Source organism: Echinococcus granulosus (assembly GCF_000524195.1).
Source record: "Echinococcus granulosus chromosome Unknown EG_S00003, whole genome shotgun sequence".
NCBI classification, from domain to species: Eukaryota; Metazoa; Platyhelminthes; class Cestoda; order Cyclophyllidea; family Taeniidae; genus Echinococcus; species Echinococcus granulosus.
Window position 1 is genome coordinate 1709166 of NW_020170383.1, and position 71598 is coordinate 1780763.

General features: G+C 41.3%; 11 protein-coding genes across 11 annotated transcripts in view; 5 read left to right on the forward strand and 6 right to left on the reverse strand. All coding sequences in view use genetic code 11, as the record gives it.

Annotated features, from left to right (window-relative positions):
- Positions 1-3076: 3076 nt before the first annotated feature.
- Positions 3077-3646, forward strand: EGR_00867 (Calponin OV9M; the record flags this gene model as incomplete). The annotated part of the gene is made up of 1 exon (XM_024490116.1): positions 3077-3646. The coding sequence occupies one exon, from the start codon at positions 3077-3079 to the stop codon at positions 3644-3646; it is 570 nt and encodes a 189-aa protein (XP_024355519.1).
- A 1246-nt stretch (positions 3647-4892) lies between these two features.
- EGR_00868 (Adenylate cyclase type) lies at positions 4893-8663 on the forward strand (the record flags this gene model as incomplete). The annotated part of the gene is made up of 2 exons (XM_024490117.1): positions 4893-8262; positions 8611-8663. The coding sequence occupies 2 exons, from the start codon at positions 4893-4895 to the stop codon at positions 8661-8663; spliced, it is 3423 nt and encodes a 1140-aa protein (XP_024355520.1).
- Positions 8664-8789: 126 nt separating this feature from the next.
- On the forward strand, positions 8790-11322 carry EGR_00869 (Voltage-dependent anion-selective channel; the record flags this gene model as incomplete). The annotated part of the gene is made up of 4 exons (XM_024490118.1): positions 8790-9097; positions 9132-9242; positions 9280-9602; positions 11276-11322. The coding sequence occupies 4 exons, from the start codon at positions 8790-8792 to the stop codon at positions 11320-11322; spliced, it is 789 nt and encodes a 262-aa protein (XP_024355521.1).
- Positions 11323-13585: 2263 nt separating this feature from the next.
- Positions 13586-15362, reverse strand: EGR_00870 (hypothetical protein; the record flags this gene model as incomplete). Its single annotated transcript, XM_024490119.1, has 4 exons — positions 13586-13674; positions 13754-13965; positions 14132-14483; positions 15251-15362. The coding sequence occupies 4 exons, from the start codon at positions 15360-15362 to the stop codon at positions 13586-13588; spliced, it is 765 nt and encodes a 254-aa protein (XP_024355522.1).
- An 808-nt stretch (positions 15363-16170) lies between these two features.
- EGR_00871 (40S ribosomal protein S25) lies at positions 16171-17182 on the forward strand (the record flags this gene model as incomplete). Its single annotated transcript, XM_024490120.1, has 3 exons — positions 16171-16308; positions 16811-17081; positions 17118-17182. The coding sequence occupies 3 exons, from the start codon at positions 16171-16173 to the stop codon at positions 17180-17182; spliced, it is 474 nt and encodes a 157-aa protein (XP_024355523.1).
- A 172-nt stretch (positions 17183-17354) lies between these two features.
- EGR_00872 (N-acetyltransferase 9-like protein) lies at positions 17355-18892 on the forward strand (the record flags this gene model as incomplete). The annotated part of the gene is made up of 6 exons (XM_024490121.1): positions 17355-17606; positions 17648-17683; positions 17751-18006; positions 18308-18522; positions 18558-18688; positions 18787-18892. 6 exons carry the CDS (start codon positions 17355-17357, stop codon positions 18890-18892), a joined length of 996 nt encoding a protein of 331 aa, XP_024355524.1.
- Positions 18893-19550: 658 nt separating this feature from the next.
- EGR_00873 (putative G-protein coupled receptor) lies at positions 19551-31216 on the reverse strand (the record flags this gene model as incomplete). Its single annotated transcript, XM_024490122.1, has 12 exons — positions 19551-19908; positions 20537-20643; positions 20827-21036; positions 21619-21724; positions 21803-21941; positions 22235-22788; positions 23142-23251; positions 24659-24727; positions 26345-26605; positions 27601-27693; positions 27800-27884; positions 30495-31216. 12 exons carry the CDS (start codon positions 31214-31216, stop codon positions 19551-19553), a joined length of 2814 nt encoding a protein of 937 aa, XP_024355525.1.
- Positions 31217-34911: 3695 nt separating this feature from the next.
- On the reverse strand, positions 34912-38715 carry EGR_00874 (Ras-related protein RabJ; the record flags this gene model as incomplete). Its single annotated transcript, XM_024490123.1, has 4 exons — positions 34912-34953; positions 36212-36467; positions 37583-37665; positions 38656-38715. The coding sequence occupies 4 exons, from the start codon at positions 38713-38715 to the stop codon at positions 34912-34914; spliced, it is 441 nt and encodes a 146-aa protein (XP_024355526.1).
- A 6997-nt stretch (positions 38716-45712) lies between these two features.
- EGR_00875 (BAG family molecular chaperone regulator) lies at positions 45713-47038 on the reverse strand (the record flags this gene model as incomplete). Its single annotated transcript, XM_024490124.1, has 3 exons — positions 45713-45969; positions 46562-46670; positions 46706-47038. 3 exons carry the CDS (start codon positions 47036-47038, stop codon positions 45713-45715), a joined length of 699 nt encoding a protein of 232 aa, XP_024355527.1.
- A 1789-nt stretch (positions 47039-48827) lies between these two features.
- Positions 48828-52938, reverse strand: EGR_00876 (Baculoviral IAP repeat-containing protein; the record flags this gene model as incomplete). The annotated part of the gene is made up of 4 exons (XM_024490125.1): positions 48828-48935; positions 49606-49833; positions 50844-51047; positions 52915-52938. 4 exons carry the CDS (start codon positions 52936-52938, stop codon positions 48828-48830), a joined length of 564 nt encoding a protein of 187 aa, XP_024355528.1.
- A 12915-nt stretch (positions 52939-65853) lies between these two features.
- Positions 65854-71598, reverse strand: part of EGR_00877 (5-hydroxytryptamine receptor) — a gene marked incomplete at both ends in the record, with an annotated part of 9481 nt that continues 3736 nt past the window's right edge. Inside the window, 2 exons of the mRNA XM_024490126.1 lie at positions 65854-66529; positions 66561-67095. Coding sequence (XP_024355529.1) covers positions 65854-66529; positions 66561-67095 — 1211 coding nt within the window. The remainder of the gene's footprint in view (positions 66530-66560; positions 67096-71598) is intronic.

The following is a 71598-nucleotide window of genomic DNA, read 5'->3' on the forward strand; positions in this document are numbered from 1 at the left end:
TTTTTGGGTCGAAATATTTTGAGACCATAAAATATGCTAGATCAAACTTAAACTACAACGAAAGATATAAATAAAGTAAATTTTTATAATGAAGGGACAAAACGGTACAAAAAACTGGAATCAAGTGTGATTAACTTGACTTGTAAAACCATAATGCTAAGCCCCACGCTGCTGCCCTCGCCGACTCTAATCCTGTTATATACACATCCATTCATCCGTACAACCATCTATCTGATATCCATCCTTGGCTATACGTATACATTCCAATACTTTTACCCAATTCTACAAATCATTTTTGGTGTATTTTATATAAAAGTGAGCAATTTTTGTTAAAATTAACCTGTATTGCGTCGATAACGTCTACCAGCTTACAAAAATTCAAAATTATTCACAGAAGTAAGTATCTGAAGGTCGACGCATGTCTTGGTATATGAAGTGAAGTTACCTTGCGAAATTAGCAATCCCACTATGAAAAATGGGTTTGAAATGGGCAGTCTCGTAATAGTTCCCATTTAAGATGTGAGAACTAATGCGACCTATCTTTTAAGTAAATTTATATGTCACTTCCAAGATCCGATATTGAAGTATCCCATATAGATTCAGGAAGATATTTAAAGATAAAATAGTGGCACTGATTTAAGCTGGGTCAATGCACAAAATTTCTACGTCTTGCGTTTGGATTCCAGCTTTTATGGACTACTCCGTAAGTTGACTTAGCAGCTCAAAGTGTATGTATCTTATCTAGATGAATATCAAGTACGACAGTGAGGTGGAAAAGGAGGTTCTTGATTGGATTGGACAGCTTACGGGTGCCAACATTGAAAGTGGCAGGGAAAAGGTGGCTGCGGCTCTGAGAGATGGTAAAATCCTCATCAAGTTAGTACTTTCCATTTTCCTTACTCACAGTGCAAGTTTCTACAAAAAAATAATAATTTACTCGTGTTTTGCGCAGGCTTGACCAATTATCTATGAAAATTATCAAAGTGGCTCTGAGAGAGTCGCCATATTTCTACAGCATTTAATTATGTACTGACAACCATCGAATAATAGCAGCGCGGCGACTTCCCTCCTTCTAATTTTTTACCTCATGTCCGATCAAATACTATGTTACAGTATTCAGCAAATCCATTGACGCTGGAATATTATTTAGCCATCTTCCTGGTATTATCCCGCATAGTAGAACAGCCTTTCTGCAATTGACAAAATAATGAGTTTGAGAGGTGGGTTTACAAGATACCTACCAATTTATGTATCAGAACATATTCATTTCAAACGAATGTATTATTACCAATTAAGATAATTTGATCGCTATTGAGCACTTTTAGGATCTCAAGACTGAAAATGGCGACAGCTTAAAAATGAAAGCTATTAGCTCTACGGCTCTTATTCACCGAAATGAATGCGAACGTTCTTTTGTGCAACTAGTAGAGCGACCGTGTCCATGACTGTGATGCCTAAGGGAGGAAATAAATATTTTTACTTGCGGCGGATAGAGGACATATTTTTCGTACCTACGGTGTACTTTGGATGCACACTATCCCAATAACTTGATGTAACTTCCAGATGGTGCATAAGTCAAATGGAAGCGAATTGAACAGCGATGTCACCTTAGCTACCTAGAACAAAACATACTTCTAATCTAATCACTGCCACATCAGACTTACAAAAAGTCGTGATATAAATCGGATTGTAGGGGAATTCGCTTTATAAACTACTTCACACGTTTTACCTGTTTGGATGTTGGATTTTGGTCAAGATCGACAATTGAATGCAGAAAAATTGTGCCTTGGGAAACCTAGGTGATTGGATAAATGCATAACTCCCTTTCCTACTTAAAGGCTTCCTGTTCTTTAGATTAGTGAATGCAATTTATGAAGAAACGCCTGAATTACCAAGCAGTGCTGCTAACCTTCGTCGACCCTTCAAAGCTAATACTTCGAAGATCTCCTTCAAGATGGTGATTTCCCACAAAAAATATTTATTAGTATATTAATGGTCGACTTTTATCAAGCTTCCTTGATCCTTCAATTATAGTAACCTTAAACGTCTAATATTAAAGCCTTAGTAAAATATTGGCTTAAGAAATCTGTGAGAGCCTATTCTGAATGCATGGACTTCCCGAATAAATCTACCACTTGATAGGAGAACACTGCATCTTGAGTTAGTTATAACAGATAGGGTTGGTTCAAATAAGGCAGCAGTTAAAGCACCTTAAGTTTAGGATGCTGCAAAACTCACGTTTTGGCAAGTTTTAATGATTTCTCGCGTAAGTCATGCTGCAGTTAATGGAATGGCTTCCTTAACCACGTCTCATAAAATCCCAGCACGCATATTATAGGCCAAGTTAGTAAAGTGAAAGGTAATTGAATATCTCCCTTAAAGATGGAGAACATAGAAACATTCATCAACGCATGCGCTGCCTATGGAGTACCGAAAACGGGGCTGTTTCAAACCGTCGACCTGTTTGAAATGCGCAACATGGGCCAAGTCATAAATTGCATCTACCAACTTGGAACTGAGGCAAGTTCTTAATGTTATCACTTGATATCTGCATGTCATTTGGGTTTAGCCATGGACGTGAATAGATTTTTCAAGCGCGCATAAAATGCAATGTAGCTTCCTTTAGTTGAAACACATTCCAGTTACTTTGTTACGCTTAAACTTTTACTATAAAGCCAATCAACTGTTTGACTTCAGTCGAATCAAAGTGCTAGGTCTACCAAGTCTCAGCTACTATGTAAACATTCCTATATCTTCCCACTAAAGCACTTAGAATTAACTTGTGATCTTTTGGCTTTTCCTGTATTTGAAAGAACTGGTGGTATTTTAAGTGCTTGCATCGTGTAAAACAAACCTACTTGCAAAGTGATGAAAACCTTATTCGAAATAGACTGTACCAAAATTATCACAACCCACGGGGAAATCTTACATAGCCATTCAATAATTTCTCAAAGTCTTCAAGTCCTAACCTCTCAAATCGCGATTTCAGTGTCAGCGTCATAAATTTAACGGACCAAAGTGTGGACCGAGGCCTACCAATGAGAATAAGAGGATATTTTCGCCTGAACAACTGGCTATGTCAAACACGGTAATTGGTCTCCAGGCCGGTTCTAACAAGGGCGCCAGCCAGAAGGGTATGAGTATAGGCGCTGTCCGCCATATTGCCGATATAAAGGCGGGCGATATGACGAGAGAGGCCCAGGGTATCATTGGCCTACAGGCAGGATCAAACAAGGGTGCCAGCCAATCCGGGATGAGCATCGGTGCTATGCGTCATATTGCCGACCTGAAAATTGATCAGATGTCAGCAGACGGTAAAACGGTTATTGGTCTTCAAGCGGGCTCTAACAAGGGTGCTAGCCAATCAGGTATGAACATGGGAGGTATTCGCCATGTCGCTGATATCAAGGCTGATAGCATCTCAGAAAGCGGGAAGAAAGTAATTGGTCTGCAGGCTGGCACAAACAAGGTGTCCAATCAGTCGGGAATGAGCATGGGTAAGATCCGCCACATCGCTGATCTCAAAGTCGGAGCCATGTCAGACGAGGGGAAAAGCGTGATTGGTCTGCAGGCTGGCTCCAACGAAGGTGCAACCCAGGCCGGGATAGCATTCGGCGGTCGGCGGGATATCACGAAACCTATATAAAGCGTCTCAATTTTTGAACTACATACAAGCACAAAAGTCAAACTTCTAACTTTATTTTGCCACTGCTGACAACCGACTATGCTTTGATAGATTTGGATTTAAGGAGAATTTGTTCTTGTATTCGAATTTGACTGGATCTTTAGGTTATGCAAATCATATGACTACTAATTTGACTAAACTTCAATTTATTCCTCAGTTATTGCAATGTGTCCTGGGAGTAGAAGACTTATTTCTAAGACGCCATACAATCTGTCCTTACAAGATTACGTTTGCCTAGCTCGAGATCCATCAAGTTACAAACGACATTTATGGCTGTTACGCAAAATTAGCTATCATTTGGAGGAAGATTAAACAAACCAAGCATTTGGAATATTTTATTTTAATAAGGCCGCCTAAAATAATGCCTTAATATTTCATAATGGAAATTTGGGCATCATAATGAAAATCTGCATAGCTGGTGATGTATGTCAAAAGATTTTTGAGAAGTAGCATAGGAAAAGAGATTAAAAGTCAACATTAGAGCCGCTAACTGCAAAGGATGTGGAAAAAGGGAATAATTTTAGTAGTGGATAAATAACGGAGGATGCGGCAGCATGCCATTACACCCTGTGCAATGAACACAACCAAGGGCAAACTTGCGCACAACCTGAAGAAGCTGAGGGAACCACCTTCAAGACCAAAACTAGTTCCCTCTTCAAGTCTCACTTCCTCGTATTATCATGCACTTTTTACCTCGACAGCACAACTCTGCACATCCTCATACTTTGAGTCTGCATAGTTCAGGACACTGGATTTGAGGTTTTTTGTGTTTCAGTGCTATGTTAATATGGGAGATAGGTCATTTTGTAAAATCTGGCTTTTATAACCGGCTGTGATAAGAACGTTAATCTCTCTCCGGATCAGTCATTTATTCAGGTACTTTAATGCATCCGTTAGAATTTTATCTAACGATGTTATTGTAATTACACTACTTAGGCAGATTTGAGTGTGCAATTTAACAGGATTTTATGAGATTACTTAATAAACTAAGATCCATTAGTCAAATTGCGAAATCAGCATACCCACACCCAAGCACACACGGTCGCGTTTAACACAAGTATAAATTAGGAAGAACCGCCGACGTTACAGCCATTATTTCACGAGCTCCATTGGTAGGTTACCCACGAGGCCGAACAATTGAAAGTGCCATTATTGATTTGCTTACATTGACAACAGTTAGCCAAGTGATGTTCAAATTTCAAAAGAAATGCCTCTCTCTGGCACAGGAGGCGAATCGCCACATAGAGTTAACATTGACGAAGAAGCTGATTATGACTTTGAAGACATTTTTGAAAAAGCTGGCCAGGACATTCGACAGGACCATCAAATGACCAACATATTCGACCGATCGGACACAAAAACAACTTTTTTTGAGAGACTCATGGGTGCGCTAGAGGATATTCATTATCTGATGTCCTTCTCTTCCCCGATTATTTCCCATTATTTCCAAAACGTCACAGAATGCATGATTAAAAGAAAAGTGCGTCAATTCATGAAACTACTCGTTGCCTATTGGTGTGTCATGCTCATCAAATCACTTCGACAACCAGATGCCTCAGTGACCAATCTCAAATTCGCCGCCCTCATGATGGGATCCTTTATATTCCTCTACATATACACGTTTCGACGGTTAAGTCGCAGTGAGTATAAGTTCATTTCCTTACTCCTAACGATTGGCAGTCTAAACTACACACTCTATGAGTCCTGCAGGCAGGAAGCCGCAATGGATGGCTCATACGCCTATCCCTTTTCTCTCATTGTTACGATAATCGTCTTCCTTCCTCTGGACATGAATATAATTGTACCTGTCCTGTTGGTATTTTGCGTCATCTTCTGCATCATATCCTCGCGCCAGGTCACCTATTCCCACATAAAACGAGATCTCTACAAGAACAGCATCCACCCACTCTACTCGCAAGTACACGCCTACAAGTTTTACATACTCGAAGGTGGTACGGAGGCCTGGTCTATCTTTGCAGAGGACTACTGCATGGTTCAGGCTACCAGTTGGCTCACCGTTATTTTCATTGGCTGTTACTTGAGATTTTGGAACGATTTGCGTCGGCGATCCGCATTCTCCATCATCGGCAAGTCAGTGCGAGCCCGCAATCAAATCGAGACATCTCTGACTGATCAAAGAGATTGGATCACGGCCATCATGCCCGTGCAGGTACGAGATCATTATATAGCGATGCTGAGGGACAAAAGCCAGGGGGATGATATTTGGGTTTTCTCGAAATCCTTCAACGAAGTCAGTATCCTCTTTGCTGACATTGTTGGCTTCACGAAAATGAGTTCATCGAAAACGGCCACCAAAATCGTCATGCTGCTGAACGATCTGTACAATCGATTTGATGATTTGTCCACTCAATTAAATTGTGAAAAGATTGGCACACTCGGTGACTGCTACTACGCTGTCGCTGGGTGCCCAGTGGAACGCGAAGACCACGCTATGTGCTGTGTCGAGTTCGGCCTCGGCATGTGCCGCATCATCAAGGTATTCAATAGGGACAATAACGAGGAGGTCAACATGCGTGTTGGGGTGCATACGGGCCGCGTAAATGCAGCCATAATTGGTTGTAGCCGCTTCCGATACGACGTCTACTCGACAGATGTAATCGTAGCCAACGAAATGGAGACCTACGGCCTGCCTGGTCGCGTACACATCTCGCATACAACATTCAAACTGGTGAAAGGTCTCTACCGCTTCGCCAAAGGCCCACCTCTGCCCATGCTCAAGGAACAACAGGTCGGCATGGGCGGCCTGGATCAAGTGGAAGTCGAACTTAAGACCTACTTTGTTGATCCACTCTCGTCCCTCATGAGAAAGCAGAGTGAAAATTATGGGCAGACAGGAATGCCAAGCCGTATTCTGACACTTCAGAGTGAAACAAAAAATGGAAAAATGAGCGACTCCGAGGACGAGTCTACAGGGAGTGAAGATGCCAGTGGAACCAGTGACAAGTCAGCCCAAAATTCCCAAGGTAAGGGCACAATTTTTTCCTCGGACGACCAAAATTCGACATTAAGTGAGGCAGAAAACGTTCGACGACGTAACTTACGCGATATTCGGCTTGTTCAGACACTTCAGGATGATCCCAAACACCAGGTGAAGCTGTTTCGATTTGTGCCTCTGACACCAATTTTTCATCGCTTTCAAGATACAACCATCGAAACCGCCTTCAAAAACTATATGCAGGGATACCTACCAGTTGTCACCATTGAATCACCACGCTTAGCACCTGTTCTCGATGTCCTAATGATATCTCTCACTACCATGGCTATCCTGGTTCCGTACATAATTCATTTAAATGTGGACTCTAATGGATACCTTGCTCGTGAGACCCCGGTTCCTATGGCTGTGCTGGCTTCGTCATTCATCTTGGCCTCCATTTTTGCATACGGATCAACAAAACACGCTTCCACCGTTGTTGTGGAGCGTAACACTGGATTCAGAATCTTTGCAAGTTACACCTTTCGAGAAATCGTCCTTGCGATTTTGACCCTACTGCCCTCTGTCGTGTTTTTTGTCCAACTCTTCTCCGCAGACATCGAAAATGACGCCAATACTCAGGATCGTGTGATATACCTGGAATTCGGGATGCTGACCATTTTAGTGCACTGCATGGCCACATCCAGTTTTTCATGGGTCCGCGGATTCTGCATCCTCATAAGTGCTATTGGTTTTTGTTTCGCGCTTGGGAAGGTTAGAAAAGATTTTGATTACGCCTATTGCGAGCCCACACTCTGGTACATGCACATGGATAAACCTGTAGAGGGCATCAACGAACGCATAGCCTCCATTTTTACATTGGCAGCAGTGGTTTACTTCATTACCACAGAGAACGAAAGGAGCATTCGGTTGTGGTACTATGTACTTCGTGAGGCCGAATTTGCTTGCCGGACAGCAGTGAAGGAGAGCGAATCGGCTCAACAATTATTGGACAATGTTATTCCGCCGTACATCTTCACCCAGCTGGCGATGCTAGGTCATCGACGTCTGAAGGCAGGAACATTCTGCTTTGCAAATGCGATCTCTGACGTCGCGGTTTCTTTCGCCACCCTGACCAACTTCTTCAAGAGCTACTACCGGGAGGACTATCGCGGTGGTGAAGGTGCACTCAAACTCCTAAATACTATCATCTGTGCCTTCGACAACCTGATGAAACAGCCGCAGTATGCGAGTGTCGAGAAGATCAAGACAGTCAATGACTGCTACATGATTGCAGCAGGGTTGAATCAGCTGCAGCGTGAGTCACAAGTGCCGAAGGACAGGCATATCTACGAGTTGATGGAATTTGACTTCGCTCTGTATGACACTCTGAATGAAATCAACGACAAATACATTATAGGCACGGACAAGTTTCAGATGAAAATAGGTTATTACATTGGTGATGTTACTGCTGGAATTATAGGCTCTCGCAAGCCCATCTACGACATATGGGGGAACACTGTTAATGTGGCTAGTCGAATGTACTCCACAGGATCTGCGGGTCAGATACAAACGCCGAAAGAAGTCACTGAACGACTGGGTGACCGATACAACTATGAGTACAGAGGACGAGTGTTTGTGAAAGGTAAAGGGGACATGCTTACCTATTTTGTCCATAAAAAGGGATTTGACTCGACTGAATACAGCAGCAGTGACTACATGTAGGCTCAAAACAATGTCAACGTAAAACAAAAGTGCTTTCTCTTGTTTGGACGAAAACAACTTAACAAGTCAATATGGCATAGAAACCATCTTTTCTTGTCTACATACATTGAAGACGATTTTCCTACGAAATGAACCTAGTCTAGAATTAACATGATCAACTTTATCACAGATTTCCTACAAGCGGGAAATGAATGTAATTTGTCGAATGCATTTAGCATTAAGTCACACATTTTCCTATTTCGTCTAAATCAATTTAATTGGCTTTCAGGCGGAAACACCTGTACTGCACTAGTTGTTGGCCAAATAAAAGTTGCAAGTTAGATGGCAGCATGTTAGCTTAAAAACTATCTCAGAAAATAAAAATATTGTACACACATTTCTGCGTTTTCATTAATTAGGTGCAGCGGCCGTTTCATTTGTCAAGGTTGGGGTGGCCTGCTCGCCGCAATGGTTTTGACGTCGTTTAGTGATATTGGGAAGGCTGCCAAAGACATTTTTACAAAATATTTCAAATTCAACCTTATAAACTTTGACTTTAAATCAGGTACTGAAGAAAATGTTGATCTGCATATCCAATGCACTGAAAATGACAACCAAATAGTTGCGGCTTCTGACGTCACGTTTAAGCCTGTCGATGGGGTGTCCGTGAAGACGAAGGTAGACTCAAAGAACCAAATAACAAATGATATTGAAATCAAAAATCAGTCATGGTCAACACGACACAATATCATTACTACCGTTGATCATAACCTTGGGTAGTCTTTTTCGCATTACTGATACGTAACATAGCACGAAGCAACTGAAGTTGAAGAACAGTGTGCAAAAGGACAAGGTTAATGCTGAAATAGAAATGGACTTCGCCTCCAAATATCCTCGAGCAACTGCCTCACTTGTTGTTGGGTGAGCACATTGTTTTTGCTCTCTAACTGTACCTTAGTGATAAGGGTTATGTTGCTGGTGCACAAGTTGTAGTTGACACAAGCGATTTCAAACTGAAAAATCACACTTACTCCGTCGGATACAGTGGAAAGGGTATTGAGGTCTACGGGTCACTCAGTGATCACAAAGACATTGAATGGAGAGTCCTCCAGACCTATCAACGCATAAGCGTTGGGTGTATGTTTGGGTGGGCTGGGAACTTTTCAAATACCAAATTTGGCGTTGCTTCTTTGTACAAAGTGAATGAGGATACCTTTATCAAGGGTCGAATCGATGAAAATTCACACCTTGCACTTGCCTATGGATTCAAACCTACACCTGGTAAGCTTTTATTTTAAATAATTTTCCTAACATCGTGAATAATTCGCCGATCGGATTGTTTAGCCTACTTTTAGCTTTTCTGGCTGCTTTTGAATAATTGGTAAATTTAAGTGGTTTACTTTGTATCTACAATAGTCTGAATGTTTCTCTTTTGCTTTAGAAACCCAGGTGATTGTCGCGCTGGAAACTTCTCTTAATGGGAACAACGTGGCATCGGGTAGTGGACTTACATTTGAAATTTCGAATTAGCAATTCCGGCTCCTCTCGGTCATTTTAGTTTACCGACCAAATAGCCTACACATTAAAAAAACTAGTCGTTTGATGAATTTTGGATTGCTTTTGTCATGGGGGGAGCGGGTTGAACAGTGGACTTCTAAATCTCGAATTCCTTCCGGTGGGATGCGGTGCCGTCTCTCGTTAAGCCCTTTTTAGTTCAGGGACTAAGAACCAGCTTAGGTGTTTGTTACGTCATTTTTAGCTAACATTGCTTACGAAGGCATGAGGAAAAGCCGAGCTCGGAAGGGGTGGCTGGAAATTCCATGAGATGGTGGGGACCGTTAATGTTCGCACAGTATCCTCGCCGTTGAAATACGCTTTGTCTTGGGATGCAGTCTAGGATTTTCCAGCGACTGAGCTTTAACGTCGTCGGCGGCCATAATCGCCTACGGGGGATGAACGAATGCCACATGGTGGACTGAGGTCGCAGCGGGACTTCCCAATCATGTATTGCTTCCACATTCTTTTCTGTTCTGTCTGCATACAAGCTGGAGGTAATCGATTCCTAAAGCGCTGTTTAAGGTTTGACTGTTCTCTACACTGAGACCATGTTACAAAATTGCACTTTTTCTTAAGGAGGTCTGTCTAGATGCAAATCTCTGTGTAATTTAAGTAATAAGTTGTGAGGTATGCCTATTATCGCCTCTCTTTCTGCTCTGTTGATGGTTTATTCGAAATCCTACATATTTCTCAGTTCTACAAAGCACGGTAGACACCCGATTTATGAATTCTGCCGACTGTTCCATAATTTTAGGGAGATGTTTTTGCTGTTATTACGAATTTGTCGCACTCTGCTAATGGCATTGCTGTCGACCAAGTGAGTCGGCATAGATTCAGCCCATCATAACAGATCCCGTTCCCCAAGTGCCTGCTAACACGCCAAGTTATAGCCGACTCTTCTCTGAAGGCCTTCTCAAAGCAGGTGCAATATGCCTAAGAATTAAACTGTATCGGCCAAACCTCGCAACTGCAGCTGATGTGGTGCGGTCCGTGCCGGCTTCCCATTTCATGCCTTTAATTTGAGAATGCTAGACAGTGCTATTTTTAAGAGGCAGGTTAACCGTGCTTAACCGGGGAAGTAATTGTGGTTAGATGTGTGAAGGTCAGCATAAATGTTCGAATAAGTTGCGGAGAGTGGTGCTGGTTGGCTAAACTGATCACTCGAAAGACCAGTCGAACAAACTTCTTGTTTAGTGTTATTCCAAACTGGGATTAGCTAAGATGGCTTGTTCATTATTTGGGAAAGGGCAGACAATGGTCACTTACTTCTCAGGTAGCGGGGTAAGGTATGTGAATAGGCAATAACACGATGTCTGCTGGATGAAGAACTTGAAGTGTAGGTGTACAGTTCCCCTGTTTGGAATGCTACATTTACACTTCACATTTGCCCTATATAGATAATGCTGCCAATGTGGAGAATCTGAAAAGTAGAAGTCTTTTTTGACAAGCTTTTTATTGTCTTTCCAAAACCATGCACAAAAGAACCCATTTTCTCGTACCTGAGATTTGCTGCGAGAACCAGCTTCTTCTAAAAATGATGGTACGCCAAAAAAATAAGACCCGGAGCTCTAAGGTGAGTCCATTTTCATCTAGAACATAACACTGAATTACTTCTGCCTTCATCCATGCTTATGCACTCGCCATCACATCTGAGACGCTTTCATTGCCACAGATTTGGAATTAGTGCAGCCTGCTACCTCGTTTATGCACTGGACGGTAGGCGTGAAACTAATCTCACTGTTTTTTAGCATGACTGATTAGCAGCAACTACATATTGCCTGAAATATTCCGAAAACACGAGAGCAATCAGGACAGTTCGAGTTGGGTTCAACAACAAATTGCTGCAAGTTGGCTGAAAGATGTCACTTACTTCGTGCACAAGTATTTGCACTACAAGGTGTTGGACTCACTTCACAAGAGGAGACGGTTATTTGTTAAGCAAGGAAAGTACCGCCGTACACAAGTAATGTCGCTTTTTGTCGTTCACACTGGCATGGCGCTGTGACACCATCTTGCGTACTTGATGGCACGTCACATTGCGTAAGGATTCATTTACACCTTATTCATTGCGTTCCACTTATCGCAGTACCTCATGATATGAAAGTGGTGTAATTTTAGATGATAAACAACACCTGCTTTGGCTAAGTATTAAAACATTCAGAAATGCTCAGATAGTGATGGTGTCATAAAAGGGAACAGTGCCTATTTCCCATATTTGAGAAGCAGTGAATTGGTGTATGTCTGGCCATGTTTTACTAGGCTGGTTCCTTGGTCTCTGCGGTTTGCACTTTTATCTTGATGCCTTAGCACCTGTTTAAGTTAATAATATGTCTTCCATGTTGGTGCAGCCAACTGCGACTTTAGAGGGACCTGGAGCGCTGGAGAGCGATTGCAAGCGGAATTGTTACGAATTCTTTTTAACGCAACGCAGATCAAGTAATAGTTAAAGTATTGGTCGCTTTCTGTGAGTGTGCTCTAATGATGTCCAACATTTTCGCACCGAACTATTTGTCTTATTGCAAATCCCTAATCACACTGCAAATCTGGTAAGGGGTACCTCAGCCTTCTATGGACCGGGAAATCGACGGATCATTAAGTATGGTTGTGAAAACGAGGTGGACACCACTGCTGAACCAAGAAAAGCCACTTTCTTAAGAAATTACCTCATGCATGAGGTTATAACACCTTCGTGGCCAATTTTAGACATAAAATTAGGCTATTTTAAATAATATAGCATTTTAACACCTTTTCTAGGGCGCTCATCTGCAGTGGTTCCTGATGGAGCATTCTAGGCTGAAGCAACACTACTTGTTTTACCGAATTCGCAGAGGCGTCCTCGTAACGGAAGGATTTGGTTTTACCAAGTTTATCTAATCTGTGGCTCACTTGCTATGGACGGAAGTTTCTTTAGCAGCAAAATAAGAAAGGGTTGACACGAGGTACGTTTTGAACCTTTAAGTTCGACGAATGAAGATGAAACACTTTTCTGCCTTAAAAGTCTCTTCAGGTCTCTGCCTTCCTTAAGGCATAGACTACTAGATGAGTCGCCACAATGGCTATTTTCCATAGAATGTCCGAGATATTGCGTGAGTTCCATAACATTCCTTGCTGAAAGAATAGCAATCACATCTGCTTAATATTTGACCTAGAAATACGTTGAACCTGAGGCCAATGCCAAGTCAATTGTAGTTACATGCAATCGCGCACAAAGTTTACCAGTTACCAGCTATTGCAAAGCCAATCACGGAAAAATACAGGGAGGGTGAAGTCAGTTGGGAAATTGGTACTTTATTGAAAAAGTGCTCAATATGAAGCTTACAGATTTAAAAGCAGCCGCCCTTGTACCACGCCCCAGCCGCTGATCAGTCTGAGTAAAAATTGCAAATTCTAATAAGCCATGGTACCCAAACACTCACAACTCCATACTGTCGAAACAGAACACCCAGTTGGTAACCATCCACCATCCTATACAAGTTACTGCGGCGACGCGTTATCGTAACAACAAATCGGAGAACTCCTGGCAATTCACTAACATGACTTTGCTGCAAATGCAGGCAGCATATTGTACTTGTTTTAAGGTAGCAGAGACTAAAGAAACCCACGAATAACTCTAGGAGATAACAGCTTCAAAGCATTAAAAAACTATTTATTTAAGTCACAGCCGGAACCAATGGGTAGTGAATAACAGAGAAGAGTACATAGCACGATCAAGCGGCAATACTGACCGAGGCGTTGAACTTCGTACAAGCTGCATCCGGTCCGAGGTTGGAGGAGAAACCGACCGTCGTTACAACTCCTGAAAAGGAAAAAAGGATGACGGAACCACGGGACTTGATATGACTCATGGGGACGAGAAGCCATAATTTCCAACCAACCGTTGGTGAGAGTAAATCCATAATTCCAGGCGAAGAACCCATCCCGTGTGAGACAAAATTTGATGAAAGACCAAGAATTCGGTTTGTAGCACACGGCGACCGTTAACTGCTGCTTTTGTTGAGATGCTCTATCGGAGAATGAAATGAGCCCCACATCGAATCGCGGGTGTCTTCGAAGAACCCCATAGGAAAAACGTTGTAACGATTGGAATCTCTTCAGTGAAAAGAAACCGAACGCCTCTATATTTCTTGAAGTATATCCAAGCTTCAAGTCGAAATACCAATGAGATGGCTTTTTGAGGGACGCACCCACTCGCGGACCTACTAAGAAGTTACCTTTACTACAAAAACGTCCATAGCATAAGAATTGCGACTTACCTTAGAACGAAAGCCAAATACGACTTCACCTTCTTGCCATGAGACTCCGTAACAAGGTCGACTACCATATTATCTGATGAAAAACTACTTCGTGACCGTAAAGCAGGATCTTTGAATGGCGTATTTGTATGTTTTCGAGCCGATATATTCGAGAGTGCTGCAGAGAATTCTTGTTGGACTGCATTCATAAGTAAGGGAAGTGTAAACTTGGTGCCAAAGGAAGCGGGTTGAAGAAATGTAAAAGTCAATTGCGCATCTTTGAAAGGCGATACAAAAAACTCTGCATTGATGAGTGACCGACAACAATTGTTGTAGGCATAAAATGGTCCGTAGGCATAGTTTGGTGGACGTGCTAAAAGTGAAACCAACAGTCCTGTATTCCCCCGGGATGTAAAGTTAAATTTCATATTGGGAGAATTCCAGTATAAATCATCACTGACAAATTCTTCCACCTGTGAACCAATTGTTTCGAAAGACGGAGGCGACATCCCCAAAAGGAAAACAGGACGTATAACCAAGTGTACAAGCGATGCAGACGCAGCACAGACATCCTTGATCAGCCCAACGTTGACCAATAGAAAGAGGCAAAGTAAACATTTGGCAGAGCACTACAAGTAAACGTTTAGAAAAGTGTTAATAGTACATTATTAATCAAAAAGGAAAAGAATGAATAGACGAAGGAAGGGGGATAGAAAGTGATTAAATGCTCGATCAACCACGAGAAAAACTAGCAGCGATGAGGGAGAACACATATCTAGATGAGGTACATCAAATAAGGATGTTTTTTGGTCGATTATTTTTCAAAAAAACTGAACAACATTTGCAAGATAAATATAAGCAGAAAATAAGACCCAAAGTAGCAGCCAAGCAAATATCGAAGAGTAAGCAACAGCATTCCCGCCTACTAGTTACTAAATTCTGTCAAATCAAAAAAACGGAAGCAAGGTAGCTCACAGCTGGTACATGATCTCCAAACTACGCAGAAATTTGGGCGAAGCGTTCAGGATGTTTTTGGGCTAATATCTGCGACTTAGCCAACAACCCAGTTAAACAATTGTATCTAACACAAAATAAACCCCAGGTCCAGGATTTTTTTACAAGTCATTGAGTAATTTTTACAGAGGAAGAAAGTGTACAACGCTTGATTTAAAAATTTGGTTCCCAAATTCGGTAATGTGCCCATGACTATGCCATGCATAACAACGCCAAACACTTCGTACCTCAGGAACATTTGCTCTTATTCAGTACGGATTCTAAAATTGCCCGAGATGCTGTATTAAAGCAAGCAGCAAGCAAATCCAATCCAAAAGTGCAATCGTTCACGATTTCGTTACCGTTAGGGCAAATTCATTCATTTGCAGCGGCTGGACGAATTGTAAAGATTGCTGACAGATGTGTCGAAATGGCTAATACCTATGGCAATCACTCCAGTCTTGTGTTTTACAACAATGTCACTAACTACTGGAGCGACACTAGCATTGGAACTTTGAAAATCCAACGTAGAACCGTCAACAGCATCGACACGAATACAATAGTTACTCAAACAAACCGCATTCCTTTCATCTGTTCATCGCCTGAATGGAACCCTGACAGACGGATAGAGAGCTGAAAGACTGAGCAACACTTGACCGAGAATAAAGAAGCAAAAATAAGTTGATACAGTACAGTAGTCTTGCGGAGTTATTCTATATATTGTCTTTTCTCAAATAACTCTGCTATTAGGCCGAGTTCCTTACTGCAAGAGATTGGCTCACCAGTCACCCCCACTGCAGGGCACGGTCTAGCCTTAGGCAGCACGCAGCCAGTGGACTTCCCTTCCCTTGCACAGCACAAATGTTAAACGCATCAGCAAATTCGTTGCAATTGCCGAAGTGTGGCTATGACATTAGGAACAGATGCATTCCTAAATGGAAGGAAACGCAACAGCATGAGTTGGTGAATCATGGGTCGCATTAAATGATCGACTACTTGCTAAGGGTTACTCAAAAGAAGAGAGGGGTTACCTGGTTATGTAGCACATTGTTTAACTACGTTAGCAAATGAGCCTAAGCAGGTTATACTTCCACCCTGCAGCATGGCCTATGGGTTTCACTACTCTATGCATCACTGATCTATGGTTCTCCGTGCTAGGTCAAGTTGATGCAAATTTATATTCCAAGAACCAGGCCGCATCTAGGGTGAGGGTTAATCTGCACATTTCGACCACACCAGTAGTGTATTCTATTTGCCCTATTCTATTTTTGACCCACTATGTCAGAAATTTGTTATATTCACCTTCCGGAAATGTTTCAGTCCTGTTGAGACATGCATGGTATTACTTAGCGAATCGTTGGCCCGTACAAAGCCAGCTTTTTCTAAATTTGTGTGTAGTTTTGCTATTTTAAAACTGAACTTGATCATTTTTTATTTTGATTTTATTTAAATCCTAATTTCATCAATTCAAATTTTAAAAAAAAATAGTTAAAACTTGAATTTTACGTTGTTTTTAATGCAAGTCTGCTTTATGGTCAAATATAATCATAGTTGGGACTGTTTTTAGCTAAGACACTTCAGACCTGTTAATGACTTTGTTTAAAATAACTTGTCGGTTGGGTGGGTTCACTTAGCGGATATGGTATGCTTGGTGTTTGTTTTCCTCCGTCTTTGTGGACGTTATTTGTTGAGAATTCTCCATTTTAGCCGCCGAAAACAGCAACAAAGACTCCAAAAAAGGACCCTAAGGCATCGAAACCTAAAAAGGATGGTGGCGGTAAGGCCAAGAAGAAGAAGTGGTCGAAGGGAAAGGTCAGGGACAAATTAAACAACATGTGCCTGTTTGACCAAGCTACCTACGACAAATTCCTTAAGGAAATTCCTCAGTGCCGATTAATCACTCCTTCTTCTGTGTCTGAGCGTCTGAAGATCCGCGTTTCTTTGGCTCGAGCTGCGCTTAATGAAATGAAGAATCAAGGTAGTGGGTGTTGTTAGACTCATCATTTCTCTGCAGGCACTCTGAGACAGGTCTCCAGTCATCACGCTCAGCAGATCTATGTCCGAGCTACAAAGACCTAGATTGGCGTTTGTACAAAAAATAAACTTTTTAGAGGATGTTTGAGTTTTGTTTTCTGGTCTTTATAAGTAGTCGTTATTGCTTTTATAGGTACTGCAAACCCATTGTGTCGAAACCGCTGATCTCTATTTGGTACCCTACGAGGTCGGGCATGTCCCTAAGTATCATCAATGGATGCAAACTTGGGAGCTCCAGGTTCTCACGGCGTCCGAGCCCTTGAGCCTAGAGGAGGTATTTTGGGATCCTAGTTTGCTTATATTCGGAGTTTTGGGTGAGGTGTCATTGTTTATGCACAGCTCAATCGACTCCGATAGATTTGTGGGCTGCATAGCGCACATGAACGTTAAAGCCCAACAGTCACTTTCCCGAGGATGCGGAGTGAGGTGGCATGTCGTGTTCTTCTCGATCTATCTCGTTAAACTACCGGTGCTAGGTTCTTATTGATTTATTGCCTTTACGCCCTCCAGATCATTCCATTTGGGCCGTTGCAGGGGGTTTGCGGGGTGGGTTTAAGCACGGTAGTCAGGTCGACTGCGTGGTGTTGCTGATCGGTCAATTTGTCTGGTTCAGGAGTATGAACAACAGAAGAACTGGTTGGCCGGGGCGGACCGCGTCACATTCATTTTGTTGGAGAAGTCGAGGCTGCCAGCTCTCTGTACGTCCGCTCCTCTTTCTATCTCCGTGGCGGAACTGTCAGCGTCACATACGGTGACTACTATACAGGGGGATCGTGCCGTTTGCGATGCCGAGGTCGCAGCTATGATTGGGGACGTTAACTTTTATCTCATCCCTGATCCTGATTCGGATCATGACAATGCTTTTGAGGGTTTGTTACTGGTTTCAGGTCTCGGTTTATTCGCCGTTTCGCTTTCGTCTTGCCGATTGTCCTTAGTAGATGTTGGTTTAAGCAAATAGATATATGTATAAGATTGTCGATTCCATAGTGTTCACAGATTCTGTGGTGAAGTGATTCAGCATGAGCTTCTTTGCCCTCAGTGCATTAACTTCCTTAACTAAATACGATTTAACAGCTAGTAATATGCATGGCAGGAACATGACATCTGTGTACGGAGTCCTTATCTAGCATTTTGTTTATTGGTAAGGCCATGTTCTTGCTTCTACCGTAGGTGAGGTGTCTGTAATGATTGCGGAAGCGTCGTCGCGTGGCAAGGGTTTGGCGGCCCAGGCATTGGCTGGTGTGCTACTTTACGTCGAACGCTATTTCGTGCGCAATGTGACCGCAATAGTAGCCAAAGTCTCCCTTGACAATGAGCCGAGCCTGAGGTTTTTCAAGAATAAACTTGGGTTTGTGGAGCGTAGACGCAACGCTTGCTTCAATGAGGTATGTTGAGTTCCTATTTGAGTATGTCACTGTAGATCGAGCTTGTTTGTCCCACGTTTGAGACCGAGAAATCCGCTGTTACGCAGGCGGCTTCAAGGGCGATTGAGCTGCTTGAATTGTCTGGTCGCGATTGGCTCTTCCGTGTTTACCCCATTAATAGCTTCAGGTCCTGTGTACTTTATCCAGATAAAAACTAAATGTATTTACATGCTTGCTTCAACTTGTTTTATTTTATCTGAGGCCTCACCTTATTGGTGTTCTCAGGTCCTCTTTCAAAGTACTGGTCATAGATAATTGGTTTTCCTGCGAGGATTACTGCAAGCAGCAAATTAATACCATCTCCAGGCAATTTTTTTACCTGAGTAACTAGATGTATGGGTTTCATTGACTTTTAAACACGAAAGTACGTTGGAGAGACAACGCTATCGTGATTGTAAACACCAACTAACACGATTATTAGGGAGAGGTCGTGGCATCAATCCAAAGGTCGACTGTGGTACGTAGAACTGCAGGGGAATATTTGTTTGTTGATTTCTGGTGAGCTCAATTTCAGGCATTACACACAACAAGCGCTGGCCTCTGATGCTGCACAGTTGTCGGAAGCATAACTCTTGGTGTGCGTGTCCGGTTTGGTGCCGTACACATGGGCGGTAGATTTGATGGTCTCATTTCTGGCGGCGCTCCATATTAAGAATACTTGTCGGAAATAAATATAAATTACAAATACTACGTATGGGCTAGAGAGTCACTGCAATGGCGATGTTTTGTTTAGCTTAGTGATGGACAATGAAAACGAACGGGATCAAATACCTCGAGACCGAGTCACAAATTTCTTTAATTTGTATACACTTGAAGGTGGGGTTAGGGGGTCGAGGAGGAAGCTACGGTGATGGGAAGAGGGGATTAGGAGAAGGGGTTGCTTGGGGTTGGATGTGCATTTTTCGGCAGTAGTGAAGAATGTGGTTTCTGTGTGAGAGTAAGTGCAGCGGAGTAGCATGGGAAAGCGCGGAGCGGTGAGAAAGCACAACTTATCCATCATTGGCCCCTCCACTGACGCAGCCCGTTATCTCCTGCCTGCACCCGTACTCGTGCGGGGAGGACTGAGTCTTCGATCGATTGCGTCCGCCGGCGCCCAACTGCGAGGCGAAGCGCTGGTCCGTAGCGTCCACGAGGCTGGTGATGGAATCCTCGGACACTCGTGATGTCTCCTCATCTACCATCGAGGTGCCTAATGGAGCGCTTTTTCCACCGCCCGTCCCTGAACGCATAACGCTCCGCTCACCACCGCCAATGTTACTTATGGTGCTAACGTCGCCCTGGTAACCCGATCCATAATCGCCCATACCACCGCCGTGATGTTTCTTATGAAAAGGCTGAAGGGAAAATCTAAAAGCAATGAAAAGGTGCACTTTACCACCATTTTCGTATACTAGCATAATGGCAGATTTTTGCATGCGCACAAATCATTTTCGTAAAAAAACGGCTTGTGGTTAATCGTACTTGAATAAATTATTTTTAGTTAGCGCTGGACCATAGAAGTTGCAGAATTATTTTATGCAGCGGCACTTCACCACGAGCTACAACTAATGCTCCGCATTGGGGTTTAAGTTATAATGTGTTGGTTTTCAATTCTTGAAGAAAAATGTTGTCAGATCCGGTAGGTAAAACGTCAGCGTTTTTGTACAAAGTTAATACGTCCCAGCATTCATCAAAGATACCTATTTTTGTCACCAAAATCACGTTTTGATAAGAGACTACACTAGTATTCGGAAATGTTACGCAATCAGACATTGGGAAATGGATAAGGGCTTGTGTTTAAGCTTTACCATACTAAGTCACACAACCCATGTACTGGGATGGAAAACCAAACATTGATTTCACAATGCATATATGTTTAAATTTGGAAGCGGGACTTAAGTCTAGGTGTTCAGATCCAAAGTAATATAAAGAGATAAATGAAGGGGGGGCGATGGGAGCGAAGAGAGGGGCTTACCACCCACATGATGTAACTCACCGGCGCTGCTTGCGTCCACCGCGTCGTTTGCTGATGTGCGGATTGTCACGACGCATTGCCTTGGTCTTGTAGATCTCAATGGCCGTATAAAGGCGCTTCAGTTCTCGCTGAAAAGACACATACAACAAGAAAAATCACTTCCTTAATGGGCAAATATATGCGATTAGGATAGGAAGACCTATTGAAAGTTATTGCCTGGTCTCTAGGGGCAGGTGGGTATGATAAATTGACGCGATTAACCGCCCAAAGAGTGGCATACATGTCTTGAGGGCAAAGAATTGGTAACTCACCCGAATCACCTCGGGATCCATGTCGGCAAGATTGACGTCAGCAAGGTCAAGTTCGCCGTTGGAGGCGAGACGGAGTTTGTTGTTGGAGGGAACTAAGTGAGGCGCTGCCGACGCTCCCGGAACGGCACCCACCATGCCCCGCCGACCCCCGCTCACACCCACCACCATGCCTACTACCTGTGGCGAGGGCGGCCTGTGGATGTACCAAAACTACAATTTCCAAGAAGAAATGTGCGCTTTACGCTAACCCTATAGTTTTCCACCTCTCCATAAACTTTACCTTAAGAAATTTGGATTTGCGAAAGGAAATGTTCCTTACAATGCTGATGAAATCGGTCTTAGAGCATAATCCAAAGGAGATTAACATATTTTAAAGCACCAGTTAAAAACAGAGCCGGAGTAAATAATTTTCTCAGCAGAGAACGGGTCAGGGTGGTACGATTTGAAATGAAGTATTGATCCCGAGGAGTAAATAATAGTTTAAGCTTACGCCTGACACCCAGTCGACCTATAGTACTTGGTATCTATCATTGTGAGATAATGACTGTTTTACTTATTCGGCAAATGCCTCATCCGAACCGAATTGAGCACGTGGACAATCAAAGTGTTAATCAACAAACGATGCTGTGGGAATAGAACAAATCTATGACATGGTGTTTATTTTCTGTTATCCGTTAATACGCGAAGTGGAATTCGATATCCCCAAAGTAGATTCACTTATCCAAATAAAGTTGTGTCTTGATAAGTGACAGCTTTAAGAACGGCGCTTCAACTATATGATAAGTGGCTTACCTTAGGGGCGAAAATAATCGCAATATTCACGGTGACCGTTAGATGGCATCTTATGAAGTAAATAAGGTATATGACGTCCGGGTGTGTGGAGTACCAAATGAAGTGCCTAAAAAAGATCATGAGGCAGATTCAAGAGAGCTGTGTGTAGAATAGAACCGAGTCAATTTCGCAGCAAGTAGATTACCGAGTAAGGTAAAGGGTCCCAGAGCCAATAAGTTCAGTTAAGAAAACGATTGTTATACACCGGTTTTCATTGTATTCTGAGGGCGCAGACCAAATAAGACGACAGTAATGCACGCCGGCCAAAAGAATCGCCATTTCACCTGAAACGACCAGCTAAGAGTGTTTCTTTTAATGCGAAAAAACCTGATTGTATACAAAGTGTTGGAAATACAAACTGTGCCGATTTGGAAGCTATTGTGATAATGAGAAAGACTTTTTAATTCAACATATTTTCATCGAAGTACACCCAGAATAGCACTTGAACAAAGTGTATGATATAATCCACTGGATTTGAGACTCACACCAAGCAGTAAGTATACGCCAGGAAAACCTTAACATTAATTGTTTAAAATCAATTAGTAATTGCCATAGCGTTAGTCCAGTCCAGGCCTACCGAGTTGCACAAAAATGTCCCAGGACATGGCACGGCATACACGAAAGTATTGGTAGTGCACGCTGGGAGCCGAATCTTTCATACTCTTTTTTATTCCCCCTTTCTGCCACTCTGCCCCCACTTGTGCCATCTCCGCCATCGCTAGCTCCTCTCCATCCTGCCTAATTGAGGTCAGATTCGTCACAGTGTTGTTGGAGAGGAGCACGAAAGTGGAGCAGGAGACACAGCCGGAGGTAGCGTTGTGGGTGGATGAGGGTGACTGGGGTGGAGGTGGCAGTGGTGGAGACGGTGTAGGTCGCTGAACCATCATCTGGATGCGACCCTTCACCAAAATGTCATCGACCATGGGCTGCTGAACCGTGAACATGGTAGAGGCGGCGGGCACGGTGGAAACACCTACGAGGTTGCGAAATCGTGTATAATCCAGGGTGACCGCCGTCCATGCTAGCATGTAACCGATGACGATAGCCACAAAGCACCCGAGGTACTTGAAGAGGTCCTTGTCACGTACGTGCACTCGATGGGCCTTACGGGATTGGAAGCAGATCAGCACTCTGGTAGAACGGAGGAGAAGGGAGTTAATCTGAAGTTTGTATACTCATTATTGAAATAGTGGAATCACTGTTTACAAGCACTTAAATAGAGAAGAGCGTTTGCCCAACCAGGATGGAAGAGCCTTTACTTTTGTTTAAAAAGGCAGGAAGTATAACCTCAAGCAAGTCAACCACCACCAAATTTAGGTGTTTTACTATAATAAAAGGTTCTCTATATCAGAGGCACAACACTCGGAATCAGGAATATTTGCTAAAATGGAGCATGATGGGACTAACAGAGTAGTTTTGCTTATTAAAATAAGCTAATTTCGTGGACAGGGTGAAATAAGAACGGTCTTATAATGGCTGCTTACCGGTACAATTTGACAATCAGCACACCGTACATGAGGGCAAAGCCGACCTCCCGAAACCACGGCAAGAGAATACATGTGGAACTGCTTGCTCGAAAGTACATCACAATGCTCTAAAGTGAAAATCACGTTTCGAAGTAGACATTTCTAAAAGCATACACGGTTATTTGTCGAATCAATCGGCAGAGAATGCAAGCGTAAACGGCCAAGGTTTTATTAAACAACGTTCCATTTTCAGTGGTAAATTATTCACCGACGTTATTATTTTTGAGAGGCAAAATGCCCACGGAAAAAAAGACGAATATTACAATCGTATTTCAGATGAATGGGAGTGGACTAAGCTGTTTGAATTCAACCTTTTCTTCATACTTGGCATCGTTGGACTCACCATCCTAATGATAAGCACAAACGGAAAATAACGCAGAATAATTCTGAAACACTGATATTCCCGATACATAGGCATTATAGTACTGGAAAACTGACTTTCACAAAACTCCAGTACGATAATGCAAACGATATTGACAAAAATAATGCACAAAAATAGCTTTCCAGCGAAGAAGCCTATTAATTATAAGAGCTCCTTAGCGGATATAAACACTTTGAGTGAGGGAAATGACTAGAAATTGTTTGTAACTAGACTGGTGTCTTTTCCCTTGCTCAGTAGAATCCGAGAAGGGGAGAGACCTGATGTCACTCTGGGTCACGCAGAAGGGTTGACCCTTTTTCTGCCTTGGAAACTAGCGGCGAGATAACGCTAAATAGTTGTTGCGTGCATCGCTTATCAAAACATTAAATCTTCGCTTGAAATTCGGGTGTTTTTCCTCCCTTTTTGGGTCCTAAAGTGATTTTGAGAAGAAAGTTAACCTTTTAAGTGAAAGGAAAGCTAATACCCACCACCTAAGACAGTAGTTTAGAAGGGAAGTTATCGAAGTGAATGACCAACACCTTGATATCTCATGCCAGAAATCATGTCATAGAGCCATGTTCATAAAACCATATAAAAGCCGACCTAAACATTTTAAAAGAGTAATTAGGGACAAATGTATTCAACATTAAAATGTTCTTTTAAGTGACATAGTTAATCTAGTCAAAACCTTTCAAGGAGAACTATATGATATCAAGTATTAAATGCCACTACTCAAGTAAAAAACACTGTGGAGATATCATGTACAGATGCACGGACAAATCCAGGATATTTTGGATAATTAAAAGTAAAAGGAACTCTGCTTTCAATGCAAATGCTGATCCGATTGCGAGGACACATGTGTAGGAAGAAAGCTCTAGCATTTCCTGAACAGTAGAAGAATATATTATTACACATATGTAATTATACGAACTTATACATTATTAGCGCCATTATGAAAGAAATTATGATAGACACATTCCATACGATTTGTTGAAAAACCACTTAATTTTGCATGCTAGCAGTTTTAATTAAAAGATGTGCATACTCTTTGCATTGAAAGGAACACCATTCGTTTCCTTAAGAGAATCTCAACACCATTGAAAATACGGCTCACCGTAGAGTAAAGGAGTACGGCACCAAGAAGAAAGATTTCCAAAAACTTCCAGTTAGCTGCTTTGAATGCCTGGGAGACAAAGAAAACGGTTAACTTATTAATTATGATTTTGCGCACTCGTTTCGTATGAACAAGCAGGACATCAGAAAAAATAAGAATTTAATCAACAGCTTTGTGAAATGTGAATTGAGGTAATTTCAGTCAATAACCCATATTTAAAAAACCATTCTCGTGAACAGATGCTTCAGTTTTGCGGCAAATAAAGGCCTTATTGTCCCGTCTATATACAAAGCTAAAGTATAAATCAAATGGGATTTGGTGTAACATCTTTGTCGTGGCTAATTTATTGAAAAGACTATTGGCATTCCACACAAGGCAAAGAGTAAATGTTAGAGAGATTCCCCATCAATAAGAAACTGGCCTTACAGTAAAATTTCTGATTATGGAACCCATCAATCAAAAACTCATATTCGAATTTCATCCTATGCATCATCAAGCACTTTCATTACACCACCATCTACTTGCTTTAATATGTCTGGCGTCGGAAGCCAACATTAAAGACAAAAGCGGAAAATACCGAAATATAGGTTTACATATGACTAAAGTCCTCTTACAACCATCTCCTGAACAACAATCTCGCCCGAATTTCAAAGGTAAAGACCTCTTTGTAAACTCGGATGTGGAACGCGAAAAAAGGGATATAAGAGGGGCTAACACTATGCGAGGCGGACAAAAGTTGCAATGTGGGGGCTGTTTATGTCCCGAAGAAGCAAAGCATTGAGGTGAAAGCTAGGAATCAACATCTTTACAAGGGAGTAACTATGCAAAGCAAAACATGTCAGTGTTTTATATTACTTCTAAACCAGAGGATTTATGTTCCGGAAGAACCAGCAATGCTCCGCGTTAATGGTACTAAGGTGGGCATTGCTCTGCATTTGGAAAGAAGGATCAAACAGGAAGCAGCAATTATTAGCAGCCGTTCACAGAGAGACAGATGAAACTGCTGTGAGTACTCGAGTGAGGTGCGTATGCGTACAAATTAAAGAGAAATACCTTAAATCCGAGGCAGTGGTAGTACGAAAATAATCACCAAACTGGTGTCAAAGCATTATTTCCCAAGTCTTCTTTTAGATATTGCTCATATTTCCCCGAATTCTACCCTACCGCTTAGAACAATGATACCCTTCAAAAGTGTTGAAGGAGTTGCACTAAGAGATCGCATAAATTAACTTTCAATTCATCAAGCTTTGTGTGGCAGAGGTCGATACTTACCGGAAGTACAGCAAATAGGTATTTACTGATGACAAAAAGGCACATTTCCACTCAATAGTTCTTATAAAAAAAAAGCATCAATGGCTAAAGATGCGATTCTGAATATAATGAAAACACTAACTCAGAACGCTGAATAATGACACTCCAAAGAGAGCAAGTGGCTACGGAGACAGCTTTAAAAAGTAGTGTTTAAAACAATGAGGGACAAAATGTTATAGCATAAAGATCTTCAAAGACAAAACCAGTCGAAAAAGGAGCGCTTCAAACCGATGGAGCTATTAGTATTGTTCATACATGGAATTGGTTTCATCGAAAAAGGGTAGCACCAGCAATCCATCGGCCACTATAAATGCAACTAGACAACATAAAGGTAGAAAGAGGGAGTGAAAATAGGCCAAAGGATCTAAGGCCTACCCGAGTGCGCCGGAGACGGAAGGTGAGGACCCCAAGGAGGAGGGTGGTGGTGATGGAGAAGGTCTGTATGGCTAGAGGAATGCCGCGTAGGAGGTGCATATTGTACTCTACGCCACAGGGCACGCTTGAGGTGCAGTTGGGACAGTCGGGTGGACAAACCTTGCAGCTCATGCGGTCCCATAGGCCCTTCGCCTCGCCACCAATGGCACCACTGGCACTGTTCTTCTGCGTCTCTTGCATATACAGCTCCGCCGGGTAGCCCTAACATGCGATAAATAAACCGAATAATGCGGCTAACTTTGTACCAATTAAATTTTTATTTGATTTTAGACACAAATTGCCGCTAAATTTAACAATCCATATTAGTAAAATCGTTAAGATTCAAGCTACCTTCCTCTACCTTTTCGATCTCAGTAAACACGAGTACCACAATAATGGTCTGTGATGAAAAAAAAACTAGCCAAAAACACTCCTAAAATTACCCACAAAGTACAACAGAAGCCGAGAATTGCACCAGCGAATGCGTTACTTACGACCTCATTGCCTAGATATTCGAAGATGTTTCTGCCTTCAAAAAAACCAAGCCTTCATTCTCCAGCGCCACCATACCATTATAATAAGAGTCTGGGCATCTGTCGCATAACCTCTCAAACAACATGGATGCTACGTGGACTGGAAGTGAAGTAGTTTTGCTTACATCGTAGTTAAAACCAATAGAAATGCCCCAGTACATGATTGAAGGGTATAGTGGAATTGGAGGTTAAGGTGTCATCGTCTTCCACACACAAATGAAGGGTCGCTCCATCACCCGCAAAAAACGTACGATGATTGCTCAGCAAATGAAGAGTTATGAAGACGAAAAATAGGTGGAAATCATTCTATAGACACTGACATAAGGCGTAGTTTATCGTGGCAGCTTGTTCTAGGATGAAGACGATTTAATTTTGATTAAAAGTTGATTTCCCTGAGGGACACTAATACAATAAGAAAACTAGGAAATACGTATCATTAACAAAACAAAAGAGGTGAATAAGTGGAGACAGAAAACAGCCACCCTGCGTGGAGCCAAGTTCTATTGTTTTATTGACACGAAATTAACATGAAACACATTAGTGCTTTATTTTTAGACCAGACAAGACCCATCTTATTCACTCCTTTTCCCAAATAACAATAAAGTTGACAATTTCTAAAAAAGTACAATCGCGGAGGTGCTAACATGGCCTTGTTAGGTACATATTAAACTGATAAACACCTACATTTTCCGGCCGATCTGTGTAAAAACCAGGTTTGCATTGACAGATGTAATTGGCAACATCGAAGGCCCATTCCTGGTATTGGCGGTAGACGCACTACAAAGTCCGATTGAGATGAGAAAATACACCATCACCATCAGTGATAATAAAACGGTCCAAAACCAAAAACCCATTTGAGTGGGTGGATAAGAAAGATACTCACCTGCGTTGTACTGTGGCGGCAATAGTCAAGTCCAACAGCACAGAGATCAAGGGCTAGGTTGCGGAGGTCGAATTCAAAAACCAGACTAAATCAAAAAAAGCCAAAAATGACACTTCATGTGACTTCTATCACACTTTCATTTTTAGAGCCCTGATGTTAACAGCGATGGGATTCTAGGTGATGTAAGTTTACAATCTATGACTTTACGCTTAAAATGCACACAATCCCTAGTTTAGTTGTAGGTGGGATGGATACAGGGTACTTATCAGGTTCTGAGCAGAATTTTATGCTTCCTAAAATACAATTCTACATTATCCACGTGCTAAAGACGACAGACGAAAAGATATTTTGTTGCACTAGTTTTGAGAGTGAAATCAAGCACAAAATCATGTGTCACGTCACGTTGAAGTACGTTTAAGATAGCATTTCAAAAAAAGGAATTTCACGTGTTAAGAAGGGAAGGATTGCATACACCTAGCTTATGTATGCTTAGATGCAGCTGTTAAAAAATTGCGTATATTTGAAATTACTAGCCGAACTTCTCGGGACTATTTATTGCTAGTCTGGCTATTACAAAACCTCCGAATACTTGATTTAAACATGGACCTTCGTTTCCGTCACGCATATGCAACACCAAAAACATACCTTTTTAATTTTGAATGGTTTTGTTATTAATTGAGTGCTCTTATTCCGCATTGTTCAAACTAATCCACGCCGGGAGACACGTTCTAGGACCGACCCAAAGCAATTTATTCGATTGAGGAAAATATTATTAAAAATGGGTTTAGACGGAAGACGTACGTTTATAAAGGAAAGGAAGATTGTAGGAACAAGTTCTCTGTTGATTTTGTTAATATGATATAAACCACATGTAAAGCACTTTGTTCACGCATTACTGCAGGAAATTATCAACCCCTTTTAGCTACCCATGCAACAGTCTATGGAAGCACTATTCCATGAGTCTGATTGGTAATTGTACCACCGACTTCGTTATCGAAATCACCTTTCATCGGAGTATGGCTAAGTGTTTCGAAATGCCTAACAGCGTGGCATGTCTGGTGCTCTACGATTTCTGATCTAACGAAGCTTCCGGAATGGAATTGTATGGATTTAAGGAACAGTAGTTCCTTGAGAGACATTTAATCAAACCATCATTAAAGGTTTCAGAAATGTTAATCAGACGCATTTAAAAGAAACAAAGGCAGTCATAACCCAGCAGATTTGGTTTTTGTAGATCAAATATGAGATTTTTCGAAGAATTTAATGGTCTGGCTGGAGAAAACGCTTTATAAACTAAGGAAAAAAAAACAAAGGATGTTATTCAGACAAAGAGAAATAAATCTCAACGTGATTTATCGCTAATGGTGAGAACTTCTTGACAGAAGTATCAAATAAAACGTATGCATTAAGATAACTCAACCAAAACAGCAATGATGAAATAATGATGCAATACAACTTGAACCATCTCTTTATGGAATTTACGCTTGGAAAAAAGTGTTTTCCGGGTACTTTAAATATGACACGAATTCAATGAAAGTTCGACCACTTCAGGTACTGTTATTGGCCTTTGAGATTCACAGGAGACGTCCTGATCGAAGCATATAGAATAATTAACCGTAGCATCGATCCCAACCAACGAAATCCACTTTGCCCCACTTTGTTAGGTCATAAACTTATGGCAATAACTGGACTATAACCTTAAAGTGGAATCCCGCCATTAATTATGCCAGACATCTATTTTTTGGGAAACTAAAGTTCATAGCAAATCTCACACCATCAAAACAGAGATAAGTAACAAGGCATTTGCAATTTTAAATAAACTCTGGGGTGACTTAAAACAATCCACAGGGGTGAGATCAACTGGCCTTAACAGTGGCAGAGACCAATGGAAAAGGTGGGCTTACTCGAAGAAAAAACTATTCAACATTAGTGATGCATCCCTGTTTCATTCGACTTTAGTGTCTCCTTCGTAAAACAAAGGTCTTTAACAAGGCTCACCCTTCTGAAATGGTAGTTTAGAGTCGAATTCCCGGATTCATAGGCGTGGACCTCAGATAATCCTGGCGTAAATGTGTAAAGGTTTTTTCACTATTTTTCCGCTAACATTTGAAAAGAGTCTTAAAGCTTTTAACCTCATAGAAGACAAATTTATGAAGTGCTTACAGAACCCATGACCTTTCCTCAGTTGACAGAGGATATTGCCTCTGTAAGGGAGGCCACCTGTCAGACTGTCATATAAATGAAGGGGCAGCCACGGAAATAGTGGTACAAATAATTAAAAAGCCAAGCAAGAGAGGTCTCGCCTACGTCGAGAAATAGTGACATCTTTTCGTTTGATTTGAAATTCCACTTGCTATCAACAGGGACAGATTTTGCCTCCACCATTTCGCCAATTGATTTGGTTAAAAACAAAAAAAACGCATGAAAATAATGCTGGATGGATTAGAGACACAAGGACTGAATATTGTCTAGATGCAAATGCACTCAACTCTTTACTTGGTTATGCTACTGCACAATAATTATCCCAAATCTATCACAAAACCTTTTTCCGACTTTTTGAACGCGACGGAGAGCGAAGTTACTAACAGGTAGAACCTTCAATTAGACGTGAGAAAGATGACGAGACATGGTTGAAACAGGCCAAAAACTGACTCAACTTGCTAATAGAGTCTTCCATTAAATGGGAGCAACCTACCTCGCAGATTTTGTATGCGGAACCGGGATGATCAGATGAAGGGGTATCTTTTTTCCGGGCATAGAGACACCGAAATTGCAGTGCAGGGGCGCCCACACTCCAACCATTTGAATGGCCGAGGAGATGGGTTTAAGAATGGAGCCCTCTAGTATCGATGTCATAAGTGCACAGAGGTTGCCTGGCGGTCTGGAAGCAAATCCCTCCACGTTAAGAGTTGATTTTTCCACGTACATGAGGTGCCCACTACCCATACAGATCGTCACACTATTCACCGCGGATTCATCCTCTTGTCCGCCTCCCCTACTGCTCCTGGAATAGTACGATGATGTCTGCATGAAAGCTCGCATCAAAGGCCCCAAGAAGTTTTCAAAATTCATATTCCCAGTCGCCCCTTCAACCAATATAAGGCCCTTTAAGGACAACCAGTTGATTACGAGTTCAGCTAGTGAGGCTGCTCGAACAATGTCCCACCGGTAGGAGTTGTGCAATGCTACGGGCGTGACAATGGTGCAAAGGAATTCAGCATAGTTCCGCCTAAACGGCAAGAGGTAGGAATAATTTTTCGGAGGCAGTTGATTTGCTTCTAACTCTGCAGAAATCAACAAATCAGGGCAACCTGAGGTCGGACTGTGAAGAGTCTTAGCGATCAGAGAGAGAAGACGTCGTGACTCAGCACGAGAAAGCTCCCGGTTATTGCAGTATATAGGAATGATTAAGAGCATAAAAAGGAGTATAGAAATAAGTACACATTTTAGAGGAATATATATTTTATTGGGAAGAAGAAGAAGAGACATCTCGCAACAGTGAAGAAACCTCTATAGGGGAAAAAATTCCATGATTAGTGACTGCAGCGATGTCATAATTGCTGCATTTGAGCAGTCCTGTGGCTCTCGCCCAGCTGATTTAGAAGAGGGAGATAGAAACAGACTAAAAATTTCCGATTTCAGCTTAAATCGCCTCGACCAATCGCCCAGTCCGCAAAAATGAGGGCAACCACGGCGACCAATGAAAGCGTGCCATCCCGCGGCGTTCAGTCTGAAGTGGTCGATAGGATGCAAAGTGAGGGTGCATGCGTTCTGGGCCTTGCGCGTCGCCTCCACAATCCATTTCCCCCATTCATGAGTGCGTATGCCCGCTTTAACCCGCGCCTACCTGTGTGTGTGCGGCATATGAGAGTTTTTTACTTTTGGTGATCGCTAAATGACGATCGAAACGAGGATTTAAAGACTATTATTTCCCATTGTCTACACCTAAGTCAGTGTCTACCTATTCGGTGAGTAAATACATTTAAGTAGACACAGTCAAAAAATGAGGTTTTTTCTTTAATTGATCGAAAAATTTAAGTGCTCGGGTAAAGGCATGAGAAGGTTTGTCTCTGTGACGAAGACGAAAATAATAGGTGAGCAGTAACTCCTCGCAAATCTGATAGCAGGGAATAGGTCAAGGGGGGAATCACCAAAAATTACATTATTAATAATGATGACCCAATCGTCCATTCAGTAAATTACACATGATATCAGAGGTAATAGTTGAGTATGACAGCTCTTCTACTTAATTTATTAGGCAAAGTGCTCAAGAAAATGGGTTGGAGATCCAAACCCGCTAGGAGAACTCCAAAACGTTATGCAAAGCATTTGCATTTTAGCCATAATGTCGAAATGGATGCATTCCTTATTCAAGAGCGAATCCTTTAGTGCATTTACCTAGTCCGACTAAAAAGTGACTTAAAGAAAAGAAAATTATTTTAAAAATGATATGGAGGTAAAACTGTTTCTACTCCGCTGCTAGCGCCTCACGTAAAACGTGCACAGTGCTTTCATACTAATCTTTAAATAATTCAAAGTTAGAGTTCTTTTACGACCAACGCTTGTGGTCTTCAAGGCTGATACTGGAACCGAAACAAACTGCGGATAGAAACTAAAATATGCGGGAAAAACGGGAAGCTGTTGTTAGGCTAGGAGCAGCTTATCATCGGTATTATCAATGACCATGGTAGCAGGCGGAGACGGACATGTGCATGACTGTCAGCATGGTAGTTGTGCCGGCCAGGCCAGGTGTTTAGGCGGTTAAAATTCCAATATAATAGGGCATAGCGATATGGAGTGGAACGTTGAGTGTCTTTCTGGAGAAATGATGAATAAATGTGAAATATTGAGGCAGATAATTATTAAATAGATACAAGCAATCTAAATCAAGTTTGAAAAAATAAATAGAAGAATCAGAGAACTATGCGATAAAACTAAAGTTGACCTAACCACTGTTTGTTAAAGTCCGAAAATATCCGATATCTTCTGGCAATTTCTGCTTGCAGTTAACTGACAAAATTTGTTGCATATTGGCAACAAAGCAATCACGAATCGGATGAAGACTGCCACATCACCCTACTCCACCCATGGGTCCGAAAGATGGCACTCGCTTGTGGTAGTAAATGATTGAACAAAGGAGTTAATGGTGTCTGTATTACACACAAGATAATGTTTTGGAGTGTTCAACACTTCGAATGTACCCTTATTTACAAAGTTATTAAAAGTGTGTATATTTAGTGCAAAATAGGTTATTAACATAATTGATTCTTCTAGGGAATAGTCCAGGAGAAAGATCGTGCAATCACTGCTCCATATTCCATTTCGCATCCTATTTTTGAATAGGGGGTTAATGTCGCATTTTAACGTATGCTGTAATCTACATGCCATTCCACGGCAGAATCACGTGACTTTCCTGAAGACGAAGGTAGGTATAATGCTCCCACAAAACATATGCATTAGGCATGCTGTAGGGATTGGGGTTACTGACATGTCTCGGAGGCCGGCCTACCTAGCGATGGTGCAATGGTGAAGACCCAAATTTGGTCTCTACCAAAACTAAGAGCTAAACAGCCATCGTATTACACCACTGATATAAGATTGATGGGGTCATTTTCTTGGGGATTATAAGCATTTTGGAAGGAATTAAAATCATTGTCTGAAGTGCGTAAAGCAGAAACTCAGCATGGTAGTGTAGTGTAGCGAAAATGTTCCACAATTACCCAAGATTTGGCTTTATCTGTAAATGCTTGGCCCATGTATTTAAAAATAAGCCCTATCGACCCCTCCTACTTTTGAATATGCTCCAAATTAACTTTGAAGGTGTGTCCTATCCATTTTGAAATCGGTCACCCTAAAACGATCTTCACGAATGGAAACCAGTAACTGAGGCTGCAGAAGAGAATCAAACGGTGCCACTTAAGGTGAGAACATCGTTTGTGAAATTGTGCTCCATACAATTTTTCAACATTGTTACGGTAAAAAAAACTATCATGAACAGTCCATCCAAGCAAAGCCAGCTTAGAACATTGTAACAAAACTAAGACGTGACAATCTTTCCCAAGGAGTGTGCCATTCGTGTACCTACCTTGGTAAAAAGATCAAAGGACTTACAAAAGGACCAAACATAGGTACTTAATTCAAATGCAGATTTTATGGAACTGAAAAATTGAGGTATCACTAGCATTTACGATACATTTTGAATATAGACTTCCTGATAGTTTTCAACAGCACTGGCAACCGTTATGAAATGACAGGGTGTCCATAAATGTCACTTTATATGTACCCCACCATCCAGATGGGTGAACGGACCTAGCCTTATTCAATGACTAACGGTAGCATAAAAGAGTATCGACTATTGCCGCTGGCCAATCAAAGGGGGTCATTGGACAACGGAGAAACCAGAAATCGTATCTACAACTTATCTTCTAACACACGAAGATTCTAGTACAGCTAATACCTTGCTGTAAGTAATTCAATAACAGAGCGACAATTAATGAAGAAACCAACTCTTAGAAATAAAATTAAGAAACGTGTAATTGACACATTAATTAATTCCAACCTTTATTTATCCAACAAATAACCCTGTCCCAATGTTGCGACCGACGTCAACAAGTATTTTAGCATAGTTCAAAAATCCGAATAACATCTATGCGAATCAGCTTTGACAAGCATAGAGAAGAATAACCTTGATTAGGTGAACTCAAAGTTATCACGACTTTCTTGACCGAGCCAAATGTTGTTGAAGAGATCAGAGAGAACACATTTGATGCAAGTGGAGGTGTTCCCTTTTTCCCACGTTCCACAGTAAAAAACTGCATAGCGTTATTTTCCAAATTTTTTTGTCAATTGCACCTAGTCATGAACTTCAGTCACCACAGTTTGAGAGGGTCATAATACATATCGTTCCTCCCACTTTCACCACAATAAACACAGGCTTCCAGTCTTGTCCACATGAATGTACACCCTCTAATTGCGGTGGCAACGACGTCTTCCACTGTCGCCTTAAACTCACCAGTGCAACAAAAAGCACAACTTCTCAAGGAACTATTTAATGATGGTTCAATGGGCTAGCAGGCATAACAGAATATTAAATGTCTAAGTTTTGCATTAGTTTACATGAAGCAGCAACAGGGCGATCCCTTTGGCTTGGGCTCCTAAAAGTTGGAAAAAAGTAATAAAATTAGGTAATTGATATCCGCAATAATTAATGCAGGAGTAGGCCAAACGATAAGAGGCATCTATGACACTCGTGTACGCACTTAGTGGTTAGAGTAGGTTTATCAAACAGAACAATTTCATGGCTCATCTATAGATTTCTATCTTTATGATTGGAGATTGGAATATTCCTGATGCCAGCAGCTAAGGCAAATATTTCAAGATTTAACTGCTACTTTAGCTGGGCATCAGAAGTAAGCTTGAAGCTTTCTAAAATATGAGTCGAGAATTTTACTAATTTGAGAATACCAGAATCCGAGAATTTTTCACATTAAAAATTTACACAAAAAAGGGTTGAGAAGTAGCACACAAAAGAGTCACCAAATATTCTCCCGAAAAAGTTGGCGCTATTCCATATTTTTTGAGATAAATAACGCCCATTTCAAGCAGAAAATTTTCAGATTTGAGGGATGAGTCTGCTGGGGATGACTAAAGGCCCAGGCAACCGTTTCTCTTCAGACTTCTGGAAGCGTCTATTCTCGTGCCAGCATTCCGAACACTTTAGAGAGTCGGGCCACGCTCATTCCCGTCTGATTGGTTAATATCGCAAGTTGATGTACTTTAAGTGCACTCATGATCATTCTAAGGCCAAGGTCAGTCAGGTATTATAAGTCCGCGTGATTGAAACAACCAAGTGACTTGAGTCATCATGCTGGCACACACCGCCTGCACCTCCTTCGCTTACCCATACACGTCGGTGAGAAACATATATATGTACTAAAGTCTTATTTTTTTATCTAGCTGGCAGCTCGAAATGATTCAGACCACTCATGTCAGAAGAGGAAAAGGGAAAAGTTGATTCGGTTATTGTGCTAAATGCGCATTTATCAAATACCAGCTCAACTGCTTACCAAATTTCCTTTCCATCATTCATATTTTTTTATACTGGTGTGCTTAATTTTACTCGACGAAATCACCATCTCCTCCTATGCACCCTTTGGCGCCAGAGTTCGGTATTTACAGGAAGGGGGAATGATCTACTTTCTCGCCAGTAAAAGCCTCGAGAAATTGGACTCTGGTCAGGCACACAGCCCAAGTGACCTATGTGCTGTTACTTCATATAGACACTACACTTGTATTTTAGAACACCTAGCGGAAGCATCTTGGATTCCGATGTTGTTTAAGGAGAGGGGAGCAATTGAGTTGGCATCTTGAGGATTGTGTGATGTGTGAGTAGAGGAAGTTTGCCGCACTTACTGGTGGAGGTGGCACCGGTATGTCGAGTGCTTTGGCAGCGCTCACGCAGAAGACCTCATTGACATCTTTTTGTCCGGATTTGGCGGAAGCCTCAAAGTACACATAACCGTTCTGAGTCGCGAAGCTGCGAGCAGTCTCCAACTGTACCTGTCGTGTCATGTCCTTCTTTAGACCAACCAGCACTTTCACGCCTTTTAGAGGCAGTCCGGCATTGATTTTACTAATCCAAGCTGAGAGACCGTCGAAGGATGCTTGACTAAAGAAAAAAGATTTGTACGGGCCCGCTTAATCGATTTTGAAATCGATCACCTTTTAACATGTCAGCTTATCCTATTAGCTAACTTAATCATTGTGACGATAAAGGCGCTTGTTTTTTTGGTAATATTAAGTGGATTACTGAAGTTGACCACGAATATACGTTTGTGATTATGATTTGTCTGCTACCAGGATATTTTCAAGCCTGAAAACCAACCGAAAACCACTTGGAATCGCATAGCCGGGGTAAGATTCTCTCAGTACATAAACAGTAGGACCCGTCGTTGTTTCAAAAAAGAGGCTAACTGATAGCGCCTGTTGAGGCAGTTATTGCAGGACAGTTGTTACTTATCAAGACAGGTGGTCGCGTATGGGTTGATATACATGAAAAGTGACGACGGTAGTCCCCAAAAATTGGCATAGGATATTTGGGCAAGTGAAAAATCGAATCCTCGATGGAACTTCTTACTAAGCGAAGCTCCTGCTTTGTGCAAGAAATTGAAGTTGGAAGAAACAGACAAAATAACTGGGCTTCTGAAGCCTGTCAAGGGATGCAATGAATACTTGTTCTTTTTTCCGTTTTTTAAATTAAACTTGGAGCACTTCCGAGAGGTGTTTTTTTATTTAAATATGTCTATGGAGTTACGAAGAAAATCAATATTTAATTTTATCGAAGCCATTGTTTATTCAATAAAACAGCACGGATTTAAAGATGCTTACAATGTTGTTAATATTATAATATCACCGGATTAAATTCACATGAGACAAGCAAAGCGTATGGCTCTTGCACAGGCCAGGCCTCTCCTCTATAGCAGAGCAACTCAGTGAGCAGGCGAATGCTGATGAAAGGCAGGTAACGAGTCACACTGAGTCAAAAGTTTATGCTAATGCAGCAGTGACATTCACCCTAGATTTCATTATCCTTAGTCAAATAACAAACAATGTGATATATTTTAGCGGTTTTATCTGTAGATTTCATCGACAACTTTCGTTTTGATTCAACAATTCCTATCCGTAGTTAGCAAAATTCCGACTAGCAATGCCTGAGTCAACGCAATGGACCCGAGAGAGATCAGGTGCACGAATATAAAGGCGGTGAAACAATTAATTTTTTACCTAGTTACGTCGAAACAGAGAATGGCTACTTCAATGCCGGCATAGACCCCCGCCGCTAAAGATTGATATTCAGGTGAACCCGGCTAAAAATGAGGAAAAACTCAGAGGAAATTATTAGTGTTGGGTACTTATGATCAACATAAACGATTTTTAAAAATAGAAATATTTTGTTTTGGAGAAAGGCACTTTATTAGCTTTATCCCTAATAGCGCTTAAACTTTATTTACTAAAAACAAATTCCCTAAATAAATTTCCACCAGCAGCTTAAATGGTAGTTAGTCGAATCAGTAAGTTAAATAACAAGACAAAATTACTGTGTAAAAGACTGGACCGAACTCAAGGTTCGGAAACAAAACCATAGTAAATCAAGTAGAACATCAGATTTACATCTAGCGAGTTTCCAACCATCTTAAAGCAACCGGGGCATTATTCTCATGTCAGCACAACAAAAACGCTTCATATAGGCTGCTTTTCCTGAGGAATAAGTGTGGATTTCTTGGCAATCCCTTTAGATCATCGGTTGTGGTTATATAGACAAATAAATCAACCGTATGAGTCGTTAAAGGGGCGCGTTCACTTTGACAACTAGAATGTTGCTACAGTAAGGGCAGAGGAGTGAGTAAAAATGGCAATGCTACGAAACAAAGGTGCCTAAGCGGCAAAGGGTAGTAGTAAAGCTTGGGAGCCTCTAATCCTGATGCTAGAGGAAGTACTCTGCAAGTTCCCTCATAATTTAACATTGGATCCGGTTTTTCTTCAAATGCTGTGCTTTGCTCAATTTTTTGACTTTCTTCCATGGGAAAATGTTATAAAAATACGCAAATTCCTCTTTAAGTAATGCCTTGTGAACATCATTACACCTGGATGCTGGAGGTGCAGCTTGTGTTTAAACAAAGATAGCTGCGTTGCAAATGCTAACACCTTTTTTAATTTCGGGATCACTTTATAGATCTAAATAACAGCTTCCTAAAAACAGTAAGGCATTGAGTCGATTTATGCAACACTCGAACTGACAAATTGTTTTTAAATCGTTCTAATTCACAAAATTATGACAAGGGATAGATGGTGCTTACCACATCGTAGATTGAAAATTTGACTGTATTTCCGTAGACGTCTGCGTTGCCTATCGGCATGTTAAGAAACGTGGATGTGGTGGTATTTTGAAACTTCTTATCGATGAACCGATTCACTAATGCCGTCTTCCCGACACCTAGTTAGAGGCACATAGCAAACAGGTATCGCGTCAGTAAGGAGTACATTTGCCGCTGAAGCTTAGCATTACATGGATTGTCTTGTTGTGGTTCTTCTGATGGGCCTAATCAGCACCTACCTTCCACATTGATCCGTAAAACATTTTTGCGTATGGTTCAACATTACACGTTCTAGTTCAATACGCTTAGTGGCACCGCTACTATCCGTCTCATTAACTATCACCGTTTTATCGTCACGAAAAGAACTTACGCATTAAACGTTGCTGTTATTTCAATGCCAAAAAATCCGCAGAAAGCACTCCGATTTGTTGAGTGGATTTGGGCACTACTACACCACACAGTTGAAAAGAGTTGTCAATAAAATGTGACGCTGCTATTTACAGTAAGCCTAAAAACTCACCAAATCTGTGAAATAGTTCACAAGTAGGGTGAAAAAGATTGCAGTAAATTTAGTAACTTTCAACGGGTTCCCTTGCTTAGTTGACCGAATGGAGGAAATTGGTACTTAGGTGCATGCTTTTGCAATAAATTAATGCATTCGAATAAAGTTTATGCTTATTACTTTGCTTAAAGTCAAACGTCTTCATGGCATCTTTAGGTGTTGCCAAGAGAGCTTGCACTAAAAGAGTTTCCGTTTACGTGTAGCAACATGTGGGCTGTGAACTGCACGCTTTTGGTTTTGCTGATGTTTTGCACATTGAGTTGCTGTCATCAATCATGCTCGGATTACTAACATTAAAGGATTTAATTGGTTATCAAGTAATCAAAATTACCAGGCCATATTTCAGATATAACAGACAGAATGCCTTTCATTTCTCTACTATAAATGAGCATGTCGACAACTATTTGCGTCTCCCTCACTGATTGGTTTGTCGAGAATGGTAAACAACATATAATCTCTACGAATACTTTTCTTTAAAGGCAAATGCTATCGACTATTCTAAGTTTATTTGAACTTATAAACCGATGAAGATATGAGTACAAATGAAAAGCAATGCTCATACGCCGTTCGGTTTCATGGATGTCACATTAATTACCCATGATGCTGTTTAAACCCGGAAGCTCTTGGGGAAAACCAGTAAAACTTTTTTTTTTTTTACAAATCAGATCACATCTGTAAGCACAAACATACATTTCACTGATTTCTACAGTTAATATTAGGCCTAGTTTTGCTCTTGAAGTTCGACAAGGAATTATACATAGGCTAAGTTGGTAGCTTGGAATATTTTTTGAAGGCTATTTTTAAGTATTTCTAAGGACAATGACGCGGATTCGGATAAAATGGTGAAATAAATATACGTTGCATATCATTCATTCTAGGCAAAACAGATAAGCAAACAGTACCTCAAGCCGGATGCTCAAACCGAATAGATCTAAATAACACTAACAGGTATAAAGAATTTGAGGCTGTGTAGTAATCGAATGAGCTGGCATTCAGCCTAGCTCCCCAAATTCAGCCCTTTTGGGTTTAAGTCAAACAGTGGATACAAAAACATAAAGCCTATCCATATTAAATGGTATTCATGTTTAAAAAAATAAAAGGGAGAGAGTGCTTACCCTTGTCACCAAATACACCAACGTTTACGGTCTTCCCCTCTTCCATTTGCCCGTTTCGATTGTGCCTGCTTTGTCGTGGGTACTGAGTAATGCTAAAGCGAGCAACTTAATGCTGGAGGCATCTTGAACGACGGCATTGTCACGCACTCGCGGTTGTGTGTGCGTGTGTGCACGCCTGGCAGGGTTTGCCAACACCGCTGAGTGGCTCTCAGTGCCAGTGGGTGAGTGAGTTAGCTGGTGTGTGTGTGTAGTGAGGGTGGTACGTAAATGCTTAGGTTACACCACAGCTTGTGGCATCTCCATGTATGCTGCTTGACAAAGCAGCTCACATACTGAAAAGCATCACTATCATCACCTTGACTCTATCCTTTGCTTTCTTTCAAGCACCCAACCACGCCTATAACTGACATGACATGCTATATTGTTAACGGGAAGCTTTATTTTATCCTATACTTGTCATGAAAACCTGTTTTTGTAATTTAGTATTTGGACCTTACTAGCACATCAATCATTCGTTAGCACAGCTGAGGCTTGAAACTGAAATCGTCAAGTGTGAGCTACACAGAAGAGATAGTGACCTGCTTCCAACTAAGCTGCCCAACCCATCCTCTCGATATTGTCAGAGGTGGATGTTGAATTATATTTGATGCATATCCATATATTGAAAACTGACAACTGACAACTAGGCGGCAGCATTTTTAAAAATAAGTTGGCGGAATTATCTAAGGAAAAGTTATGAATAGCATTTGGTAAATTTAAGTAAACTTGTTACCGTAGTGCTCTGATAGTTTGTTCAATTAACTATTTGATTATGCAGGCACCCATACAAAATTAATTCCATCATTACAAATATTTCAATTTCGGTTAGTCACCATGTCACTTCAACTTATCTTTATCCCTCTTTTTCCGATTTTTACAGGGACAATTAGACTTGCATTCAAGTATTGCCCCTCAGTTTAAGATACGGAGAGGTAATTTGTCGCACTAAGAAAACTTAAATAGGCGCAGACACAAGTAGATATGCTCGGAGGAATTTTACCTCCCGACAATTTTGATAGAGCACTCACTGAGTCCATTCTAGCACCCTTAAGGATTGTCGGGGATACAACCCACGCCTCTAGAATGATTCATCGAGACAAAAACTTTTTTATTTTTCAAAAGTCCTTGCACAACTTGAATCAATTTTATGCTATAAATAAAAAAAGAACTCGCAAGCTCTCGGCGGCATCACTGTGGGGCGCAAAGTGGGCCAAGTGTCCTTTAGGTCTTTTGCGCTCAGGTGTTTTTGCAAACCAAATCAACAGTTTTGACTAGGAGATCCACGGCAAAATCTACCCCCTACTAACAAATGCACGGTAGAGGCGCCTTATTCGTGTAAACGTTCTGCTTCGGTATTGGCCTCACGGAATCACGCAGGCAGCACCAATTTTGGCCGCACCGAAAGCCAAAGTTATGCCAAACACTACCAATATATTCATAGTTTAGATGTGACAATTTAAGTATTTGTTGCATTCATTCCGATTAAAAGATAGAATTTACCCCCTTGAGGACCGGAAGGGGGGGAAATATTTCAAGCTTTAATTTTGATGAAGTTGGAGAGACCTTAGATGGAACAAATATCCAACTTTAGCGATTACCTTAAAGCACTGTCCAACTTATTCACAAATCATTACCACTGGGATTACTCTCTGGTTCTTTTAAAAATAAACCATTGTTACTGCAGCACTCATTGTGGTAATAGCAAAGTGTGTTTAAGATTCAGCATTCGAAAGTGCATTAAACAGCACGCATGGCTGGGCGAGATTTTGGATTTTACTGCTATCAGATGAATCCAAACTAATTCAAGGTAGATACGCATAGCAATTTTCATTTAAAACAACTGACTGAAAGTCTTAACGAGGCCTTATAATCATGCGTGAGATCATGAAAGTCCAGCAATTTCCATTAGCAGTCCCGTGTGCTAACAAAAGTACTTAACAGCATCGATAAAAGATTAGCAGATAAACGTAAAACTGGTAGAGTCAAGGTCTGTGGGGAAAAGTATCTTGTCGATCAAGAGCGTCACCTATCATCCTATACTTTATTGCAAGAGGAACTCTGTTAGGGTATTCAAATTACTAAGATCTGTATTGTAGGGAGACTCTGCATGCCGATGGAAATATCGCGTGTGAAGGTACACATCAGTATGTCGTCTTTTCAATGTGGGCAAAGGAGTAAATCTTTTGCAGACAATGAAGAAAGCAGGCCAACCATGCATGGAGTCCAATCACATGAGCTAATGCATTTCTCAAGTGTGTGCCAAGCTAAGGGCATTGTAACGTAGGTGGACTCAGCGTGATCTTTTGACAAGCTACAAAACATGGAACGTAAACGAGACAGGGGCACACAGGACCAGTATTCTGTAGCCAAATGAAATGACGTGGTGTCTGAGTGGATTAAGAGCCAAAAACTGCGAAAAGTGGGTACTTAGAACTTATTCATTTATTTTCTTCCAAAAAAGTAATAATGACTGGACATATATCTTTTAGGGTGGGGAGGAGCTCAAAATGCTTCATTCATTCGAGAATGTTTAGGCAGGATTAATAAACGAATATAAAACTGGAACAAATCGTAAGACATTTGGTCCCACGTTAAGAATTCTCATTCGGTTTCCTCTTTACAGTACCGTTCCAATGTAACGCATTTTTGGCTACTTTACTTTTGATCCTCTATTGTCGTTTTGTGACAGTCGCTTAGATTTCCTGACAAATTCCCTTTATCAGCTCAGATTAGTCAACCGAGGCACTGATTCTGAGTCGAGAATTCTAGTCATTGAAACATACAAGAAACCTCATGACCTTAGTAAGGTAACTTTCAATAAGAGCCACCCATGACGGATAAGGTACCTCTTTATGCAGAGCAGTGTGGAACAGTAAATAACCCTTGCAAATATCCTCGAAAGTGGGGAGGAAATGACAACGTGAAATACTTAAGGAGTTAAGAATCATGTTTGTCTGCAACATTTTGAGAAAAAGAGTGACACGTTCCAGAGCGAACGCACAGAAGAGATTCGAATGCGGTTTTCAGAACATCTATAAACGGCGTACTAGGGTAAAAAGAGGTTGCTCGGAGTGAAGGTGAGGCACATTGTCACGACCACACTCCATACTACGATGACATTAAACTACTTCCTATGCTCTCGTCTTACATCCGCATTCATATCTGCGATTTACCGGCATTGGTCACGGAACCACCTTCCTCCCATTGATTAAAAACCATTCCATTCGTTAGATCCAGAGTTACTGAATACGCATACTCAAATCGATGTGAACATATCAACCAATACGCCATCTGCGCCTCAACGCCCACCTTTGGTGTGAGTTCAAAAGAGCATCGCAAGGAATGGCACCTTAACATAAATGTGAAGCTTTCCCGCAAGTTGTAGTAAGACATTGCGTCTCTTTCCAATTAACATTTGCTGAACGGCAAAGCCACATACCTTCTTAGCCGAATTTATGTCAGGCTACCACTTGAGCAGCCATGCCCAGCAGTACTGGTCATCGTTCTTTAAAAACGTCCTGCCAATAGCAAACTGCCTTGTGAATTCATTATGCGCGATTGCAAAGCCCTGCATTTGCAATGCATCGGACGAACCTTTTATTCGCGGTAGTAAAGTCCCGTTCAAAAGTCTGTTTTAATGTATTTTTTTACCGTTTCCTCTTATCTTGATTAAAAGGGACTGGCAGAGTTAATTTCCTTACAATAATGACACAAAAACCAAAATGCGAGCATCATCCACAGCTGCACAACCGGTGGAGGAATTAACAAGAAGTACGCACCCAAACTATCCGCCCAGGCCATGACTTGTTCTGGGTTAGAATCTATGCGCGGTACAAAGTTCACACGTAACCGTACGAATTTTTTCGTGACCTTAAATGCCGCCGCTTAATGAAAACCTCCCCCGCTGTGTACACTACACAGACATTTTGGGTTATACTTCACCCAACACCCCTGACTTCGCTTCGGGTTTAAAAGTTCAGGCGGAAAACGTCATCACTCCCCACAATCGTAGGAATTATTCAACTAGGACACGTTCATTGAATTTTAAACATTGAAACCTTTCAACGCAGTGACATAGGTGGAAATTAAGGGAATTTGTACGCATTGGTAATAGATGCAAAGCAGTTCTAGAAAAATTACCGTACCTCAAAAATAGTGTTCACCATACCTATGGTACAAAACGATAGGGCACAACGTCGACCTCAGTAACGACACACCGGGACTGGACAGTTAACAAAGGCACTCCGATCTCTTTGTAGGGCAGTACATAAATCAAAACACCTACTTAGTCCCGCACATTAAAATGTGAGGATTACAGGGGTATACAGAGCACTGAATACGTCAACAACTACACCTCCCTAATTTGCATCGGAAACTGGCACCCACCGCTAATTGGCATCTTGGCCGATACAGTCTATACGAAGCAACAAACAGCCACCTCAAGAGAAAGTGATTAATTGGATCGAGGTGAGGAAGATACTTTAAACCAGGCGGCTTCACCCTGAAACCAACATCGAAACCACTCCGGTATAAACCGACAAACATAAACGGAAGTTGAGACAGCTCAAATCCAGTTCCAGGTGGTCGGAAATATTCAATCAGCGATCGTCGACAAACACCCAAACAGAACGTATAAGCAACATCGAACCCAGCTGACCGGAATGAGGATCTACAAAATTCACCACACCGACTGCTCTGGTTTGAAATACATAAGCAACCTGAAACCAACCGTTCAAACCAGAAGTACAAAGAGGCCTGTGAGTCCTTGTGACAGCTCATGACGGCCTAACTGGCAAGCCCACAAAACACTAAAGTACGACCAGATGCAAACCTAAGAAAAAAGTAGAATATCTTGGTGAGGCAACATTTAACCAGTTTTGTAATCTAGCAAACATGAGCCATAACGTTTACTCCTACCCACGGGGCGCCTGCGAGATAAGTAAATTCATGGCGAAAGCGACCAGCGTCAACAACACATCGTGCACTGTAGCAGAAATGACCCAGCTCAATGCACAGGCACCGCACCCAAATATCCGGGATAAAAGTGAAACAACTCAAGGGCGACACCCTTTGGAGCAACAAGACCAAAAGTTATATGAAAGCAGAAATAGTACAGGAAATTCCCTTGAGAAGTCAACCCTGATCGTCTAACTAGGTCCGGGAGTATGCAATGTATATATGTACACATGCGGCATGCCAACCACACACACACATAAGCATTTACACTTAAAGGGAGCGCGTAAAAGCAGACAATGAAAGACGGGCCGGAACTCTAATGCAGAAGGTGGAGGGGCAACAAGACCGGTTAAAACGCCGAGCAGCCCTAAGCATCGCTTTCCTTTGGGGGCGACGAAGAGGGAGGGGGGGCTTCACCAGCTACGGCGTTAGTGGAGGTGTCTTCAACCGCATTTACCGAACTGCGAAATTCCAATATCTCGATGGCTTGCTGAATCTCCCGCACCGCTGCACGTCTTGCCGCACGAACGCTGTCCTGACCATCTACGCCGATGCCATCCAGTTCCAGGATAAGCACTTCCAAGGTCTCCATAAGCCGCAAATAATTCTTATCACCCACGGTACCTAAGGGAGTCAAAATCTACGATAAGCAAATGCCTCCCAGTAGTGAGTTAGAAATACCCCATCTGTTTGTGAACTAAATACTAACAGAGAGCAAAATCGTACAACATTCTTAAAAATACCGTGGACATGAAAGGCAAGCGGTGTGACAATGACATGCCTACTATAGCTAGTCCAAAATCAAGAAAAAATAGCTAACGAACAAAATAAAATGAGTTCTCCACCTTTAAGGTGACACAACTAACCAGGACTGCCACTATGCACACCGAACACAGTTTGAAGACAAACCTAGAACAAGTGAAGGATACTAAGGGAATGGCCGATGAGGTGCGATTTCAGTGGGTCCCTTAAATAAAAACGTTAACAAATCAAGACCTATTCTCGAAACATCGAATTCACAATTCTGCTTTCTATCGCACAAACCGCATCTCCACTGCCATATACCAGGGATACTTTTAAGCAAACTGAGTTCTACAAATGTAAGAGGGACAAGAAAGTGCCGTCATAGCCAGCGCTTAAATAAACTCGGATGATGAACCGAAAACAATCATTCAAAAGGCAAAGTACAAGTACATAGCACCAAAAGATAAATTACCCTTAAACGCATCCACCTCTTCGATCACGGGCCTGGCTTTCTCGAGGACTTTAGTGATAAGTGTAATACCACTATCCTTTTCCTCAAGCTTTTCCTGGATATTTGATAGCTAGAGGGCACACGTAAAAAAGAACAACTAATTACTTGCGTTTGCTCTTCGGAAGATGTTGGCCCCTGCACAACCAAAGGGGTTGAGATTGTGGGGCTAGTTTCATTAGGAGCAGGGGACGGCTGAAAACGACTACACATATTTTTGGTACTAAGGATGGGCTGCCTGTTAATGGCGATAGGCGTAGCCTGATTACCGTTCAAGGCAACTTGAGGTTGTGAATGGGCAGGCCGATATATCAGTTTGTTAATTGGGTGTTGCCATTGTGTACGTTGATTTTTATGGTCTATGAAGTAGTAGGTTTTTGTCATCTCATCGAGACGCATTTCCCAGCCATCAGGTATGGGATCAACGTGAGGCACCGACATATCAAGACCGCTCAATGAAAGAAAATGCACGAAAATTAGCGCGAAACCCTGACTGAGTGTTGTGCATCTTGACCAATCAGATGGTAGAGGTCGCAAAGTTGTGTTCATTATAATTATTAGTGTTTCCAAAGGCGTTTAGCAAGTTATACTTTATACAATAGAAACAGCTAGTTAAGGGCATAACATGAGACGTTACTACCAAGTATCTCTGTCAGACAATTTTGAGGACAAATTACCCAGTATTTCCTGTCACAGCAGATAAATGAAAACATGAGGGATGGAAAGTACACCAAATATTCAATGATTTCGCGAATGCACCATGGGGCTATGATATTAGGCCCACTTCAGATATTGCTTCGTTTTGGTCAATTTTCTGGGTCAGTCATTATAGTGTTGTTGATGTTTGAAGAACGGCAGTTGATGAGTCTTCGGATACGTAAGCAGCCATTTAGCTTCATTGTTACTGATGCGTCTGGGCAATTGCATTACGTCTGACGTCCCATTCATTTCGAGTTGCATTTGGGGCATAAGAAAGTCCTGGCTTCGCCCTGCCTAAAGTCGGGTGGTGCTCCATCACTATGTCATTCCGTATGCCAAGGTATTTGCAAGAACACTGACATAGGAGTTGAGCCATTTAGTGAAGAGCTTGATTATTTAAAGTAGTTCTACAAGCCTAATACTGTACGTCTATTCGATCTTGTCGCTTCTTCATTTTAGTGCTGCTCAGCCGTCTAGCTATGTTCTCTTCACATAGTGAAGAAGTTCAACAGCACTGTACTCAACTGATGCAGATCGTTCTGTGGATCCCGCCTCACTGAATATCATAAAGGAAAGGATCCAACCTGGCAAGACGATAGTCCGACAGTTGAAGTCGCAGAATGGGACAATTACAAAACCACTCTAGAAATCGTTGCTGTTGACTTCTGTGAGGAATGGTGTTCCAATTGACTGCCAATCTCCGAACACTTGAGAATCGCGCTCATGCACAGCCCCTCCTCATTGGCCCACACCAAGCGGAGACGTATTCTAGGTGTTTTTATAACTACTCGAAGGCCAAGGTCGAACACTTACTATAAATAGGTGTAATCAAAATCAGTAGCACTCACAACCTCGCTCCACCAGTCTCTGCTTTCCATCAGGCGCGTACGCTTACTCATTGCGTTGGTAATAGAGACATCTCCTCTGAAGTCTATCTGTTGGCTATTTGGTTGGATGCTCGACACTACCCAGGCGACTTGTGCACACAAACCAGTTTGTAAGGTATTGGCCGCATAGAAGAGGCGACTGATACAATGGCTACTGCCGTCTGACACCACTACTAAGTGGCTAGTTGGTTTCTCTGCTTGCCGGTTAGTTGCAGAGGAAGAACGCGGGGGAGCGGGGTTCTAGGCTTTATCTTCAATGTGGTGGTGACAGCATATAACACTGAAGGGAGGGGAGAGGGGGAGCTATGTTTGTTGGAATGAAATCTAAGGTTTAATCGTGTTCTTCTTCTGAGGGGGCTTCCAGTGCGGTGGAGTTGGTGGACTGTTTAGGGAGGACAAGGAGCGGACAACCGTAGAAGTGAAGAAGCACTTATTCACCTTGTCTACTTTCGTTAGATTTTTATTGGTGTTTTGGAGGCCCAAACGGATAGGATTACTCTAGTGATGGAAGGCAAACAGTTGAGGCGCAAATGTCTGAAGTCCGATCATGGTTCCCGAGTGAATGGTCGGAATGGAGTTCGACCGCCAAGCTCAACACAGGATAACGGTTGCGAGAGTTGTGTTCCACTAGAAGCTGCTGTGCTCTACAGTGTTGCAGCCTTGAGAATACCATAGGAGTTTTTGGTCGTGAGGGCATCAAACAATCGCCTTCGGTAGCTGAGAACCCGCGTAGAATACTGCAAATTGCGTTGCTACATTTCGGAAACGAAAGTACAACTCGACCTATGTAAGCCATGCTCACGGATTCAGCAAGTCGAAGGCTGTAAATAGCAGAGGTGGAGATCTCCCAATTAAGAGCGGGTAGCAAACCTTTGGTGCATCGAACACAGCGCATACAAAAGTGGTAATGAACCACACCATAAGCAATTGTGTAGAGGGGTTGAAGTCACTTAGAGATGACAGCAACGGAGAACCATAGCACCAAGGTGTGAACCGAAAATTCACAGACCAAAGCGGCTGCACAGTCGATGGGAAATTGATAGTATCACCGTTCCGCCGCCCCCACCACCACGTATGCTCAAAAGTTAGTGTCATTATTACAACTCTACGCATTTTCTATTTTTATTTGCGTATTGAAGATTCGCAGAAAACACAAGACTTGTTAGTATTCATTTTACATTTCAAAATGGATTACAGTAAATGCAATAAAGGTACGATATATGTTAGCAAAATAACAATGTTGTTACCAAAAGAATATTGATGTTTCTACTGCCAATGTTTCCCAGGACCACAACGATCCCTTTAACGGCAAGTATACAAATAAAATGAGGCAAGGAGTGCGGATACTTAACAAGCGAAACCCTTTCGAGCATTTCTAGTCTTCACGACGGTCGAGGATAAGACAGGATTGTTGCTATTTACGAAGGAGATGGCAGCCTTTTTCAGATGCTGGAGATCGTTTTCATAACGCTGGAGTCGGCGCCGCACCTCCTCCTCGAAGAGATAGGTGAATTTAGCGCGGAAGCGGGCGCACTCTGCGTCGATCACCGCCTGGCGTGGCGCCTTCTCGTAACCCCCGCCGTGCGCCTCTACCAGGCGCACGAAGGCGCAGTCAGGGCAGTGTGCCTTGTGCTCCGCCATCGGATCCTCCTACCAACAACAGCATAAATGGAATAACTAGCAGCATTTAGTGCACCTAGCTTAGGGATCACCTCAATAGTTATTAACAATACACTGCTCCGATAGCAAAAACAAAGGTTAAGCGGATAGTATCATTAAAAAAAAGTGAGGGAAGAAACTGAAAGTTGTGAAGATTTGCCTAATAAATGAGGGGTATCTCGCGAAAGCGACGAACGATACCAATAGCTGTACTAGTTTACAAGAAGCGAGAAATGCCCCAAAGAGAGTTGAGGCTGCCTCACGCAAAGGTCAACGAGCTAGGAAATCCTTAAGGGTATTTACACACCGTTAACTGTTCATGATAAAACTTCACAAAGTAGATGGTGGTGTCTGCAGCTTGGAGCCTTTTTACAAATAAGGCACTACGGAGCGGAATTCTAGCAAGTCTCAGATTAGTAGTGCGTCAAGAGCAGACAAATGAATACTCGGGAGTCCGCCTCCATCTTCTGCTACAAAATTACCGGCCCTGAGCGTGGAAAAAATTCCGGGTTATGAAGTGATTGACATAATTGTCAACACTTTGATTAAAGATACCACAACCTGGAGCAATTCGTCCCTCCTGATAGTGGATAAAAAATGAAAAACTCCGAGATTAGTACTAGTAATTAAAAATCCTTCTGCGGTACTTTTATTTGTTCCAAGCAGAACACATCAATTTAATTTCTTAAAAACTGAGCAAGATGTGATAAGCCCTAAGCCATTCCTATGTCACACGGTGGTAAATGGTATACTTCAATATTCGGAGACCCACTTGACACCAATCATGTAAATACGCTTCTACTGTTCAAAAAAACAATGCATACAATTTTCAACCTGACTGTTCAAGTTAACTACTTAATTGCTCCTTTAATCTGGAATTTGAATGCGGATAAATTTAATTGGAAACAGTGCTCATGTGAGTAGGGAGCGTTTAGGATGAAAAGCCAAGTTATGCAATATTAAGCAGCATCAAAAGTAAAACACGAATGTTGTAGACTCACGTCAGAAGCCCATCCATAAAGCAATTTGTGGCAGACAAAACATTGAACTGAGTCCTCCGATACATCGGGTCGGTGATAAAATCCAGCATCGGCTAAGGTTTGAGGAACGCATTTATCTTCAGGGCGCGTGTGAGGCCATTTCTTGAAAGTGGCAATGCGGCCTGGAACAAGAGTTAAAGGATCTTCAAGAAAGGGTGACGGCATCTAGATAGAGGGAAAAAACACCAAAATGAAACCATTACATGGAAAAGGCAGTTAAACACCTAAAAATGAAGGGTTATTTCTGAAAATAATGATGATGCCTTTGCTTCCATAACTGAAATCACTGAACCCGAATGATTGAGGCAGGTAAACAACAAGGGGGCAAAGTAAACACAGAGAACATAATGCCAGGGAAAACAGCAGGGCCATAAAGCTGCTGCGATGTGTAATGGGTAGCACATATACATACGAGTGACTAAATTGCACAAAGTCAGAAACAATATAGCAACAAACATTCGTACTACATAACTTGTGCCAAGCACACCCCCAAAAACAGCAATGCAGAAACTCAAAGCAACCAAAAACAGCGAGTGGCGTCTATAAGTGTTAAAATAGGTAATGCCACTCGTTTTAGATCTCAGAAATGTAGTAAGAACTGCAAGACGAATCAAATAGCAAAGCGGCTTTGAAACCCGCTGTTGAATGCTCTCCCCAACCCCAATGTAATAAAACAATCCTTGTTAAAATATTCGGAAACTTTTATGTTATGCTAAATTCTGACCCTTGACTTTCTACATGTACAGGGTATATGAGCTGAATTGGTCTTATTCTGATGCCATTAGCGTAGAATACAAGTTTTGGCGCGAAATTGTTAGCTATATACGACATAGAACGTGGATTTGCACCTATATTTTGTTGAACAAGTATCGTACTTGCATTATTTGCCACCTGAAAGATCTTGTCCTAATGTTTCAGTACATCTTAATGCATGAAAAATGTAATGTAGCGCCCCGTGACTTTCCTCAAGATGAATGACAATATATCACTCTGGCAGAACATGTATATTGGGCATTCAGAAGGGACTTAGGCTATTGGCATGGCCCGAGGGGCAAGCCGCCAGGAGAAGACACCAAAACAGGGAGTTAAACGGGTAACTTATTATAGTAATGAACTTTTGTTTGGAGTTACCTTTTAAGTGGCATAAGATCAATTTTCACCAATCTCATGGCTGAGCAGGCTCCTCTACCTCCTAAGGGGAAGAATATCACCGATCTTCCATAAGCTAAGATAATTCATGAAAGTCCCATGGGACGCAGTGCACTATTTGTGCCTCTAATCAACCTTTTAGACTCAAGGTGGTGGAATTGGGAGTACCAAAATAATAGGTCCTTGTTGCACCTTTAGAGCCTTTTTTACGGCCACTGCAAAAGCCGGGATAACCTAGATACCGATTTTGAAGAATGCTTAATTATAGTGGCCCAACTCGTCATTTCACAGGAAGAACAAATCTTAGAGAGTTCATTCATCATAACCGAAGGACGGGGAAAGGCAGAAGGAAAATGCTAGGATTCTGCAGGAACTTGAAACACACTTTTCACGAGTTATCCTTAGCTATGTAATGCTTTTTTCCTAAAGCCTTTGCTACTTTCGACTTCAGGACCTTGAATCTAGGAGATTGGATAGAGGAAGAAATCGTGTTTTATGCACTGTGAAAATTTTATGATTTGTTTGAGCTTGTTGAGGATCAGTGTCGGTCTTATGGGTAAGGAGGCTTGCTCAGCCGTGAGGTAGGTGCAGTCTGACCGCTTGCCATTTATCTAGGATCTTCAAACAAGTAATAGTATGCTTTCCTTAATGCATCTATAACAAAATAAAGTGAACATTTTATTTTTTTGAGAGTTGAGAGTTTCCCTTGAATCAGCGATAAGCCCTACCACAGTGGAAGAAGGCTATTAAAGTACACAAGGTCTAAAAGCTTATAGACATCTAAAAGGAAATGCGAAATGTGAAGAATAAATGGTTTGAGAGGCTTACTATACGCTTAACCAACTACCAAGGAACTATACACGATCCAACTCAATTAGTGTACCCTCGCTTCGTTCACCGTGACCATTCGCTACTAAAATTCCTTGCAGTCTACTAGGCATTTGATCCTAACATCAGTGCTGCACCTTACTGATTGCATTGTAGAAGGATTTTTGTCCTCTTTGTACACTGCATTGAGGAAGGAGATTGGGTGGCTTTGTACTGCCCAAGACTAGACAGTACTCTACTGCGATCACATGTCACGCACCTGTTGACATCCACAGGAGCAATTGCGTAACTAATATTACGTAACCCCTACCGTGCCCTCTTTTCAATTCAATGCTTCTCACCAGTCTATCCGGCTTCCGTCGGCTAATAAGGAATTTAGGTAGGTATTGTGTGCGTGCGTAATTCGCGTATTCTTATAAGATGCCAAATGCAGGGCCGTTATGGGCGTTGTAAAACTACCAAGTCTACCATTATCTCAGTTGATAATGGTGTTCCGGTAAAAAATCAACTCTACTTCAATAACGCTTCTAACGGGAGTCCCGCAATTGCCCTCCTGTAGTGCTAATTTCTGGGTGTTTGTCCTTTTGCATGGGGTTCACCCTCCACTGCCACCAATGTAGAGTCGCTAGCCTTCCAGAAGTTAAAATATATCATACCAGTATAGAGGAAATTTATTAGCATGCAGGAAGGCCGGGAGTCTTTAAGCATGGTTTTTCGGGCATGGCATCCAAATGGACCTACAGGCCACAGACAATGAAGGGCCAAGAAAGGATTTATTTTGCCTAGGCTAAAACAAACCTTGAATAAACCGAAATATGGGTTTCACGACCCAGGTATCCTACTATTTATCTCGCCTCTACCGGTATGAGATGTCATGGTTGTTAATAAAAAACAACTTGAAGATAGCACATCCAGAAATAATGAAGATAACATCGACAATGCATTCTGACATGAAATATTTTCACTAAACCTTAACACCTAGAGGTAAGATAAAATGATGTTTGCTGCACACTTTAGTAATGAAATAAATCGGTTTTAATATATTTCCACATATAACGGTCATGCGCACTCCATATTTCCTTGTCTCAAGGGTTCAGCAGCCGTTCGGGTTCAATGGAAATTGAATTTGATTAATACGGATCAAAGTTTGCATGGGAAGTATATTAAGTAAAAGAGGGAGCTTGGTCAGTAAAACGGTATATTACGAGAGTGAGGTAAGCTTAAGATTAAATTAAAATCTATCTTATTTTGAAGTAACATTTGGTACGATTTGGAAAAGAGAAAAGCCTATCAATCTCTAAAAATCAGGGATTCGATAAAACCGATAAAAAACCTTTTAATTGCATGAAGGTTAAATTTTCCAAGACGCTGAAATATCCCTCCGTGAAAACGACTTCAAATAATGCCTAAGTGGAATTGGATATACATATGCATAATATTACCCTATTTATACGAATACATTAGTGAAAATTTGTCCATATATATTTCGATGCATGTATATGCAGCACCTGAGACCTCTCTAAACGGGAAAGAAAGTGTAATAGCGAAGCAGAACATATCATCAACGCACAGAAGGATTTGGGGTCACCAACATGGCTTGGAGGATTGGCCACTTGGCAAAGCCGCAACCGATTTAAACAAACATCCAACGTATAACACAGCCCCTCTCCACTTTTGAGTACCATCTCCAGCAATCCCCTAGTCAGCCATCACAGTGTAATGATGCTGGAAGAAAAAGCTCACCACACAACCGTGACAGTCATCGAATTTCCATGCAAAGGAAGAAATGTCTTCATTGAGGTATGGCAAGCAGCCCCGTAACACATTACCAAATACTCATGGCTAGTGTCGCTTCATTTGTTAATAGCATTCCTGCAGACCACGGACTGGGGTGGTTGTCGAAGGTAGAAGTCATTTTCAGTCCCTCTATCATGGGTATTCACCGATTCCCCCATCCACAGCCAATGCACTTCTGCTGCTCCACTAAAGTGTATCGCACAGTAGTAAAAATGAGGATTGATGACCTTCAAGACCGGGTTCGCATTCCATGCCACAAATGCAAAGCACCGAGACTTGCCCTAAGACAAAATAAGGCATAATAATTGAGCAATAAATACATTGGACATAGAGTGGGATCTGGGGCTGTTGGATTGGGCTTGAGGTTAGACACCATAGCGGCTACCCAAAGTGGCCCCCTTGCCACAATAGAGAGTTAAACACCAACGTATTACAGGATCATTTTCTGTTCAAGACGCAGCATTTCTTTGGCTATCCTTAGAAAATTTATCGAACGTATTTCGGTCAGCTTCAGAATTCACTTAAAGTAGGAGGTCTTATTTTACCGAAGATTACTGTCCTCAAAATCGACTCAGGCAACATTAGAAAGTGAAGAATTTTTAAGGCAAAGTGTGGTTTGCATTATTTTTTCTTTAAATTGAAGCGATTTTAGCATTTTTTTTATATTAGCCAAGGCTTTAAATATTTCCAAAAAAGGGATTTGCGTTGACAGCCATTATACCTCTCACTAGGCTCTGGTGTTAATCAGGTTACTGCTGCATAAAGCTTACTTATATTGTTCCATCAGATCTGCCTCACTTCACTCTGCATCTATAGATGGTAACGCAAAATGAAGTGAGAATAGTTACTTGATGCTAATTTCATCTTCTTCTCAAAGCATGATATTGCTAAAGTGTGAGCAGGGAGACACAGAAGCAGCATCTTCGGCAACTTCTTTAATCCCGTGCGTCACACTTGCTGTAAATGACGCTGTATGGTAGAAAGTGAATAATGCAGAGGCAGCAGCAACTTATGACCACTCCTATCTTTGGTAAAAGTTGGAAATAAAGGTAAAGTACTGCTAGCGTAGTGAACTTGAGAAAACACGGAACAAATTTGCACAAAACTTACCAAAAACTAGCACTTAGGTAGCTTAATTTCCCCTTTATTAGAAAAGAGAGCGGTGTAAGCGATAAACCCAATGTATGGCAGACTGCCCAAGCACTTACAGCGAAAAAGCGACTATTGTGGAAAGCCCACTCAGCATAAAGATCACGGAAGGCATGGCTAAGTTGATCATCCCCACAAGGACAACACCTTTGTGACAAACTTACCTTGATCAGCTCGTCTTCTCCTAGGTGCTTGTTACTTACCATCACCACAATCTGAGAGCATTGCCAGCAAAGAATTTGCCATTTCCTGTATCATTGCAAAGAGGAGATGTTTTGGACGGTTCAAAACCAGCGTTTCTTAAAAGAATAAAAGGAGACAATTGGTACACATTAGAATTGTCAGCCCCAATGGAAGGCATTTGTGCGTAGGTATGTCCTGTAGTGGGTGATTGTCGTTATTCACTTTGTTCTGCGTTAGTAGAGCAAAAAAGCAACTCGTCTTTAATTCGCAAACAGTGTGGCCATAACAAGGGTGCATTCTAGGGCAGACTTCCAGATCATTAGTTATGCGTCCGTGGTGTCATCCTTTGGCATGTTTTAGCATTCTTTTGCCTAAATGTGTGTAGTCCGGTTGAACGAGCAAGGGCGAGTAAAGACGTCCATTGGCAACGCATCAATCAACAGCAGCGCTGGCGATGCAACCCGTCCAAGGCGACTGCTGGTAGTGATGAGGTGAATGGGATGCCATCAAGGGTCAAAATTAGAAAAGTGCGTCCACAATAGATGGAGGCATTGCATATATTATGCAACTAGTTAGTTGGAATTAACGTCGAATCAATTTGAGGTAAAAATTCTGAGGTCGACCCACCTTTAAAAAGGTGCCAAGAATTTAATTTTCCCGTTTGTTTTTTGTGCTTCGTGCGTCTGAATAAATGTTTCTCGCTTCAAGCAAATAAATATTGCGCTAGACATAAAACTTCTTTTAAAGCACACACTTTGTATCAAAAGAATCATTATTTGCCTGATTAAAAATCAAAGACTGTGTTTAGCATTGCATGGGATAGTAATCTAACTGAGGATGGGAGTCGGAATTCCAAATATCTGCATGGGATGCGCTGAAAAGGCGTATAGAATGTTAAATTTTTAAATCCCTAAAAACATCTCAGATTCCTAAACAATATGACAGATAAACAATCCCGTCTTTAATTCAATAGGCCTGCTGAAAGCTAATAAAGGAATAATTGAAGATAGCAGGAATATATGTTTATTTTGCATACAATTTCCCATCTGATTTTGGAACCCTTGCAGGATGAAATGCGTTGCTTTGTTGATCAAACCAAGGTGTCCAGTGTCTGAATTATCACCGGTTCGTATTTTGATTTTAAGTCCAAATCAGTAGTTGAAGATGCTCCGAAGTCGACATTGCTTTGTGTGGCCTTGATTTTCAGACGGTAATGAATATGCCCTCCTCCTTTCCTCTCCCGTCACCAGCAGAAGATGCCTTCACTCAAGTAGTAGGTCTCAGGCTTATGGTTTGATTGATTTGGGTTTAACTCGTGTCAAAATCATTACAAATTAATAATCATCTCAACGAATCAGATCATTCACTTGATAATTTAGTACCACTGTGTGTACGACTAGTATTGCCACCTATAAACCAGGACAAGGATACAATGCAGGGTCCCCGAGTCGCCTTAACAGAATACAAACTTGTGGAACCCATTCGAATGATTCCCCTTTTAAACCAAATATTCGGCCTTTCACTCAAAGTGCTGGTGTTTGACATTTTATTATTATAGAAGCACTATTATGTGGCTAAATCGTTAATTCCTTTAAATAGCATGGGGTCTATTGTGGTATTTCCATCTAGGTATCAAGGTAAACTCTTTTTGCCCTACATCACAAAGGGTAGCTTCGTTTCATATAATCTATTTTGTGATTTCCATTTTTACTTTTTAGTCTCAGAAGAGAGGATCATGCTATCGATCAGACAGCGTTTTCTCAAACAGTGTGGAATACCAAATTTCCTCCCTGATTTACAACTATGCAATAAATGGGATCAAATTTACAGTTTTAACGCCTAGGGAGGGGAATACCTCTCCCCTTTGCTAAGGATTTATTATGTGAAAAACCGCATCAGACAATCTGTTTGAAATGGAATTGCCATCAAATCCATGCAAGAGGTTTAGTTGGAAGCAATTCCTTCAAGACATTTTTTTTTAATCATTAATGACGGAGAATTTTAGAGTTAAGACTTGGCGTGGAGAGAGGGGATTATATTTAAAGTGAATTATGTGTAGACGCTACGATCTTTGTAAAGGGATGAACGAAGGATTAGTTAATAGGCTGACGCGTATTTAACAACTTAGCCACCTTAAGTCCGCATAAAATTCTCGCCACTTTCTCTGCTGCATTCCCCTCCTAGGAAGTGCCCAACTAGCCTTGTTTTTAGGCTGATCACATCTCGATGGGATAACCTTTGTTTCACTTCCTCTTTGAATGGACCAACAATAATCGCACCCATCTTTGTCAATTTGGGTTTCAAACTAAAATAGAATTGAGAACTTTTGTGCAATTGATGTGCACATTATACTACTCATTTAGGTAAATGAGGTGAAGTAGGAATATTTACTTAAAAACCAATAACTAGCAGTCTGCTAGATGACTAGTCAATTCCACACATAGTTGTCAAGGCCCTAATGTTACATCAACGCATTTCCGACAATATTGTGTGTGCAGCGCTCCGACAATTTCATGAAGACGAAAAAAGACGTAATACTCGGGCCGAATACATACATTTGACATAGAGTAGGGCTTGGGGTTATTGGCATGGCCTAGGGGCTCTGTTACACGCTAAGGGTACAATAGTAAAGCCCTAAGTAGCCCGCTACCAAAACCGAGAGTTATTTTAACGATTAAGGTATCATCGTGTGAGTTGATACGCTTTTTGGGGATCATACTTTGATTTCCACCAAAGACGGGGAAGATCTCTCATTTTCTTTGATGTCAAGGAGGATGCGAATAGCTTGTTCAAATGGCTTCAAACTCGATTAAAGTATTACTTTTGTAGCCAAGATTTAGGCCACTTGTAAAATTTAGAGATCTATTTTCAAAAAATTAATGGCTGTTCACCACGAAAGTTATTTGCCTTAAATTAATGCTCTTTTGAGTTATTTTTCTGGCAAACTTTGCTAGGATATGAAGTAACAGTCTTCGTTCATGTAAATTAAATGGAGCCTCCTATCAGCCAAGCTAAACCGTGGCACAGTGCTCGAAGCCAGGAATCACATACCAAATCGGCACGGGTTAACGAGATAACATAATCTTTATGATTACTTAATAATTTTTATCACCTCCACTTCAGAATTTTGTCTCTGATGCACAATATACTTGCCAAAGCGGCATCTCAAACTGACTGCCCGCAAATTCGACGAACATGAAACTCTCATTTACACGAGTTCTTATTTCATTCGTGAAATTTCTCCTGATTCTTGTTAGTGCATCTGACTTTGAGAGAAGCGACCTGATAAACGCAATCTTGAGGTAACCGCTAAAATTGAAAATTTCTAAATATCATAAAAACGCCTTCCAAATTCGGTTGGTTAGTCTGCTCCAAATTTTATTTCATATTTTTCTGATGATTAAATCAGTTTGCTGTGAAAATCTTCTCCCTTCAATTAGGTCTTGAAGGTGGTAAAATAATTTCGCCGAGATGAATGCATTTTAGCGGTGAAAATATAAGACACCCCCCTGTTAACTTGTTCCCTTTAGTTGCTCTGTTTGGTACTTTGGAGTGGTTCGGAAGTCATTAGTTTTACAGGGATTTCTCCTATTTTAATAACACCAAGCCTTGGCTGGTTCAAAATGAGATGAAACACTGCCCTTCCATCCTATCAATGAGAAGCATTTGTCCACTGCCCCTTTAGTGTCGAGGAAAATTGAGACTACTAGAGGAAAAAAGATGATTTTGGTGGTTATGTCAAGAACCTATTCTTAGCTTCTTTTCTAAAATTTATTTGAGTTAGCGCATTATTTGCGCGATGACTTCTGAGGGACTTGGTTGAAGGCTAAATGCTACCGTTAACCTCTTGTCGTCAATACAACTTGTCCGTCCTTAATTTTTTTGTCTAGCAATTTGCCATTTGAACAAGATGGAATGATGTTTGATCAAATGCTCAATTTTAGCTTATCTATGCACATTATTGGTCATTTTTAAAAATTATACCTTGTACAGCATTTTCAAATACTATCATCTGGCACTTACTGTAGCTTGAGATAAGATTCTGGACATAGTGATTCTTGCCAAAGTGAGAAATTCACAGTAGGGAACGAAAAATACTCCAATCAGGCAAAAATAGCATGGGAAAAGAATAACTCAAAAGTCTTTGCCCATAAACGGTTGACTTGGGCTTAAAAAGTAACTGCAGATACATTTAAATGGCCTGGAGATGATTAATTCCCACTCCTTTAAAAGGTACATCAAGTTTGACCCAAACAGATATCTTTACTTATTTTTCCCGGAACAGTCTATAAATCTGAAAATTTGATGGTAATGTGCTCAAAATGATTGACTAACTGAAATAAAATGTTGGAAAAGAAATAATTACTGGCTTCTTGCTTTAAGTAAATTCACATTGCTGTCTGACTGTGGAAATCGCTACACTTATAGGCTGCCCAAAGAGGTCCGCGTCTGTGAAGTGGTCCTCATCCACCCACTTTGAATTGCAATTGTATTGACGTTGTCCAATGATTAACGGAAAATTGTAGCTTTTGCGGCTTGCAGCAAAGTTCTCACCCAAGTTCCCAATGTTACTCCTGTGACGAGCTGTTGCTTTTGGTTCTAGCTTCTATTCCTCTTTAATTCCAGTGTCTGTTTGAAGTGTTGAAATTTGAGCCTCCACTTCCACTTCCAAATGCAAGACTGCATTAGTAACATTTGGCAGGCAAGTCTTTCTCGTTAAGGAACTATTTAAAGGCGTCCTGTTTGCTTTCAGAGTAATATTACGTACGCTCATCCCCTTCAAAATTAAATCAAAAACTGGAGGGTGCCGTTCCACTTTTCCCTTTTTGACAAAAAATCATATGATTTCTTTATATTCCAACTTTTGGGATGCATAGTTTTGAAGCATTCTTTACTCAAATCCAAGACATGAATTACTTTTTGGAGAATGGTTATGACCCTTTTCAATTAAGCGAATCGGAGTGTCGGTATGATCGACAAAAGTGCATTAAGTAAAGAGATGGCAAATAATTTTCTAAATTTAAAAAAGGGACGATGCGGTAAATTTTCAGGGATGGAGTTTTTGAATCTGCTATTTATGTAGACGCCGCGACCAGTCTAGGTTTTAAGAATGCATGAACCAAAAGTAGTTTTATTTAATTTTATAACTCAAACACCACTGATTACTCAAAATTAAAAAAAGAGGAGTAGGGATGCTACTTTGAATGAGCCCATTCATTTGGGTGGAGAACAATTTTACAATTTATTGCAAAGTTGTGCATTGACTGCCTCACACGAAAAGTGTGGCCACGTTCGATGGAGGTTAATATTTGTGTCAGTGTGACACGCACTCCACGGTCGTGCCTAATCTAAAAGTTCGTTTCGGGGAATTAAAAGGGGAATTGGGATTCATATGGAGAGATTCGTGGCGCAAAATACCATCTCCTACTTTTGATTAAATCATTTCAACGTAATTAACTATCAGTCTGCTCTATCTAAAAAGGGGGTCGCATTCTCATTCCATAGTTTAAAGTGAAGATTGACAACTTTTTAAAACTAAACTTTATAAGTTGCATCACCTTTTAAATGTGACCATCGGTCTGACAGGTTCCTGGCTGTCAAGAATCACTCGACTATTTCAAAATTCGGCGTCAATTTGTACGACTTCTTCGACAGCTGCCGAGACGCGAGTTATGTGCACGTACGTACGCACTACGAACACTTTTAGAATGAAGTGTAACTTAATTTTAATAGGGAAAAATTAAGATGCTTTTGAAAAAGTTTCTTTTTACACGTTTCACACTGACCTTCAACATTACTGATGAAGGTAAGTATGCAAACTTTGGTAAATACTACAAAAGTCACTCGAAAATTGTTTGCAAAAAGCTCTGATGATACAGATGAGTTGGATACTACGTGGCATTAGGATTTTTGATAACCCAGTAGAAGAAGCGGTTTAGGTTTCTCTTTTTTCAATCAATTCCAATGTGTACACTGGTGCAAAAGGCAGAGTCATATGAATAATAATAGGGCAGAATTTAATTGATAATGCAAAGTGCTTTGGACCAAGCCTTTGTTCGAAGCACCGGGCATCCGGTTTCTCGCCTCATTACGCGTCTGCTTATAAGGTTTTCTCGTAACTGGTTATTGGCCAAATCACCGAATTCCGTGTTTGACTAATTTTTGAATAGATTCATAAAAATCTAGCACAAACGGTGTTAGGGGAAAATGTTCAAAGCTTGACCATTTGCGCCGTTGGCAGCAATAAATGATGGTGCAGGTACACTTTCATCTATTCAGTCAGCACTTCGCCACAACGAGAATCTTTGTATGTGAAATACTTCAGCTGATATTAATCTTTATTTGGGTTTCCCGTGTGTGAATTATTCAGGCTCGTTTTCGCTTGTTCCAGGTGGGTAAAAACTGCTTTCACGCGGAAATGCCGGAGTGGAGGTTGGAACCGCCTGCATTTGAGTAACCCGTAGCCTCCTTGTAATTTGACGGGGCTTTCTGATGAGTTTAGATCTTCAAAATACCTCTCCCAGTTCTGCCAGTGGCTAAAGCATTTTATTTATCAACACCTAAAATACACAGTCTGTCACGAAAAAAGTTAATTTAGCAATTAGCAATGATTAACTTGGGAATCCTTAACAGACTAATGAGGCATTCACTTCCTGTGAGGCCTAGGCACAATCTAATGAACCACCTTTTTCCATGTGGCGTTACTTCACCACACCGTAATCACACAACCCCTGCAGCTATTACCTAACCAATAAGATGACTTGTTAAGAAGGCTGTTGATCAAACTTTCAGACATTAAATAAAAGATTGAAATTTGTAACGAAAGCATAAGAAAATAGACTCGAGAAATGGTATCGGTGGTATTAATGGCGTTTAACAATTAATGGCTAGTTTCATCTATCTACGCTTTTCGTCTCATATGTTTGACGGATCAGAGAAATGCCTACGCGACTTTGGATGCGGTACATGTGGCGTATTTCTATAGTAAGAGAAGGTTAAATGGAAGTATACAATCAGTACATTAGTAAGTGAATTGACCACCTTTATCTACGCTCACACGATTCTGTTTATCGTAAAGCAACTGCAACAAAATCATTTTTATGACAAATATTGCAAAGAACAGCATTTATGTGGTCGTTTTATGCATCACCGTTCCTTCCTTGAAGAGAGCGCTAAATGCCTATTTTAGTTAATTCCAATCCACCAGCAACTAAGGTAACCGATATATTTGGTTGCATTAAATTTCCTTTCGACCACCAAAAGGAATAACAACCATCTCAGAGTTATATGATTATGGAAGCAAAGATTAAATAGAATGCCGCACTTTGAAGCCTCGTCATCTCAGGTACTATATTCTTTAGTGTTTAATAAAGACTGAGCTCTCACTCAACTGGCGTTCTGTAGTTAAGTTTTAAACTTTATCGGCCGAGATCTAGTTATGTTGCTCACGTGATCAGAGAGGTCCTGACATTGTTTGGTCTGTTTTACGCCAGAATCACCGTTTAAGCAATGGGTGCTTCTATGACTCCTGTCATAATCTACATCATCAACTCAAATCACTGCATGATTTCCTCTGCATCGGCAATTTTGCTAGGCTAAATATCCTATCGAAAGCATGTAGTAAATTTGCAAAATAGACGCTGTAGTAATTAAATCAACGAATTGCTCGCGACTGCAATTATCCTTTACTGAGATGCGGAAATCGTGCGATCTTTTTGAATCACACTTTTGTAGACCCTGATTCCAAACCTCAAAGTTAAGTGAGCGTACTTATAAAAAGGATTGATACTACCAAAAAGGTGGTAAATAGTTATGCTAGATACCTTATCATAATGCCATAATTTATATTTGATCACTTTAATGCGAAAAGCCTTCGGCTTCTCGTGCAGCTCCTAAATTGAGAAGAATATCAAGTTTGCGGTTTTGGTCAAAATTCAACCGTCCAAATTAGACTAAAAGCATAATATTCGCACACATAACCCTTCTTCCATTTCCATTTCTTGCTTTGGAGAGATTTGCCGTCTCGTGGGGCACCGCTACATTGTCAGCATTCTGAAGCAGTTTGGAGAGTCCCTACACAAGTAACCCAAAATCAGGGAGTGTAAAACTGTATGGCAGCATTCCGCCATTAACAATCTTGTTAAGACTTTACCCTTGGACTTATTTATTATGCCGAGCTACGATTATGTTTACCTATTCTACTATGGGTTCCAAACCGTAAACTAAAACGTGTTCGTGACTGTCGATAACAAAGCACAGTCAACTATAGCAACACCTTAACGCATTCTCCATTGAAGATGCACATTAGTTTAATGCTCCATCTTGACTATCGGTTATCAAAACTTGAATATCACAAATGAGGTATACAAATACAACTTCTAGTAGGGTTTTCGCTGATCCTTTCTTTACATATGCTTTCCATCTGCGTGCAAAGTTTGTACGCGTTCGTTTTATGCAGAAAACATATATAGATAAGTTTATGCATATGCAATGCCTTAATTGCTTGTTTAACTCTCGTTTCGGTAAGAGGACCATCTAGGATCTCCACCATTGTACCTTTCCCAGGAGGGCGGGCCTTTAGCCCAAGCCAACAGTCCCAGGTACCACTCTATGTCCAATATATGTATTGTTCAATTATTATGCCTTATTTTGTCTTAGGGCAAGTCTCGGTGCTTTACATTTGTGGCATGGAATGCGAACCCGGTCTCGAAGTGCATTTGCTGTGGATGGGGGAATCGGTGAAGACCCATGATAGAGGGACTGAAAATGACTTCTATTTTCGACAACCACCCCAGTCCGTGGTCTGCAGGAATGTTATTAACAACTGAAGCGACACTAGCCATGAGTATTTGGTAATGTGTTACGGGGCTGCTTGCCATACCTGTGTGAAGATATTGAATGTGTGAAAATGCGATACCTCCTCCACTTCTCATCCAGTTGGAGAGAACCCAGATAGGTATGGCTGCCCAACTCTGAAGCGAAAACAACGTGGAAAGGAGGAGAAGGAGCCAAAGCCTACCCACACAGAACTACGCTCAATGGCGTCCTTTGTTGCACGATTCTACCTTTACGCCAGTGTTCTTACTACTAGCTATGAACACGCGTGATAGCCAGCACATTCCCTGTTCCCAAATCCACCTCCCCTACAAGACGAAACCTCTGATACAGTAGAGTTGGCAAGAGGAATCAATGACGCTGTAGTCAGATATCTCCTCCCTTGCATGGAAATTCGATGACTATCACGGTTGACTAGTGAGTGTTTCTTTACGGCACCGAATACAGTGTGATAGCTGATGAGGGAAATTAATTAAGGGGAGTGTCGGAAATTATGCACAGAAAAGGAGAGGGGCTGCTTTACACGTTAAAGGCTTGTTTAAATTTCGGTTTTGGTGATGGGAACACTTTGTGTTTGGGTCATTATACCTTCGCTGGGTGGGCTGGTCTGTAGGCCATATTAGTAGCCGCAAGTCCTTCTGCGTGTCGATAATAGGTATTCTGCCCTGCTATTATGTATTCTAGGGATGTTTCAGCACTCTATAGTACGCTGAGTCTAAAATTACCTCAAGCCGATGTAGTTAAAGATCATGAATTATTCCCCATGGGGCAAAAACAGTGGAATAATTTTTACTCCCCGTTTATACATGAGAAACATTTAGAAATATCAGCGCAGAAGTACGAATAACTGGATTTTTCTTTGTGACTACATTTTCAATACACATTACCATTTAACAAAACCGTAAAATACTTGGAGATGAAGTTAAAAATGCAACAAGCATTTTGCATTTGAACGTATTTCTACATCATTCCTAATCAGATAACTATTTCAGTTGTGAAGAAATGCTATATTTTACTATTTCTTCTAAAATTACCAGCGTTGCTTTCCAGTTCTGAATCCATTATTACCACATGTAAGAATTTTAACAAAAGCCTTGCGGTAATCCGGTGAAAACACAGTGTAAATGATAGGATTCAATGGGGAGTTCAAGTAGCCCAACCAGAGGAAGAATCTCCCACCAGCTGTGGGCAGGACGAACACCTTGCCGCAGAAGGGCTGTACTAAGGCGTTCACGGAGAAGGGAATCCAGCAGAGTAGGAAGCAGGCCGTAAGTATTGCCAGCGTGGGGGCCGCTCGGCGCTCACGTCGGTGTTCTAATCGCTCTCGTCGCGCCACCACCGTCTCGACGGCTGCCACTGAGAAATCCTTATTGAGGTGGCTCCTCTTCACCGACATAAGGGCACAGCTAATGTTAATATCAAAGGCGTACTTGCGTTTTCTCTCGCAGGGGAGGTGGTTGAAATTGATACAACCGTTCGCCTTCGGCGAAGGTGTTCGCAAAGGTGAGGGCGGAGATGAGGATAGGTGTTGCAGGTCAAAGGCACGATGAGGTGTTGGAAGGGGTGTCTGGGGAATGAATGAGGACTGAATGGCAGGTACGTCATTTGGATGTGGTGAGGAGGATGGGGAATGACCACAATCGTAGACCACATCGTCGATGTCGTTACCATTGTCAACCCAAATGGTGGGGTTAAAGAGGCGTGCACTTTTGATACAGTACCGCGATAGGTCAGTACTGGTTGAAAAGACCCGTTGTTCCTTTAACGAGCGGTTTCACCGGACTAGGTGGGACTCCACTGATTGTGGCCGCCTCTGTAAGGGTAATGGTGGACTCACAGGTCTTCATAGTGGTGGTAGCAGAGGAGGGACATTCTAACCACTTGAATTTGTTGCGTCGAATCCGCTTCCGTGCAGAAGCGTAGATTTTGATGTAGATAAAAAGAAGGAAGGTCATGGGCAGAAAGAAGGAGCCTACGGTTGAGAAGACTGTGTAAACCCTATCATTATTGATAACACAGCTTCTGTGTTTAAGAACTTGTGCAATAAGATTGCTGGACTCAGTTATGGTGAATCGACTCGGTAGAGATATAGTTATAGCAGCAAACCACGTGAAAAATATCATTCCGAAGATTATTTTTTTATTATTCCTTCGACTGTAGTCAGCATGAGTGACTGCCCAGTACCGGTCTATTGCGATGTCCACAAGGTGTAAAATGGAGGCCGTGCAGCAGAGAACATCCATGACGATCCAAAAGTCGCAAATTGACAAGCCTAGGTAAAAGCGAAAGGAAGGGCAATTAACTCAACTCAGCTTTAATCAAACTGCTAAGAGTCGTTCCAATACATGATCCTGTTGTAGTTGTGCATATTTCAGTTACTGGCACACCAATGTGGAGGAGCAATTTCACCAAGTTGGGGAAAGCGGTATGCCCCTGATGTGTGTAAGTGCAAATGTTTCGGGCAATAATGCATTAGTATTTCACGTATCATTGTAAAATTGGAGGCCGAGGGGCAGTTAAAGGAATTGAAAGTAAACAGCTGTGTTTGAATTCCACATTACCGACACTTTAGTCTGATTCGTTACGTAAATGGACAGGTAGGGCTTTTGTGCCAGGCCCGCGGGGTTGAAAACGTTTTTTTACAAGTTAATCCATGCAATAGAAAGCTACCTGTAAAAGAACTTAAAACTGATTAACTTTTGTGGGGAAGCGATGTGCTAAGTCTTTTGGTTTGCTGTTGGTAAAGTTAATGGCAAAACCGGATTGGGTATCTGAAGCCAGGGACTAACGACACCGTAAGTGCTACCATTCACTCTGGATACACAATGTTAACACCTCATCTATGATCGTTTTCATTTCTTAAAAGACAAAATTAGTACCACTCTCAAAACAACTTGGACATGAGATGACTGCATAACCGATTAACCAGATTTACAAGCACAACAGTTCTTCAACAGATCCCATCTAGTGTACAGAAAATGTATCCAAAGCCCCTTTCAAAAAACAGCCTTGTTTGGAATTTCCGTAAATAACATTTTGAAAAAGCATCCACTTAGTGGTTAAAAACATAGTCTGATAGAATCAAACAATATTTAGAAAGTTCGGCAACAGTTCCCAAATTAGTTTTATAAATAAATGCTCTTTTGATATTGTTAAAAGTGGCTTTCAGAATGATAAAGCAATATGTAATGAAACGGGGCAACCAGTGGTAAGATAATATATCGTAAAATATGGCATCATAGGCCAACTCATCCTTGATTATCTGTTTATAGGAGAGCTAGCCCAATCTATTCATAACTGGCTACAGTGGATAAGGTGACACTGCTTTTACGAAGGATCGGACGTGAGTCTTGACGAGAGGTGACCATTCTTACGATGGATTCAAGGTGGTCATATTTCAGGCACATGACACAATACATCAAATCTTTAAATGCAAATGCTAGAATTCCATTATCTACTTAAGATGATTTCAAAGACAAAATTTCACTATTTGCGTAGGGCGAAATAATATTACTTCGAAATCGTACTTTTCCTCTCCTTTTTTGCGTTTAAAACATGGTCACAAAATAAGGAGAACAATAATGCTTCTGTTGACATTTCTTATCAGCTGGTGGGGGTCAAAAGACCATTAAGTGGTGTGCTATACCGACGGGGCATACCGAATTGCATCGGACGGCCAAATTAAAAGCATTTTACCTGATGTCCACTTTTGAACCAAGCCAACACACTTAAAAATCAGCTGTAGCTCGTGTGCGCCACTTTGAAGAGGGTATTTTGCTTAATCACAATTTGGGCCCAAATACTTTCTTTTAAGTTGATTCTTGAAAGTTTTATTATCTCTAGAACATTCACGAATTATCCTCAGCTTTCATCTCTTCAATGGTTGTCCCACACAACTTGTAGAAGGGTGGGTTCAAAATATATACTATACTGGAATGCCATTACCATGTTTATTTTCTCAATACTTAGGCTTTATAGGTGCCTTTATCAAATATCGTTGCATTTGGAGACCAGTGGGATGCTACGCAGGACCCAAGACAAGGGATAGCAGATTCGCGCCATGTTTGTGCGATGGTCTCCAGCTTTAGAGGTGGGTTAAGGAGCGATATGTACGATTTAACAAACATTGTTTACTTCATCCTAACTTTACAACCTTGTGCCAAAATATGAAATGGGGTCTTTAAAACTAAGATTTTTTGCAAAATCTAATGAAATTAATGCAGTTAATTACCTTCATGTAAATGATTCTAGGCTAGTTCTCCCTTATGTATTTACCAGCTCAAGAACCAAGTGACTATATTACCGCAACTGTGCCTTCAGTCGCTACAACAGATTTCAATCATGCATGCATGCTTCTTGCCCGTCATGTGAGTCGAGCGATTGTGGTTTATTCATGGATGCATCTCATGGCTTCTGCATTAAACTTTTCATCGAGCTATAAGCTCACTAATTTGAGGCTTCCAAAGCCTGACTTAAAGTGAAGGCTTGGGGCGAAATCTTCCGTATGTGGTTTGCGACAAGCATTAAATCGCAACTTTTGGAAGACATCTACTGTGTATAATCTTGTAGCTATTCAAAGTGGCCGCAAATGGTACGAACTCCATCACCATGCATAAATGAATACTTAATGACGTAGTACAAGTTACTAATGCACATGCCATAATATGGCATAATTTAAGCGATTGAAGAATTTCACTGAGTCACCCCCTTTAGTGCAATTAATTGGCGGATTTTCAGAGCTTTACGAAGTTTGGTTTTGTCCAAGACGAAAAAACTAACCTGCAACAAAGAACGAAAGCAATGCTAATAATGCTGAAGTTCCTCATAGGTTGAAACGTAGAACTAATAAAAACTTTCTTTAGGGGCACAACCTACAGCCATAAAACTTCCACCCATTTGAATATTCGTTGATGGTTTAAGTCACGGAAGCCTCGGACTCAACCGAACGAGATCAAATTATGGCAAAGTTAGGGGAAAAAGAGAAGAAGCACCACTAGAAGTCACGCCTGGCACGTGGTTTTTAATTACCTTACAGATGGCAGGATTTACCCGTATTACCAATTAGGCTACTCTAAATCAAAAGTGTTGACCTACTCTCAAGGATATCCGGAAATAGAATAATTAAAGTTCCATAATAGGGAGTAAATGAAACCACTACTTTTTAAGCAAATGATGCTTGTAGATTAGGTAATTTTAGAATGAGGGTGGTAAGCCAATTCAGAGGGTGTAACAAACGGACTACACTTGTTAACCCTGACGAATTGGCACAAAATAGCAACAACCACTAGATTGACGAGCGGATCAGTGATGTAGCAGCAAGAAAATTTTCCATATGAAATTCTGAGACTGTTCTACTATTGGTGAAGTGGACCATCAAATATCCATAAACAAGGGACTACAAAAAACCCGAATAGAACTTTTAAAAAAAGTGTCTGCCACTTTGAAGAAACACATTCTGTGTCCATGGATTAGCATTTGTATATGCCTAAGTGTAGGCACTTTATGCGATAAAGATGGTGCAGCTTATTACCTCTTCATAAAAGTTCAGGAGAGCAGTCGAAGGGTTGACTGGAAGAAGCAATATTAGCCCCACAGGCGATTCCGTTGTTGCCTATCAATGCACCTTGTACACTAATCAATGAATTACAAGCCCTTAACATAGAACTCATCCAATTGCAATTTCCTACATTTAAATCAACAATCAAATTTGAGATTACTTTTAAAATAAATAACTACTCACAGTTGTTGAATTGAACAAGGCGATTTTGATATAGAGTTGGTTATAAATGTGCTTGTCAGTTACAGAAATTGCTCTGTCCCCCAGTATGTGGCTATACAAAAGTAGATCTCTCATTTCAGATGAGTACGGTGATGTTGGCTCGAACGTACAAGACCACCCAAAACATGTACTTAAAACCATCACCGTTTGCCTCGGGACGAATAAAGCAATCTTTCCGGCTTTGGGTGAATTTTGCATGTAAAAACGAAGTCATGGAAATGTGGAAAAAATTAAGCTAAGGCCTGTTTGAGTGCAGAAATGGTGAGATTAAGACAGTTATTTTCCTTCAAAAAGGTTGTTAGTGTGACTCACCTCCTTTATAAACCATACTCTGAACTCAAAAAACAAAATAATGTGATTCTACATCCAATAACCCGATTTCGGAAAGGATTGACATAGATAGGCTAGATTTTATTGATGGATGAGCTTCTTACCAGCATTAGACAGTCGGCGGTTTTGCAACAAACCAGAGTACAACCACTCAAGATACCGGGGGGACAGTCAAGGAGGGTCTTTCGCCCCTAAACTAAATCAAGCGATACGTTAGTCTTGCCTCATATGTGAAGCGAAATCCTCGGGGACATAGCACCCTTTTGAATTGCTTTCCATTTAAATCCCTACAGCATTAATAGAGCACCAAATTGTGTCATCCTAGCCACCATTCCTAACGTTTTTGGATCGGGATAGATGTGCATTTGAGAATTCGTTCGAATCGTCGCAAATAAACTGATGCAGATTATTGTCATTTATTTGCAAACAATATTACACCTCAGGTTTTGGTTCATGCATCTATTTAACTCGACAAATACCAGTAAAATAATTTTAAGCCCTAGGAATTGAAAAAAGTGACTTAAAAAAGAGATGATCATAGATCTTGATCCGACAGACCGGGAAAATGAGGTGCCCATATTTACATTCTTGTCACGACTATCTCTTCATCGTGAGGGTAATTGATGCGCGGCAAGATCTACTTATGGTATTGCAGGTCGCAAACGC